Source organism: Passer montanus, unplaced genomic scaffold (assembly GCF_014805655.1).
Source record: "Passer montanus isolate IOZ18808 unplaced genomic scaffold, ASM1480565v1 scaffold21, whole genome shotgun sequence".
NCBI lineage: Eukaryota > Metazoa > Chordata > Aves > Passeriformes > Passeridae > Passer > Passer montanus.
In genome coordinates this window covers 2,727,803-2,788,750 of record NW_024366703.1, presented here as the reverse complement: position 1 = coordinate 2,788,750, position 60,948 = coordinate 2,727,803, and the positions used below count along the sequence as shown (strand labels likewise).

Genomic DNA, 60,948 nt, shown 5'->3' with positions numbered 1-60,948 from the left:
TGTGGCTGGTATCCTGTTGTCAGATTTGCTTGTGATTGGGCAGGGTTGGTAAAGCCATTGGGAAAAGGAGGCAGGAGCATGAAGGCCAAGTTCCACACACGGTCAGAGTGGTCACAGGAAGCTGGGGTTGAAGGTGGCTGTCTCACTGCCCTGGCATGGCAGGAAGGGAGGCAGAGTGGAGCAGAGAGGATGGTGCTGGGGCATTCTCCAGTTCATGCCCAGCTGCTAAGCACAGCTTTCCTCACCCAAGGGAGACAGTGGCCTTTGTGAGCTGCCTGCCTGTGGCAGTGGCTCAGCTGTCCATGCCATCAACCTCCTGAGAGGTCACTGCTTGGGCTGCAGGAGCAGCCATACAAACAGCCCCCCCATACAAACAGCACTGGGCATTCTGTCATTCTGCTATTCTGCTTCTGGGGGGGCCTCCAAGTACTGCAGAGCCCTCACCTGCAGGAGAGCAGGAGCCCTTAAACCTTTGTTGCCATAAAGAAGAGGAAAGATGGTTGGAAGGTGTTGGAAGAGTCTGCTGACTTTTCCCTCTCTATCTCTCCAGAAATAAAGAACCTAAAGGTCACTTCATGGAATTTCTTCATCCCCAGAAGCCCTTGCCTTGGGAATGCAGCCACAAGATCAGTTCCTTCAGGAGCAGTGTAAGCACAGTCATCCTGAATGTCTGTTCTTCTTTAATTCTTGATGTTTTCCTCTGAGATTAAAGAGTATGTTGCTAGTATCTGGCTGGATTTAATTTGGATGAAGTGGAAAAAGCCAAACAACATCCTTTTATATAACTCTAGCCTAACCCATGGGAAACCTCTGAATCCATAGGAGTCTATTGGCTTGTCTTAATAATTAGTTCCTATCCTTTTTGTTGCTTAACTTGCATAAGATTAGTAAAAATTAAATACTTATTAGAAGTTTTCTGATGGCAGTAATTGAAAAGGCAATGTGATATGTAGAAATCGTTTCTTATCCCACAAATATTTTGAGGGACATAGTAGTGTCTGTTTGCTTCTCTGCCATACAGTCTATAGTTCCTTATGTTGTAAATATTCATTTATATGCACAACAGATCCATGGAGAGCTCCATGGACCAGGAGCAGCACCTGCCAAGACTACAGGCAGTTTCTCTTTGGAGTGGCTGAACTGAAGTTGAGAAGTTTCCCCTTTCGGTGTCAGAACAATAGCTAATGTCTAATGAATTTTCTGTTGGCAAATTGGCAGTTTTATCATTCTTATGTAACATTATTGATGTTGTTGCCAGCTAAATTAGATGGCATTAAGGGGATCTTTAAAGATAAATTCTTGTGGGTTTTTTTTATAATGAGTATTATGTCCAGAGCAACTTGCTGAGGCAGAATTTTGACAAGAAAAGTATGCAAGTTTAAGGACCTTGCCAAGTTTGGGCACCCTGTTACCTGCAGGAGCATTTCCAGCCTCGTGGCTGGTGTTGGCTGCACAACAGCTTCAGGAAGGTCTAAAGGTGAAGTTCTGGGCTGTGCCTCTCAGGGGTGTAGTGCAAAAGTTAAGGCTCAGTGAGCTGTGGGCTGTGTAAGCCCCAGTCATTTCTTCTGGGAGCCGGAGGAGGCTTGTCAGTAACTCAGTAAAATTGGGTGTTTATGTAAGTGGTAACTGATTTATGGTTCAAAAGTAAACCTGAGCATTTCATGGTATTGTCTCCTGTGCAAATTAACTTCTCTACCCTACAGCTATGCTGCAAGCAGTCAGCACCAAGGGAATCCACACTGATGCCAATCTGGAATTTTTTTTCATTTTGATGAGGGGAGATAAAAATTTCTTTTCTGCAATCTTTTGAATGTTTTTTTTTTGAAAATTAGTATAATTTAATGCATCCTAGTCATGGATTCATCATTAAAAAGGTTTTATTTTTAATTGTAATTAGTCAAGGTAGACGTGATCTACTTCTGCTTCCAGGGAACCTACTGGAACTGGTCCCACTGAGTTCAGCGTACGCAAGATCACACTCGCCTGGCTGGCTGTTGCAGAGTGCAGAACACTTTTGTTTCTGATGAGACTTCCTGGTCAGGTGATTTTGAGATAAAAGCTGTAATTTCCAGTGATGTTTCCATTTGAATCTATTAATTTGCTGTGGCAAAGTTCCTGAGTAACCTCTGCTGAGTGACTGACTGACCCTCCAACTTTTTGCCAAATGTTCAAATAGTTTTCCTGTTAGCAATAGCCAGACACAGAGTTTTAGATGGAACTTTGTAACAAGGATTATGTTTTGGCTTTTTGTTTGCGTGGTCTAATTTTCCCCCCTCAGAGATTGTTTCTAATTCTCAAGAGAGTTCTCTCTTATGAGAAAAAAAAAAGTAGCACAGAAGATGAATTGCCATATTAGTCAACAAAACATTTTGGCTGTAATATGTTACCAGAAGTTCTTCTTGAGTCTCTGAGATGGGAATCATCTCTGCATGGTAGATGTCCAAGCTGCAGTGACTGCTTGTTGCAACTTTTATAATGATCACTGGGTTTAATCTGCTGAGAGTTGTTGAGAACTAGAATGTTCTCAGCAGTGGCTGGAGGAAGAATTTATATTTAGATTCTGATGATTTAGGTAAGTGCCACCACACAGGTTTAAGCAATGTGAGCAACAAGTTTTCTTGTGCATCAGTGTGGATGTCTTTAATTCAGCCATTCTCCCACTTATCCAGCTGAAAACTTAGATTCTTCTGGATCTTGAAAACTTTGAATTGGTTTTGGGCTTACTACTGGCCTAGATTGCTGGAAAAATCTTAGTGATTGCACTGAGACCTCAAACCACTTGAGATTAAAGTCTGCATGTAAGTAATTGCTTCTCTAGTTTCCAAATTTGATGGGGATTTCTTCCACATAGTTTTGTTCTGTGTGCACAGGTGTAGGTTCCCTGCCCCACTGGCAGCCACAGTCCCTCTGGGTCTGTGAGGTGAGAAACTGCTTTGAGGCACAGAGCTTCTGCCAGTGACCTTGGGGAGATGTTGGCACCCCAGTTTCTGGTGGGTGGACAATGCCAGCCCAGAGAGCAAAGAAAGCCCGAGGGACTCAGAAATGGCATCAGTTCTGTTGGCAGATACTTCCTGAGTCACTGAGCCAGAGCTGTCTGGGTGTGGCAGTGCCAGGCTGGTGCCAGTGCCTTCATGCCCTGCCAGGGCCTCCGGTGTCATCTCCAGGTGCACGGAGTCCTGGGGCAGGGAGCTGGCACACCCTGCAGGAAAATGAAATGAGAAATCTTGCTTGGCATGTGGTGGAAGTAAGTAAAGCAAACGTTCCCTGGTCTTGAATGTCCTCATGCCAGGTCAGTTAAAAAAAACCCCAAACAAACAAAAAGAAAAACCAACCAAACAAAAGGAAACCAGAAAATAACTTCCTGTAACATTGGGATGACTCTTACACCCAGTGCTAATATTCGTATTTGCACCTGACTTTAAGAGAGCCCAGACTGGGGAGGAAGGGGTTGCAGCATGTGCATGGCTTTTGTAGTGGCCAGAAAAGGATTTTCCCACCACTACAATAAGACTTTTGCTTAGGATGAGAATATAGAGTGGAGAAAAAAGACAAGCGGAGATAGAAAATGACAAGTAAGCAGCCAGACAAAACCAAACCACTTCCATGTAAACACTCTGGAAACTGCAGGCGCTGTGCTCTGCCAAGTTCAGAGGAAGAGGCAGATCACGAGATTTTCATGCACTGGTTCCATGTGAGACATGTTCTTCTCGTTCCTTTTTGGGCATATCAAGTGAAATATCTGGGGGGTGGCTGAGCCTTTACCACCACACCATGGAACAGAGACAATTACAAAGCCCTGCTCCAGGAGGGGAAGTGAGAAGTGGTGCAGTAGGAAGATGGAGGGACTTAGCTAGCTCTGGTTAGACTGACCAGATGCTGGGTTTTGTAGGGGACAGAAGCAGAAGATTGTTCTTGCACCTTTTAAGGAAGAGGAAGATGAGCTAGGTCAGATGAGCAGTGGAGGAGCTTGGGCTGAGATCCATGTCTTTCCCTGTCATGAAATAATGATGAAAGCAGAATAAACATGTCTGGTGCTGCTGCTTAATGGGTGAACACTCTGCATCTTGTGGGCAAAAAGAGGACACAGAGCATCCTGGAGCTGTTCATCAGAATGACAGAGAGGTCCAAATACTCCGGAATTGTTTCTGTCAAGGGATATTGCTGATTCTCCTTCCTCTGCGGCACATCCCCTTCCACAGCGCCTCTGTTAGCTGCTGACACAGAAACATGACACAATCAGGCAGCTCTTGCTGTTCACTCAACTCATTTTCTCTCCATCTCTGATCCCAGGATGCTTTCTCTGTCCATGCTTCAGTTGATGCCATAAACTTCAGCTGTTTCAGGCATATCCTGGATATGTCTTTATTTCTTCTCACTGGTGTTAGCCTTGTTGTTCCTGCTTAGTGAAGCAGTCTTAAGAGGTCTGCATTAAGAAGGCAGGAAACAAAACCATGCTGACACTGTGGAAACAGCATATTTTTTCTTCCTCAGCTAACTCAATCCATACAACAGTACTGGGATTAAGCTCTTTTTGTGAAGTATTTTTTGGGAGATGCATTGTGGTGTATGGCATGGTGAATTTGCCAGGCACAGAGGGTCACTGCCTTTCCCTGAGGGAAGACAGCAAAGAGACACCCTAGGTTTGCCACAGTGGAAAAGAAAATATCTAAAAATTCTTCACAAAGGTGCTTGAAATATGGACTATTTCCCTTGGTAAGGGTGGATGCAGTGATAGGAGTGAAGTGCTGGAAACAATGTGTCCTGAAAGGCAGGTTTTCTGATGCCTTCTGCTATTTAGGACAGAAGAGCTGTGGGTTTGGAAGAAAATACACTTCTACAAAGCCCACAGGTTTTCTGTCCCTGTCCCAGAACGTACCCTGTGACAGTGGAGAGAAAATGAAGAGCCTCAAGGAAAGATTGATAAAATTCCTCTTCTTCCAGGGTCAGTCTTGCATGTGGAAAGTTTCTGTGCAGAACAGGATCCTTGGCAAGAATGCACCTCTGCCAGGTGAGAAGCAGATGCCCTCAAGACCAGGCAAAGTATCCAATGTTTTTCTTCCTGTTTGCTCCAGGAATATATTAGTGGGTTATGGGAACAAAGCTGGGAACTGTTTCTTGGCCTGTCATCCTGGAGTGCACATGGTGGTTTCCAAGCTAGAAAAGGATGGGCAAACATCAGATAGGAGGGGCTGAGGAGCTCACGGTACAAGCTATTCCTCTTGCCAGAGCAATTCTTTGGCTCTCAGGTTACCCCTGAGGAAGAAGGTGGCTGGCAGTAGCTTGCACAAAGTGTTCTGGCTGTGGCAACCTGTTCCTTGCTGGCGTCTTCCCCAAGATGCACACACTTCACTGAAGGGTGTGCCATACCTGAGCAGTAGCTCCACTGCTTTCAAGGAGCACCACACTGACAATCTGTGCATTGCACACCCAGTTTGTGTGCGTGCAGCAAAACATTTTTATTTTTTTTTGTAATAGCAGGAGATCCATTCTTCTTGTGGAAATAAGGCAACCAAAAAATTGAGATATTCTGGTCTATTTCTTGTCCTCAGCACTGGAGATGCTAGAGACCATGACAAAAATTCCAAGTGCAACCCAAGAAAAGAGATAGCTTTAAGAGGTTTAAGAATAGGTAGGCAGATAGATGGGAAGAAATGTAGATGGCCATTTATGCAGTTAGACTATTATTTTTTGACACCTTCATTTAACAGTGAGGGAGGAAAACCTTTTTTTTGCAGATGGAGCATTTGTGAGGCCACTGTCCCATTGTTTGTTATGCAAAAGTTTTATCCTACACTTGATGTGGTATGACTGCAGCTGTTGAAACAATCTAGCTTTCTGAAAATAAGTAAAATATTTATGTTGTTTCGCTTTTTTAAACTTGAAAATGGTAAAACTGAATTTTGACATTTATCCCGTTAATAAAAGCAGAAGCCAAGTACACCCTTCGATTTAAGTTTCGCTCCCAGAATTATTTTGGAGTAACAGCTCATTGAGTATATAGCTTGTACATATTATAGTTCCTTTTCCTTTCTTCCTGCATATTAGGTAATAGAAATTCATTTTGCTGTGATGTATCATAATGCAATACATCATATCCCTTCATTTGAGCTTTTGTCCTACATGTCTCAAAACCCAGCTCTTCTTCGGTTCTCTATTTTGATTCTTTCCACATGTGGATGGAACTGAAAGTTTCTGCAGCCATTGCACAATGTGACAGCCTTCCAGGCCAGCTGTCTGGAGGGTCTGGTCTGAGTCCTGTGGTAAGGAGACATCATCCTGTTGCAATTCCAGTATAACTTACACTGGTCGAAGTTAAAAAATAATTGTATAGAAATGAATGCGTTACGTCGCCATCTAAATGTAAGGAAAATTCAATATATACATTTCCAAGGGATTCTTCTAACAGGCCTAGGCTTGATTAGTGTAAATAGTCAACAAGAAAGCTCTTTCTTTGGCTGTAGCTACATAAGCAAAATTAGCTCTATTTAGGTGTGTTACCTACAGCAGTGGCATGGGAAACAGCTTATATTGACATGGGTCAATACAAGGGGCAGAAAAATGCCAAACAAATATACAGGCAGCCATGAGACCTGCTGGTTTGTGCTTTGGTAGCATCCCTGGTCTTCTTCCTTTTATTTACAGTTACTTTTTAAAAATAGAGATAATTTACCTATTGACCTATGCTTATCTTCCCATACAGCCTCCATATCACCATGTCTGTCTTCTCAGCCTGGTTTCTTGCCAGGTCCTTTCCTGCTTCATCTTAGGTTCCTGTGTGCATCCCACATGCAGTCAGCTGTGATTGCTGGTTGGGTTCCTACCATGTATTTACAGTTCTTCCTATTTATTTGGGCTGTCTCCCTGCAAACTATCCTATATCTGCCCTGTGACAATGCAATTCAGTGTACCCACAGAGAAACCTGCTGGCTGTCCCAGTGCTGCTGATCCCTGGGGGGAGGCAGGAAGGCATTAGGTGGGTGTTGTGGTACCAGGGGAGGTGTTGGCCTCCGTGATGAGCCACTGTGGGTGTTGTGGTACCAGGGGAGGTGTTGGCCTCTGTGATGAGTCTTTGCTGCTTTCATTCTGGAGGTGCCAGTAGCTCTTTGTTATCTGACATATCTAAATGTAACAGATGTGCAGATGGAAGAAGAAAATCAGATTTTTAGAAGAAGAAAGTGAATTTTGGCATCTGTTGCTTATATTCTGAACATCTGCATCCACTAAAAAGATTGGGCAAAAGGGCAAAATATGACATATCTATATGTCTGCAGTTATAGTGCATTTGCAGGTAGTGCTCATTTTAATATGGATATTCAAATGATGCTACAAATACAGAGTTTTAGCAGGTTAGTGGGAGTGCAGAGAGGCTGCTGAGATGAACTTCTGTGAGTTGCCATCATATCTCAAATTGCAACAAACCTGAGAGGCCTCAGAATGATTTTTTGGATACTGGTTGTGTTCAGTGCTTGGCTGGCTTGCTGAGCTGGGCTATGTTTTGGCTTGTGGTAAACATTGAGACTGATGTCCCAAACCCTGGAGCTGTTTCAGCTGAGTGACCGCTGGCAGCCCTCTAGCACTGTGTTCTTCCAAACATTTATCTGTAGCTGTGGCACATGCTGTTTACTTTATTTGCATTCAAATGGGCTTTCTGTTAAACATTTTCCGTATTTCTTTTTCTTTTCCTTCTCACTTCATCAGAATGCAGCAAATCTGACTGCTTGTGTAGGGAAAGGTGCCAAAAGAGCCTATGCACAGCTTGGGTCACAGCACTTCCCTCCCAGCTGGTAAGTCATGGAGCATCTCTAGGGATGCAGATCCAAAGGGAGGATTAGATGTCTGCCTCAGCTTGAGCTCCAAAAGTTATCTGGAATCCAAAGTTATGCTGGTCATAAACTGGTTCAGCATTGTCATCTGACGAGGATGGAGCTCTATCCATCTTCAGGGTAGTGATGGATACAGTGAACAAAAGAATTACATCTGTAGGATCCTAGTTATGCAATATGGACATTAAAGATGCTGACAACCCCTGGCATAAAAGGAAGCCTGCCAGTAATGAATAGCATGCAGGACACATGGATATGTGAGATTTAGGGCACATGATGCCTGTTTCTCTGTATTCTTCAGTGTTTTGTTCATCTAAATGATTGCATGTGTTCTCATAACCCATTATATATTTATGTATAAAGTTATGCCTTTAAATTAGGGACAGAAGTACCTATTTGCCTTGCTGGGTTTAATGCACTTATATTACTGTTATCCAGTTATACAATTTAATTTCAGGCCTTATTTTAGTGATAAGGTATTTTTAAAAGGGTTTCCTCTGGCACTAAGCAGTTCTCAATGAAGTTCTTATCTACACACATTCTAAAACATTCTCTGAACAAGAACATAAATTTGTTTATTTAGGGAGGCTGTTGTTTCCTAGGAGGTTGACCATTTGCTAGTGATATTCAACAGAAAACTTTAATTTTGAATCGAAATACATTGCATTTATTTCATTGGTTCCTCTGTCTCATTCACTGTTGTTCTCCACAGCTCCTGTTGCTGTGCTGCTGCTGCAGAGCAATGATGTGTGGTGGAGCACTGTGTGTTGGCTGCCTGTGGGGACAGCAGCCCAGGCAGGGCACACCAAGGGTCATGGCTTAAAAGTCAGCACCTTCTTTGGCTGCCTGCAATGTCCCAACAGCAGGGAAGGAGTTGATTAATTACAATGATTCAGAAAGCCATCACAGTGATTCAGAAATAGCTGCAATCATAAAGAGCATGTTGATATTAAACACTAATTCCAGGAAAGAGCTAATTTTTGACTGGTCACAATTCCTGGTACTGGTCTGGCTGTGTCTTGTAACTAAATAGTGAAAATATGGGTAAAGCAGCAAAGCTATGATAGCAAAGGGCAGGGGTTAAAGGTCTCCGGTTAGCATAAAATGTTATTTTTCCTGTAATTCTAATCTGATAGCTCTTAACATTTCCAGTGATTTAATGATTCTTTAGAAAGTTAAATGTATTTACAACCTGATACAGGAACAGAAAATTGTCCATTTAGAGAAACAAACTGCGTATTTGTAGCCTTCTTACGATGAGGATGAGGCAGAAAAGAGAGAATTCCTTCGCAGACCCTTAGCAGGACAGCAGAATAAAGGAAACAGATACACAGAGTTCTTTTAGATTATTTCTCTATACTAGGTGAATACAGACTTCATCCTGATGAAAGCAAAGTTTACCTTGGAAATGAAGTCCAAAGCATAGTAATACCCAATGTCTTCATACAGAGCCCAGCTCCATGGGACTTCTCCCAGGGGATGTGTGAAAAAAGAGCCAGACTAAGCCAAGGTCTGGTTGTGACAGCAAACTTGGTCCTGTGTAAAATACATTCACACTTGCAAAGCATGTCTGGTTATGAGCCAAGGAAATTAATTTCAGATGTTACATTTTTGCCAAGTATTTGTGGCACTAGAACACTAACTGCATAATTTCTGCTTCTTTTGCTGGGGTGGCAATGAATACAGGAGATCTAGCAGAATTAGCTTAAAATAATTGAGCATAAGATTTTCAAAAAGAATCCTGAATTAGGTATTGTATATTCCTAAGCATACCTACTGCCATGTGAGAGAAAGTCAGGAGTCCCTACTTGTTGAATCGTAGGTTGCAATGTACACAGAAATGTGTACATCTAAAAGTACACTCTTGCTTTGGAGACTAATCAGCAAGTTTCAGAGAGAGGCAACCACAGGGAAATTCAAGGGTAACTGAATTATCCCGCAATTGTCATCATGCAAAAAAGGAGAAAACCAGTGTTCCTTTCATTTTTGTGTGCACGTCATTGTGATACAAGACATGCCCCTCAAAGTAATGCTGGAGAATCAGGTGCTGTGTGAGCTAAAGGTGCAAGAAAAAAAATGGGAGAGCCAAAATGCATGGCAGTGATGTTCAAATATGCAAAAGGCTGGTGTTAAAAGGGTGTGAACTATCTCTTCTCTGTGTTGTAGTAAGGCAGGGCTGGAAATACACTAAGAGTTCATTTTGGTATTAAGACATAGTTTTGAAGAGTAGAGGTTGTGAAATATCAATATGGGGAATTTTGGAATCTTTATCTCTGAGATAGAGATTAACAAAAACATTTAGTTAATCCTTCCTCAGGGAAAAGGACTGGCAGGGCAAAGCACTGGCATAAATGACCTTAAGTCTCAGAAAGTACCAATAGCTTTTGGAGCAGAAGGACTTTTGTTCATCTATTTTAAGTTGGCTGGAATTTCCAGCCCTTTCTTATCTAAATAGGAGCTCTCTCTGGAGTCCATTGTTCAACAGGAAAAATTCCTGGGTTTCACCTTAGCTGGAAGACCTAATTTCCTGTTTGATATTTTAAACAGAACTTTGTTCTCAAAGAAGAAAGTCCCAGACACCTTATTAGGAAAAAAGAACCATACAAAAGAAAAATCCCAAAGGACAATATAGTGTGACCAAGTAAGAAACTTTACAGTGTAACACTCTCTTCACAGCATGTCTTTTATTCTTGCTAACTCCTGCAATCTAACCCAAAACATTTCCACAGAAAAACGTAGGTATCTAATGTCTCCCTAGATGCCAGTGTCAACAAGTGAGTTCTCAGTGCTGAGTCCCTGAGCATTTGCTGGGTTTACAAATGACAATTCCTTGGCTGCCTTTGCTGTGACAAGTGGCCCACCTGATAGCCAGTGTGGCTAACCTAATTATTTAGGATCCCCTGGAACAGAGAGAATCCATCTCAAATTTACACAGCAATGAATGTTTCAGTACACACAGCAGAACAGCCTCAATGAGAGTGATGAGGAAAGAGATGTTATCAAATGGCCCAGACTTATCTCTGGAAGGTGGGGGACTTGCCTGTAATTTTCTGCTCCAGAGCAGAGAAGGTTTTCCAGCCAAGTGCTGCTGCAGCTCCTGTCAGTGTTGACATCTCCAGCACCATGTAATGTGAGGTTAGAGTGGAAGAAGGAGGAAGAACTTGCATTTCTATGTTTGATAATGTGTCAAGACACCAAAAACGTAGGCATCATTGCATTTTAAGTTCTGCCTTTAGTTCCAAGAATGCTGTTCTAGTAGTTTTAGATTTTAAAAGTTCGCTTTACTTTTTGCCTCTGTCATGGAAGGCCCTGAGGACTTACCCATATAAGGTTTTCTGTAAGTCTGCCTAGATTTGTTAAGTAGTGAGTGTAAGCTGATGACTGATTAGATCCTCAGGTGGAATGCTCCCTAGAAAAGAAAAATTCTGCTTGCTTTCTAGTGATAATAGTCTCTTCAATCCTAAAAGCTAACTTGAAACCAAGGAGGGCAGGACTGCACTTGAAGTCCTGTTTTGAACTACTTACAGCCTCTAACACTTGCTTTACTAAAATTTTCTGCAGCTGGTTGCTGTCCAAACATAATGTATTGATTTAATTTGAATTAGTTACATTTGGAAGAACCATTTCCTGCATTCAAGGGAAACAATCTGTACGTTACTATCTTTCTTTGAAATACATCCACAGCTGAGATCAAAAAGTAGGAAAACAGTATTTCTTTTTGAGAAATGTTTTTGGATGTCCTGATGATGGTTGGTTTATAGCTGGATGAGTTAGGGGATGTTGAAAACAGCAGTTCCTGGAAGATCTGTGCATTTTTATTGTGATTGTGTAGGAATGTCTTTGGGTGAGGGAGAATGAAGCTGGTCTCTGAAAGACTGTTGACTTACACAGAGCAGATCTGTTATCTTGTTCCAGCCCCATATTCCAGCTCATTCATTTACTCATCTGTTCTCACTTACAAATAAGAAGAGACCTTAAATGCTGCACTGACAGCAGGTTAATAGCCTTACAGTCGTAAAGACAGCAATGATAAGAGGGCATAGAACCCCAGGAGTTTTCCAGGCATGTTGCCATTCCCTGCAGTGTGTTTTCCCTGGGTCACCTGAGAAATGCAAGTGAACTGCAGTCAGTACCCCAGGGGCCTTGCAGTGGGGGCACAGCTCAGGAATGCTTGGAAGCACTTGCTAATGTAGATGTTCACCAGACTGCTTGTCCTGTGCTCCCTAAAGGCTGCCTGTGAGTTCCTGTCCCTGTTATTATGATTTGGGTGGCATTGAGTACGAAATGCAAGTGAACTGCAGTCAGTACCCCAGGGGCCTTGCAGTGGGGTCACAGCTCAGGAATCCTTGGAAGCACTTGCTAATGTACATGTTCACCAGACTGCTTGTCCTGTGCCTGTGAGTTCCTGTCCCTATTATTATGGTTTGGGTGGCATTGAGTATCACTGCTCATTGCTTTCCTTATAGCATCTTTATGGGCTGCTCTCTGTTCTAGGGGCTCCTTATACCAGAGGGTCTGATGTCAGAGAGAAGCTTTTGAGTGCTGCAGGGGGATCTGAATAAAGCTCCTACAAGAAGGTGCTTTCTCAGGAAAGGCATCTCAGTAAAGGAGCTGTCTACCTTGCACAGTTCCTTGCTGATTTGCTGTTTCCCAAAGATACATAAATAGACTTAACAAAAAAGCACGGGACATGGAGTACTTTGTCTGATGTCTCCTGGTGCAGGATTATATATTTTCAAGCACTCATAGTTGTTCCAGCTTTTCTGATGGAAGCAAAAGCCATAGATTTTGTAAGATTAAAAAAATCTTGGCAACAAACTTCATGAGGTGGTTATTCCCAACATTTCTGTAGCTAGAACAGAAGTCAAAACTGCATTTAATGTATGGTTATTTAAAATGATAGGCTAACTTATAAGCCTGGAAAAGAAAGAAGACAAGACCATTTGCAATAGCATGTTGCAGTAATTAAGGGTATTATTCATAAGCCAGCTCCTCCAAAAAGCCTCTAAACTGTTACCACCCACTCCTTTTCCTCCCTGAACTTCACCAGTTGTTTTTTCACTTGATTATGGTGATACACAGACTATCCTTCAGAAAGCCAAACTTCGGGACAGCCATCCTGTGTTCCCTAGGCATTGCTGACACCTACCTTTGATTGTATTTTGGCAGTTGTGTAAGTTAGAATCAAAGCGAATGTCTGAGTCTCCACTGATTTAATTCATTAACAAGTATTTATTAAGGCAAGGCACATTCATGTTGGGACAGGTACTGCAGCACGTACTTCAGTCGCAGTGCCAATTGCAGATTTCAGAGAGCTGTTTGCAGCCTGGATGTGCTGTTATGACACCGTTTTTCCATGTGGTGTTAGGTTTAGACCGAGCGGTGCCAAGCGATCTGTGCCGGGATGCCGGCAGGGAGCGGGAGGCAGCGATCGCAGCCGCCCTGTCCCCCGAGCCCGCCTGGCACGGCACGGCACGGCACGGGACACGCGGGGACAGCGCGGACACGGCTGCCACCTATCTTCGGGGACAGCGCGGACACGGCTGCCACCTATCTTTGGGGACAGCGCGGACACGGCTGCCACCTGCCCGCGGGGACACGCAAAGACAGCCCGCAGCGCCCCGAACAGCCCCCCTGCCCAGCCTGGCTGCTTGAACTGCTTTAAAGGAGCTTAACTCTGCAGAGATGTGATTGGGAAGTTTAAAAATATTGAGTTAGTGATTGCTATGCATTCTTGGATAAATGAGGGGACACCGTCTGGTATGAAGTTAGTTGTGGCTCCACACCCTCAAAGCACAGGAATAGATGTTGTCCTCATATCTTAGAGAAACACCTGGAACCTCAAGACCCTTTGAGACAGCCCGGATCGTGGCCATCCTTCCCATGGGCTGCCGTGGTCCCCACCCAGCAGAACCAGGGCACAGCCAGCCCCAACAGGGACAGAGAGTGGCATGCCAGGGGCCTCTCTGTGCTTCACAGCAGTTTGAGGAGTGTCATAAAACATTCCCTGCAGCTTCACCTATCCCAGAGATGTATGGAGAGGGATCTTCATGTTGTTTTAAGGAAGGACTAGGAAAAGACCAAGAAACATAAACCTTCCAATACTGATAATCTGGAGAGTGTATCAATCCCATCACTGACTGTAGGATAAATATGCAGGAAATGAACCTGGGTACTTTTGTTTCACCAGTTTCTTGTTCCTATCCCAAAGACACGCATACAGGTAGATCTATCCTGTCCTACAGGCAGCCAGGACATCACTGTGGGAAGATGTATGGGAGACAGGGACAGTGATCTCTGTGTTCTGCACACCCCTGGGGTGTGGGATGCTCAGTGCTATCTCTCCAAGGTCTGTGCCTTTGGTTTCCTCCTGCCAATGCTTTTCATCACCTACGTCTCTCCTGTACCTGTTCAGGATCTATTTTTCCAACATCCCTTTGGTCACAGACATTTTTTGCTGATTCCCCATTAGGTTGAAAATAATTTTGCACTCTATCACAACTGCTAGTGTATTGAGGGAGCAAGAGACATTGTTTAAAGTGATGGGGAAAGGCTCTCTAGCACTCTGAAAGCTTTAAAAATCTTGCTTTCAGTTTAGAAGGGAATTTCAACTAAAACCACTGAAAAGCTCTTCAGAAAACACTGACTGTATGTTGTTTTGTGATTGTTCCCACATCCCTCATAATTCTCAACCACAGCCCTGTGCTAGAGGCTAGATACACATGGTGGGTGTTTTTGCTCTTGCTAACAGTGGGACAGCAGGAATGCAAGCTTCCCTTTGATGTCCAGAATCAAAGTATTGACAAACAGTAAGAGAGGGATGTGAGTCTTGAGGTTGTATCTTCCCTCAGAACAGGAAAACTGCCTATGTCCAAGCTTTCCCCAATACTCAATACTCTTTTATTCTTCTCATAAATTTGTTAGTATTGTTTTCCTTTTCTCTCCTTCATACAGGAAATAAGACTGAGCTCTCACACTTGAAAATGCTTGTCATGCTGTCTGTGCAGAAACATTTCAGACTCCTTGTACTGAGCACTTAATTTCTCAGCCACATCTTTCCAAGAACTGGCTGCCTGCAGAATAACTTTGAAAATAATTTATTTCATATTGCAGCAGTCCTGTATACTAGAGCTGTCTTTAACCAGTCCTGTGTTCTTCCGGTACTGCAATGTAATATTGATTTTGTTTCTGTCATTTTCAGGTCTTTGGTTTGCTTGCAGAGCAGCTGTAACTGCACTACATTTTGCAGTATGGATGAGCTGCAATGGTGTGGATGTGCACAGCAAAACAGCCCTTGGAATTTCTGAACAAACATCTCACACATGGGCACTTTCACTTTGCAGGGAACTTGAGTAAGATAATCCCTCTGGCCTCTTTTTTCTGTGTTCCTGTTCTTCTATTGTAGTTATTTTTAAATAACAATTGTTTGGGTGTACTATTTAATGACACATGACATTGTTTTGCAAAGTTTTGGCTTCCTGAAGAGACAACTTTTCCTTTGTAATCTCCTTTTCAAAATGTGAAAAGTCATTCCCTGGGCAAGTTTCGGTTTCGGTTTTCACTTGCTGTTCTGATGCCGTTTCCATAAAACGTGAGTTTGGGCTTCAGTTTCGTTTTTCGTGTGCAGTCCTAGTTTGAAAATTATGTCAGAAGCAGGGGGCAATGGAAATCTGGATGTGCTACTGTAGGTCAGCCGTAGTAAATCACCTTTATTCCCTGGTCCAATTACGCTAACCTTGATCCAGCTCTGCTCTGCACTGCTGACTGCAATGTGGACACATACAAACTCCTTTGGAAAACTAACTGCACAGGTATAATCAGTCCTCCTATTTGATGCACAGTGTTACAGTTAAGAACAAAAAATTATCATATGTGCTAACCACCAGAGTTAATTGCAGTCTGAGCTGAGCCCTGCAGGCCTCTCCTAAAGAAAATCTGACTCATTGCTCAGGGACTTTTTTTAAACCATCCTTTTTATACTGAGGGTGGGGAATTCCAGTGCGATGAAAGAAAAATTATCATTTTATTTCACTGTCAGAAACTTATGAGGTTTGGTGGCTCCATTTTAGGATCAGTGCAGTTCAGATTGTTCAGTTCCCAGCCCACTGGAACCCTGAGAGTTGGACCACCTTCATTTCTGCTGGTCAGATGCTTCACTCAGAGAGACAAAGGCAGAAGCCAAGGGAAGAAAAAGTTGAAGTCAAGCATCTTTAAACACAGCTTTAAACTACATTCATGCCTTCCTGGATGGCACGTGGTATAAAGGCCTATCTACCAGGGCATGTGAGAGCATGGAGCTCTTCTTCCTTATGGTTTTGGCTGTGCTTCTACACAACTGCATCCTATAAAAGGTGGCACAGCCAGCCCCACTGCTGTGCTGCTTTTCTGAAAGGCAGATATTTTATTCTCTTAGGCATGTGGACCCTGGCCAAAACAGGACCAGGAGCAACACGTTGTCTTAGTGTGTCAGAGCTGTGCACAGATAGCACAGACACAGTGCCAGGTGTTAATCAGTCCACGGCTGCACAGTTTGGCCCATGGCTGTTAAATCATCTGACTGCAGCAGCCTGAAGGTTTTCCTTCAAAAAGCAGCACAGTGTGGGGATTTTGGCAATATAGCAGTGGATTAGACACTTAGAAAATGCAGCTAGATTAGAAGGTCCAAAGTGGGGTGGAAGGTTTTTCTGACTGCTTAGCAGTGGAAAGTGGAAGGTGCTCAAGAGCTGTACAATGTACACTGGGCCTGGGAAAAATGTCTCAGGTCACTGAGACCTTTAACAGCTCAAGTCTATGAAACTGGTAATGAGTTCAAAGCTACGTCCTGCCTTTCCTTTCAGGCTCCTGCTTGATGCCATGCACAGATTTTAGCTGTTTCCAAAGGCTATGTACTGCCTGTCCAGGTGCCTCACTTCCAGCTATGTGGCATTTTGGAGGAACTCCACATGGCTGTGGGCACCCAGCATTGGCAGGGCTTGATTGCCAGCCTCTGGCATGCTGTGGCCAGCCTTACCTTGCCTTTCCAGGTCCTGTGGTCAGGTGGCATCCATAGGACCCTACCCCACACACCCAACACTCCCCACATACACAACACACCGACGGGCAGGTGAGAGCCAGCCCAGGTAGCTCTCTTCCTGTTTTGGCTGAGTCCTGATACTGGCCAGAGATTTTTCTCCAGGGAACTGATGACAGAATCAAAGAAAGTCACCTTTCTTACCATGTAATCTGGAAAAATCAAACCTTTCCAGCAAAGTCCCCCCTTCTGTTGAAAGACTTTGTGAGATTTGCACAAATGGGTGTGTGAAAGGGAAAGACCTCACAGCAAAGCTGCCAGCACTATACTGGTCCTTTGAATTTAGGAGCTGAGTCCTCTGCGCGTGGTGATGGAAGAAAGGTAAGGTGTTTTTCCATGAGAATGATCTCCTTTGTTCTGATTTACTAACCTGAGTAAAAGCAAACTTAAACATGACATCTATATACTGCACGGTAAGAAAGACAGAAGTCATGCATTGTGCAGATTTTTTTAATGAAGAAGATGCTTTCATTGTACCAGATTCTGCACTAGAAAAGCATCTTACACTCTGAAGGTTCCCTTCCAGAAATGATGGTTCTGTTGCGCTGCTAACCCTTCAGCTCCTATTTCCCTGAAGGTTTTGAACATTAGAAGAGAACAACAGAGATAATAATTTATGCTGAGAACAACAGAGAAAATTACTTTTACTAGAACTGGGAGCTTTTCCTATAGAAAACTTGCACACGTACAAAACTCTATATACACACAGAAGTTCTTTTATGAAAAATAGAATCTGTATTTGCAGCACAGTAGAATCTACACAGCAACACCTACATTTCAAATTAATCAAGTGTAAGGTAGGTAACTTTTTTTTCAAAAAAAAAGTACACTTTGGTACACTTTGTAAACTCATAACACCAGAGCTTTCCCTTAAAAAAATTAAAAAATAACAGCCTGCATTTTTAATGTATACAGAACCTTACATTGATTACATAATGCAGGACCATGCATTTAACCCATTCCTTTTCTTCAGATTATAACTTCTTTCCTCTTGTAAGGGATCCTATAACTGGAGTCTTATATTGCACCTTTTAGTAAACAAGTCATAAAACTTCTTCAAGTCCTTAACAAACTAAAAAGGCTAGAACTTTTTTGAAGGAAAGATATTGCTACAAAATTTGTAATTATTCCTTTTGCCATTAATAATTCACTTGAGTTCAATCAGAACTGCCAATGAAAATGTAATTTAAAAACTTTATTTCTGAATGAGTATTTTTCTAATATAAATAACAATTTTCAAATTACTCTGTCCTAGGTCTCTTCCAAACTAGCAGTATAAGCTTTACTTGGCTCAGCACTGTCATTGTAAGAGTTTCTACCTTCCTGAGTGCAAGTTTTGCTTTGCTCAGTGTCAGGATTATAAGACCGTCCCTCTTCCTGAGAGCTGGAAATAGCTGCACTCAGTTTTTTCTCAATTTTATCAGCTATAGCACACATTTTTAACTCTCTCAGGCTGCTTATTAGGGTTCTATAGGCTCCTTTCATCCCATGACTCTGATACCAGACTCGAAGCAGCCTAATCTTCTGTTCAGATGTGTCACCAGGACAATCCTGGATGCTCTGGTCTATGGCAGGTTCTGATATGCGGTGGTGACGAACAAATTTCTTGACGTCTGTGAGGGTCATTTCTGCCACAATACCAGGAATGTGGCTGCTCAGGTCAACATCTAGGAGCAGGAAAGAAATGAATGCACCTGACTCTTTTATCCTACTGGGTTTTATCACCTGCACTCAGATTTGATGCTTCTCCTATCCAAACCAGGTTAAGTTTCAGGTATTTGTGACTCAGTATGGTATACATGTGATTTTTTACAATACATGGTAGGTCTGTTTTAACATGTTCCTGCCAGATGCTAGGTATTTCGAAGATTCAGGCTTGCAGCCACATTGCTTTCTACCATCAAAAACAGAGTCTCAGTTCTCTCTGTAACTATTCTGTCCTTCTCTATAATGGACGGGTGGTCACCTCTCACGTACCCATCTTTCTCAAAATAGCATTGGGAGAGGTCATGAAACTGGACAGGTCTTCTGTTGTGATACAGCCTTGGAGCTTATCTTTTTTCCTATTGTGTACCTGTGGATTTGCACCTGAACACAATGTAGGTTTTGTAAATCTTCAGTCCCACTGTGGGACTGCTCCCTAATTGTAAATATCCATGGTTATAGAAACACAGTTTGCTGTTTCTTAGTGTCTGTGCCACATGCAGAACAAAAATTCACTTGTAGACGATGAGTAACTGCTCCCTATACAACAGAAATTCCTCCTGAGGCAAGACTTCCATGATGCCACTAAGTGCCTTGATGAGCGTTATATGAACTGGCACTTCTTTAGCAAGTGTTCACTTTTGTGCTGGAATAACAGGTGTGGACAGTGGCAAAGTCTACACAAAAATACTCTTTTTTTTAGTTTAGGAATTTTGTATCTGTTTTTTCTTTTTACTGAATTTTGATAGATTACTTGTCTCTTACCTGCAACTATGAGAGGTATATTCTCCTGAAAAAAAAAGAGAGAAATAACTAGAAACAAGCTTTGTAAAACGCCACACTTATATAAGAGGATAAACACATTTCATGATACTTCTTTGATTTTCTTTTAGTTTTCTCCATGATTCCTCTTTTATGAGTGAGAGTGTCACACCAGACAGACAGACCTCTTTTGACTTGGGTACGTTTGGGGAATCACCTCCTAATGCCTAGAATTATGCATGGGGACAGGAACATCCTGGGTTGGTGGAGGCCTGATGATTTATGAAGTTTTGGTCAGGGTCATGTGACTGAGGAAGCATTCCAACAATCCTGAAGAAGTAATACAGGATTTCTCTTACATCTCCCCAAAGAGTTCTTGTGGTGAAATTTACTTCATTCTTGTCATAGAAGAGAGGCACACAAATGTTTGCGGAGACCCAGTGCAATTTAAATGAAAAAAAAGTTCTTTGCATAAAGCTGAGTTTTTTATGATCAAAGTAACAATACTTACTGGCTCTCTGTAAACTGGATCTTTTGGGTCCTCAATGTTCATAAGACCCCTCTGTTTTCTCCTGTCTGAAACAAAAAAAGCACTTTTAAAATCTAGGGCAGTATATCTCTCCTTTGGACTCCAAGAATAAAAGATTATATTTGAATAAGCATCTGAATATCTCATTCAGAGTATAATAGGAATAAGTAGGGAATCACTTACGCCAGACTATTGCTGCAGTTATTACTAGTAGTCCTACCAAAACTGCCAAAGCAATGATCAACCACAGCATTTCTGGTTCTGTTGGAACATTGGAAAATTTGCATGAAAGTTAAGTCAAGAAATGCAATACAGCAGCACATCAAAATTTAGACAAGACTGTGTCAGATTTTAAAAGCCCTCCTGTTGTTTCCTAACGACAAAAGCCAAATATGTTAGAGACATACTTATGGTGAGCTGCCCCTAAAAAGGGGTAATAGCTCTCACACCTGCACAGTGATCAAGGGAAAAGCATACTCTGCAGGTCAGCAGAGGGCCCAGTAGGACTAAGGCCCTGAGCTGTCAGGAATTACTATGGCCAGTGTGTAGAACAGGATAATTGCAATTGCCTCTCAAAATCCAGCACATGCTGGACCTTGCTACGTTTTAAATGGTACCTTTTGTTCCACAGACAGTGTCTGAAGCTGAAGTACATTGTTTTTCAATTACACCGCTTTCACATCTGCAGAAAATATGAACACAAATTATTAGGGGATTTTTTTTCTCTCTTAAGCTGTTGAGAGAGCAAATAAAAATTTTCTAAGATACTTTATCAGCAAAATATTTCACATTTTGCTGATAAATATGCTGGTTTCATATTCCAAATCCCTGATCTTGGGGTTTGGAATTCAATTGGTATAAAAATGGCATGGTAATTTGTGGCAGTGGGAAAACATAGGAAATTATTTTTCAGTGTAACCGTAGATCACACAAAGACAACAGGAAAGCTCAGCTACTTTATTAGACTTTTTGAAAAGCATATACAGGCTCAGTGGATATATAATTTTTTCTTCATGCCTATGGAAAGCCTTCATGGCTGCAAATTGAGCTGACTGAACTAATTCAGCTCAGGTGCAAAGGAAAACTGGTATGCTTTCCCTGAGGTTATAGATTACCTTAGCCTCTGTCTTGAAACCAGCTGGAAGAAAATGTGATTATATATTAACAATTTCATATGTAGTGATGAAGGCATGAGCTTACATGGTACATGGAATGCAAGTGTCACATCCTGCAGGACTGCAGAAATAGTTCTTTGCACAGGCACACTGCGTGTCCTCTTCTGGGGTACAGTTCTTCACAACCTCCAAACCTAAAACCAGATTTCTTAAAGTGTATTAGTCTGAAAAGGCACGCTTCTGCCCACAAAGTCTTGTCCTCAGACTTGCTGCTAGCTCCACCTCTGCTGGAGCTGGCGAGGTTTAGCTTTATGATACACACACAGAGCTCCCAGAGAGACCTCTGCTGGATGAGAGCACAGAAACCATCACACAGTGCAGCCCTCGCCAGAAGGGGACTCCTTCAGCACAGCCAAATCCCAACTTCTTGGTACTGTAAAGCCAGAAGGAAACCCAGAAGATCACACAGCCAATCTCCCTACTTGATAATGGAGATGGGTTCTTTGCACTCCCTGACACACAAAAAGTTTTACCTTTTCTTGAAGACCTCCAATGATGAGGAATTCCACTCTCTCTTTTTTGGCTAACATACCCATGTTAAGTATTCTTCTTAAGAATCAAAACAAATTATTAATTTTCTCCTATCCTCAGTTTATATGATAATGCTATCTCCATCTATGAAAAAAATACTTCTGCATTAAAAATTACTGTACCTACCTACTATGAAAGCTATTTTCATAGGCATATAAAAACAGAACTAATTTTTGAGTTACTACATTCAGTGCCCTGCTGTAATTTGAAACTACTTGATATTTCAAAATTTGATGAAGCTCTACTGTGAAATCAGTGCTGAAGTAACTCATGGAAATAGAGGATATGAATGATCATAAGAATGGTTCACATGGAACTTCAGTGGTAATTTTCCTTTTGCCTATTGTCAGTCTACTGACTTCTCTTCAACTACATTATCGTCCATGGAATTTTGTGACTAGCCATCCCCTTACCCTTTTCCTGCCTTCAGTTTTAATAATTGTGACACATGTAAAACACTGAATTGTTTTGCTCTTACCAATTTCATCACCCACACAAGAATGCTTATTAGAGCAGAAAATGAGAGGAAAGTTTTCTATCCATATTGAGGCCCTAAAGCAAGGGGAGAGCACTAACGATTGATATTCCAACAGGTGATCTGAGTACAACCATACTGGAGTTGAGAACTGTCTCTCCATTCATCACACTTGATTTTGGGTATGAGGAATGAAGAACTACCATTCCCTAAATCCAAGCAGAGCAGATCTACAGGACACCTGGTGGAACTGGTAGGAGATAAGTTTAATGGATTTTTTTTTTTTTTTAATCTGTGATGGGTATTTTTGCAAAGGGTAGTGAATTTCTGCTGTCACCCAGCAGGTTCATGAGCAAAGGGCTCATAAACAGACACTGAAATGACTAGGTAGGGATAGATCTTCTAATGTCCTCTCCCTCAGCTGTGGGTGCTGATGGAATGCAGGGAAGAGACCACAGAAAGCAGACAGGTTGGTTTGTGTTGTCTCTGAGTAGCACCTCCTGCCTCCACTGCTGCATGCAGAACACTGGGGTGGGTGGGCTCTGCCCCAGGAGGGCTTGCCTTGCAGTCTGGCACGTATCCCACACTGCATCTTGAGTGTCTTTCAAAAGACAACAATCATTTTTAATAACATTATCAATTATGTGAAAGGCTACCAAAAAGAAAAATCATTACTTCTTACACCCCTCTTTTAAACAGAGGGTGAAGAAGAGGGAGAACTTGCCTTTCTTGACTCTAACCAGTTTGTACAGTGTCTGTTTTGCAAGGACTTTGGCTAAGCAAAGGCAGATATATGGAGAAATAATGGACCAACTATTTTTCTTCCTGCTTTGTGCTTGATGAAAAGGAGCTGGAGGATAAACTTACTGCTTTCTCACAAATTCATTCATGTCCTACCACTAAAAGTTTTGACTCTACATGCTAACCACGATTAGGTATTGTGGAGAAATCCTGTATGAAAGAAGAGTCATTGCTACAGTTGCTATTTCTATAGACATACCAAAGTTGCTGTCGCACAATTTGCATCTCAAACACTTGTCCAAGTCATTAGGGTGATTCATGAATTCCTTTCCTTTCTCACACGGAGCACAGTGTTTGATAACATCTGTTGGGCAGGAGACATTTTTAACAAAACCTGTAGAGACAGAAAACCAACAATCAATTTAGAGAGCCGCCACCAGCTCTAAGACTAACATCAGAATTTAGTTTTTAATCTGTAATACTTTTTGATTCCAAATATGGAATGGATATTCTTTGTGCATGTGTAGATGTACTTCAGGAATGTAGTATACATAACATTGGATTATCCCCACCCTTCCTCCAATTTAACACTGAAGGAGAACACACCAAACAAAACTGTACATGAAAAATTGAAAAACCCACAAATGTATGGAATCCTGTAGGCAAAAGCATGTGTCTTTACTTTTTCAACCTTTTTCAAATATCTGTTTGTTACTTTTTGGTTCTTTTGTAACAAGCACGTTATGAGAGAACTACTCTCTGTAGTGAGAAGTAATTGGTGCACTAAACTCAAGAAATATCTTTGAAGTGGCTTATGTCCTGTAAGAAACAAAGATACAGCTGGAATGAAGCACTGCATCCAGGAAACCACCTCGTGCCCCTTCAGTATCCCAGCACAAAGCAAATGTGCATGCTGTGGTGTCCCCTGTTTGACTTCTCAACACAGTCTTACAATCATACTCACCGCTTCTGCATTTCTTGCAACACTGAGTATCTAAATTGTATTCATCCTCCCTGCAGTTAATTTCCCTCCTGGAAATGACCCTCCTATTAGATGTTATTAGAGCTTCAGTATCATTTTTGCACTGTGTTTCAATAATTAAGAGAGCCACCTAGGAGAGAACAGAAAATTAGCCAAAAAAGAAAAAATAAAAACCTGTTTAGGACTGTGCACTAAAACTGTGTGTTTGAGTACTAAAAGAGTCACATTAATAGTGTTACTCTATAACTAAACATATTAATATTCACTCCCTTGTTAAAACTGTTCATTACTTTAGATGAGGGCCCATATTAAAACTATAACCCTACCACTCTCCTTTCAAATTAATTTACAACAAATCAATTTCTTTGAATTTTTTGCACTGTCAAGTTAAATTGCATGCTTCTGGGAGTTTTTTGTTTGTTTGTTTTTATTTCTGTCATTAGGCAGTAGAGTTTTACTAGTGGCCCCTGCCCTGCCTCTTCTCATAGTAATAATAAAGCACTGCGGCCGCTCAGAGGCCAAACCATGTTTTTTTTTATTATTTTGGAAGAAGGAGGAAGAATGATAAGGATAAATCTGGTATAGTTTGCCTTCTTCTCAGCAACATTTTCTGGAGAATTCTCTATTTACTCTGCATGCACTAAATATGAGATGTCTATATAATGGAGTTATGGATGCTGACCATAATTTTAGTTAGGTGCAGAAAACACTTTATGTTAAATTACTGAAAAAACATTTTGGATATCAAACTAGGCTCTCAAGTGAAGGAAGTATTATCTGTTGCTAAATGAATGATGTAACCAATAAGACCACTGCCTTCTACAGGTAGCCACTTCTTTTCATCCTCTAGTCTATTCACAAGTGAGAAGATGGAAAAAAAAAAAATTCCTTAGCACCTAACTTCTTGAAATGTATATAATATTAATTACTGGACTGAAATTAAGAAGGCCTTTCTTTGCACCTGGAGGTGAAGCTCCAGCAGCTGAAACAGCATAATTAGCACTGGAGAAACTCTGGGTATGCATGCTCAGCCCATCACTTCCCCTGTTTGGTGCTCTCTCTTCCCTTGCTGCCAAAGGTTTCAGGGGGCTCTCCTCTGAATGCCAGTGTAATGATGTTAAAAAATTTAAGTCTCCACAGAAGCTTTCAAGTGGATGTGTCAAATTAGTGTGAACTGTTTTCCCTTTGCCCGGGAGAGCTATTTCACTAAACACTGGATTAGAAAGTCCAATTAAAAAATAATCACTAAAATATAGTCAGGGATGTATGACCAGACTGGTGTGGTTTTTCCTAAAGCAGAATGAAGAAAATGTCCAGAGAGTCAAGCAGAAAATAGAATATCATCAAAGAAGGAAACATATATCTAAATTACTAATACCAGTAAAACCTTGATTCTTTTACCAAATGCCTGCAAACAGTGTGTGCAGAGACAGGTATTCCCTCTCACCAACAAAGCTCTCTGCCTCTTGTTCATGCTTTTATACAAATGGGCTATGCTGGTATGCGGGGCTGCAGAAAAAGAACATTTTTAGATGGATGCCCTTTGCTCCTGCTCACGGAGATGAACTTCCTGGTACACTTACAAGAAGTGGGGGTGACTTCTCAGAATTTGGCACTTAAGCAGCACCAAACACCTACATTGGCTCTGCCTGCAGGGATGTCTTACAACATCTTCCTGTGGAAGGAATAATGATAAAACCATGAAGACTTTTTTTCAAAGCAATGCCCTAATTCTTTTCAAACATTTTTCCTTCTGGATTTGCACCCTCTTAAAAGCAATCCATTTGCTATTTATAAATTTTGGTGTGTCTCAGGAAAAAAACCCAGAAAAGTGTTAATAGTCATTTAGCTTCCTGTGCACACCTTAGTTGCTTTTTCTGTTGTCCCTGGGCAGTAAACACTAATATCAGAAGGGAAGCAGCTTAGGGGCTTTTATACAGGCAGGGATGATAGGTGCTTTTTTATGACATGTACACTCAAGCAGTGGTTGTATGTTTTCAGCCTAGAATGACTCAGAGAGACTCTGTTTTAATTTTCTCAACCTAAAAAAAAAATAGTTTTAGTATCTAAACTGAAGACTGTACTAAGCAGTCAATGGGAATAAGATCAATCAGGTAGGGACACCTACCCTTAGCAGAACTCATAGAAATTATCATATGAGTCCACATTTTCTGGTTTTGCTGCACTTGCATTGCCCAGGCAATGAAAAGAGTTTTCTACCTGCTTCCTCTCCTTCATTCCAACAGGATCCTCCAAAATGCTTACCCCAACAGGTACTTGCTAAGGACACTTTTATGAAACCTGTTTCATCTGCATTTCTAGGGCACAGTGACAAGAACTTTCATTTCTTTGAATACTGGTGTCATTCTGGGATTCTCAGGCCTCCAGTTCTTCCTCTGTCAAAATATTCTTCATGACATCTCAATCTATTTCAAGAGAAAAGCTTCTGCAAGACACAGCTTATAGGTATGTAATCTCAGCTTTGGAAGTGTGTGAACATGTAATTTGCATATGGGACTTTTTTAAACCTTACAATGTCAACCCTGAGGAAAAAAAAATCTGTTTTCTCCTGTTATCTTAATAATACATTTTATATTTAGCAAGCCACTTCTGTTTCTAATCTATAAATGCTGATGGATGAGAAGACTGATGGCCACAGTATGTGGCTTTTTTTTCCACACCACATTTGTTATATGGACCAGGTGCATGAGCTCATCAGGGGCTTTCTAAGTGTTAAAAAAGGAGGAGGATGGATTTTTCTTGCCTTTTTTTTTTTTTTTTTGCCTCGTGGAAGTTAAGTTGCTAGAACTAGCTTCATTTTAATATGCTTTTCTCTGTAATTAATCTCCCTTGTATTAACTCTGTCAGACTGGCCTTTTCAAAGAATAATTTCACTCAAGGAGTAATCTTAAGAGGATTCTCTACTCCAGTTCTTTCACTATGACAAGAATTTTTTTCTTCCAAAACCTCGAGTATTATTTTTCCTCCAAGTCTTTTTTTTTCTCCCGCCGAGGCTGAATCTCTTAGTATGAAAATAACCTCTAAAAATAGTTTTTCACATTCTAAAATCTTTTCATGAAAAGAACAAAAAGAATCCGTTTTTTAAAGCCCAACCATGGGAGTTGGTATTTCCCCACATCTAGAAGTACCCCGACCTTCTTAAATTCCAAGGGAAAGGCATGTGTTTAGTGCCTGTGAGAGCAAATAGCCTCAGAGTGTTCAGCACCTTAAAACACTCACTGTCCAAATTCAATCCACTACCCTTTCATATCTCAGCTGACTCACATGCAAACTGAAACAACATACTGGGCCTGGAAGTTGTACGATTGGTTGTTTTGTTGGGTTTTGCTTTTTAGAAGTACTGTACTACTGAGCACCTAGTAAATACTACACTATTTGGAGAGCTGGGAGAGATATTAACAGCTCTCACCTCACTTTGTTGAAGCTAAGCATGAATTAGAGTTTGACAGATAGAAATCTAGCAACTCTCACCCTTTTCCTTTTGTAACACAAAATGGTTTTCTTATGATTTTCTCTTTGTTCAGTGAGTTACAGCAAAGATAAAGGTGGTTACAGTGGAAACATGTACAGACATGTTTCCAGAATTGGGGCCCTTATGCTTTTCACTTGAATCTTGGGTCATCCCATCATTTTGTGGCTGTTTATACATGTACATGTAAATGTGTGTATTAGTTTTCCATGATATGAGGAAAAAAGGTCAATGCAGTAATGTAGGAGCCTCGTATTCAAAGTATGTCTTCTGAACTTCCAGAAACTGCCTGCTCTGCAGTCATATCATAATTACAAAATATTTACTTAACAGTTCACTCTCTGGCCTATTCCTTTGGCCTGCTGTCTTGAGGAGATTTTATGGTGGTGCTTCATTCCCTATTGGCCAGCTGCATGGCCAGGAATGGTTGCAGATGAAGCAGGAGGCTGGGCTGGAGCCTGGGAAGACCAGGCGTGGGCTCGGTTCAGCTCTCTCTGTCTTGCACGCTTCAGGCTGCAACTCGGACTGTGAGTTCACTGCCTTTGCTCCATTTGTATCCCTGCTTGCTCAGGCAAGAAGCTCTTTTTTGTCTTTCCCCACCTTTTCCTCTGGACTTTAGTGGAAATCATTCAGTGGTGCCTTTTTGGTTGGTTTTTTTTTTTTTTTTTTTTTTCCACTTGATCTGTTTCAGCTTGCAGTCCAGGGAGCCTACGGAGGCGGTGGGAAAGACCCAGGCCAGCAAATAAAGGACACTAAAACCCACCAGTTTCACCTGCTGTGAGGAGCAGACCAACGCCAGAAGCTCAACAGGTTCCTATCTACTTTTGCCTGAGCTGCTGTGTGGATTTTTTTTCTTCCCTTCCCTGGGATAAAGGGAGCAGCCACCATCCTTGCCTCCTGGCCATCGGGTTGGGCTGGGGGCATGGGGTATAAGGTTCAATTTATTTATCTCCCATGCCTTGTGGGTATCTTGCTATGTTAATAATCAGGGTTTATTTTCACTTTCACCCACTAGTGTTAATTTCTGTCATTGGCAAAAAGGGATTATTGGAGCCCTTCTCCTTAGAGAAAACATTCGTTCCAGAGTGTTTTCTCCTAAAATCTGTCTCTAAACTGATACAAGTGTGCCTCTCAGTGGTACGTAGTTTTGTAGCTTTTTCTACATGCAGAACTCAGATGTTTTCTAACTTCATAGACCATTGTTATTTTTGCACGACTATCCCTAAATCTTCTTTTACTTGAGTGCAACGTAGAGTTCCTTGCAAAATTGAGATCTCATTCAACAAACTGTTTCCATGTTCTGGTTTAACCAAGAAATATGTCAAACTCTGACCAAGTTTGACTATTTTATAAGTAGTGAAACATCATGCCAATTAAAACAAAAGCCTTTTTTAAAATAGAAATTATGTAGGAATGCTACAGTCTTTCTAAGGTACACTGAAATTTGGAAACAACTGGAAAATAACAACAGAAATTATATATTCTCTGGAACAGTGTTATAAATGAAAGTATTTTTAATCTTGAGATATATATTCTGAATAGTTCTAACATACTGAGCTACACTGATATTTCTGTCATTAGTTGGCTGCTCCTGTCCAGGAACAGGTAATACACACTTCTGTCGGCAGATGAGAATCCTTCTTTGTATTTAATTATGCTTTGATGATTTGTACAGGGGCATGTATAGAGCTCTCTGAAATACTTTAAATATTTTACCACCTGTTATGCAGTTGATCAGATCACAATTTGAGTGGTTTATACATTAAGACTTGATTTGAACCTGACAAACCGCAAAACAAACTGCGTTTGTTAGCAATAAAGAAAAGACTTGGGAGGTCGGTGTCTCTGGAGCGGCAGGATTGGGGCTGGGGGCAATGTGCTCTGCAGCCACACTGCCAGCTGTGTGTGCTGTACACGGGGCTCGCTGCCGCATCCCCCGGCATCCCGGGGCAGCTCTACCTGGCCGCCGGCCGAGCCAGGGCAGCCTCATGCCCCGGACCTGCCCGGCTCTCCTGCCCTGGAGCTCCCAGCCGCTTCAGCAACACACCTGCACCAGTGCAGACCCTGTGCTGGCCGCTGACACGCTTCCTTACTTCTCCTGTTGACGGCAGCCCTTCAAAGCGGATCTTTGTCAAGGTAACTTTTCTGATGAGGGTGAGACACGGGACCGAAGCTCTCGGGAGCTGCACGGACTCACTGCACAGGCATGGCTCAGGCAAACGGGAAGGCCCTGCCCTACTGCTTCCAGTAAGTGCTGCACACTGACGCCAGGCTTGGGCTATTCCTCTGGCTTCTCCTGGGTCACTGTCACAGCGCTTCGAACTCCCCCCTCACAATTATTTGCTTTAATGCTGCTTTCCCAGCTCGCTGGTAGGATCCGCTGAGGAGCAGCGCAGGTCGGCTCCCACCGAGCCCGTTCAGCCCGGGCACGTCCCGCAGCTCCCCGTGCTGGCAGAGCGGGGGCTCTGCACCCGCTGTGGGTGCCTGCGGACCGGTGCCGGCTGTGCCTGGGTCCCCCCACCTACAGCTCACCATCCGACAGCCACCTGCATCCATGCCCCTATATTCCGTGCGCTTTGCACAGCACGCCTTCACTGAGCACCCTCCAAAAGTGCCTGAGCTTGAAGGTGAGTTTTTTCCACTCAACACATCGCCTAACGAACTGACGGAACTGGTGGTAACAAGTTTGCACGCACGGCCGGTGGCGAGCAGCGCTCCTCGCCCGGCGGCGCCGCGCTCCTGGTGCCCGCCGGCCCCGCAGTCCCGGCCGGGGCTGTCCCCGCCGCCCGCCCGCTGCCCCGCTCGGGGGGACACTTACGAGGAGCAGGGCAAGGAGCCGCCTGGCCACGCCGCCGCCGTCCCGCACCTTCCCCATGCCGCCGCTGCCCGGCACCTTCCGGCGGGAAGTGGCCCGTCCCTGCGGGACAGCCCGAGCTGCCCGCGCCCTGCCCCGCCGGCTCCTCCCATGTTGGCAAACACGGCTCGGCCCGCCCCCGGCACGGCTCGGCACGGCACTGATCGAGACGGCCGGGCCGGCCGTGGGGCGCGGTGATCCGGCCCCGCAGACAGCGGCGGGACAGCCCCGAGCCCCGCGGTGACAGCAGCGAGGGCACGGAGCTCCCACTCGGCTGGCCCTGGCGCCGCGGGCATCGCGGGTGCTTGGCCGGAGACACCCACTCGGCAGCTCGGGGATGCCAGGCACGGCCCCGAGGTCACCAAGCCAACAGCCTTAGTGCTGGAAATGAGACATTCGATTCCTGTGCTTCAGGTGCTGGGCGGAGCAATTGCCTCCCCAGCGAAGGCAGAAACTCTTGTCTTTGTAGTACTGCCAAGGACGGGCTTGTGGCAGGCAGTCCCGTATGGGTAGGATGGAGCAGGCGCTCAGAACAGGCTAAGATCACTGCAGCAGGCAGCTCTGCCTTTTGCTGTCTTATTGAACGGGTTGCTCAAGCCCGCGACTTCTATTTTCTACCTGTTTCCAGTCACTTCTTGTGTATTTCCTGCAAGCTTTCAGAGGTTTGAAATGCTGGTAGTCTGGCCTCCTTTGTAGAGTTAGAAATGACGTGACGGAGTTAGTTACCAATATATGTTTTCATCTTTCAGGTTTTGACATGATTCGATTGCCTTGAGAGGACCATGGTTGCAATCGAGCTGGCATTTTCATTTTAAGCACCATTTTTCAGTGGTTTATGACTCAGATTTTCAAAAACCCTTCAGCTTTTCTGCTGGTATGGCTCTTAGCTGCAATACATAACGTCAACAAAAAATAGATACTGTTTTAAATACTTTAGGCTTTTAAACCACTTCCGGATAAACCAAAAGCGCTGCTGACACACTTTTAGAGATGCTGTCTTTTGAGTCCCCTTGAACAATCCACTTTTTGCCTTCCCAGTGGCAGTATGGAATATAATGAAGGAGAGCCATGTCTTTTGGGTGCGGTGCCTGGGTTACACGTCTCTAGTTCCTATTGCGAACCCAAACCAGCGTGTCTGTGAGGCTGCTAATTTTAGCGGAAATTTGCGTGCGGGTAGGGGTGGAGTAGGGACTGCAAGCAATGTTGTCCAGATCTGGATCATTGCTGCAGCAGAAAGCTTGGTAGAATTGTTTCCAGATCCATCACGCGAGGGGATCTTGTTTTGTCCTAAAATCAAAATCTTATGTGGCTGGGCCCTCAGCAGGCATTGCTCAGGGTTCAGTGACACCTCGGTGTGCCTCCTGCTCTATTTGCCCGATACCTTCCTCTGATGTCGCTCTAGTCTATTGGGTGCATGTGGTTTGCACTCCTCCCTGCCCCCAGGGTGTGATGACTGTGTGTAGCTCCTTTGCGGTGGAGTGTTTTTGTCTTCGGTAGGGAGCTTTGAGAAATGTTTGAGAAGCCACCAGATTCATGTCAAAACAACAGTGTCTGCATGTGACTTGAAGTCGTACCTTATGTATTTAATAACTGTAGTTGTCTGGGTTTTTTATATATATAATGAAGAAGGAGAAATGTGTTTGGAGGTCTTCTTTGATGGAGAGAGAAGACATAGGACTCATGATTTAATCAAGCAAAAGCTGTTTATTGTGCTTCTAAACATTGTTTTTATTTACTTCTTATCTTGGTCTACACAGTCACACAATGTTTAATTGGTAGCTCTGTTTTGTCCATGCATCTCTTGGTTGGTAGCTGTGCTTTGTCCATAAGGCAAGCATGCATCATTTTCTTGATCTAATTGGTAGATGCTCTGTCATTTTACTTGAATTGACACCACTGTTTGTCAGCAACTTTTCTGCTTCTTCTTTCTTCTTGCAACATCAGCTTTTTTATCCCCATAGATGACTTTGTTCTTTACTTCCAGATGGTTAAGCTTGTTCATTTAGTATATGTCCATTGTCCTGTAAATATGATCCTACATTTTGAGTATTCTGAGTTGGTATCAGCAAGGACTATAATGCCAGTGTTTTCATCTTTGCTCTGTTTCTTGTGCAGCAGCAGCTTTTCAGCTGGTAAAAGTGGCAGCGTTGACTTTTTTCTTTACTCACCCTTCATCTGAAGCTTAATTCTTGTGTCAGCAGAGGCCTGCTAAGCAGTACAGGCTCTGCAGTTTGTCTCTGCCAGCAGATGGCCTTGTGCCTCGCCTAATGTGGGAACAGGGGTCAGGCTGGGGCAGGATGCAACTCGAGGAACACACACTTTTTAGTTCCTTTGTAATTCCAGCTTTAAAAATGGAATTAAAGTTCTGGAATTAAAGTGATTTTTAATTTATTTTTTTTTTTTACTGTGACGATTTGATTTGTGTGTGAGTATGTGTTGTGTTTCTTTTTTCCCCTTCTAATTGTTGTCCTATGTCACACGTGCACTGGTCATAGGGAGTTCTGCTCTGAGCAAAACAGCCCAGGGAATAATTTTGGACACACATGGTGACAGTATTCTTGCATTTGGTGTTTCTGAGTTGGAATCATTATTCACACCTTAACTGGCATCAAATCTTTTCTCCAGAAAGCTGCTTGCACCTAAAGAAGCTGATTTTGTTGATGTATTATGATATTGTGGCTTGCTAAGTTTTTGAGAAGGTTAACTTAGCTAGTCTTTCCAGGTGAAGAAAAATTTGTCAAGGTGCAATAAAACAAAATTGAGGGCCCAGAGCCCTGTGCATTGTATCGGTCTCACCTCAGAATATTGAATTTATATTTATATTCCAGAGGGAAAATAAGGGGGGAGGAAGTATAAGATCTGACTTGCTTTCTACTACATTTTCCTGTTAGATTATTAGAGATTTTTAATTTTAAGTTTTAAAAAAAATATTTGGTTTAGATTTGTTTTGGCAAATTGGTAGTCTTTAGCTGTTCTTTTGTACTAAGATTGGGCCATTACATTAATTGTGTAGTTCCATCAAACTTAAATTCTCCTTTGACCTAAAATACACGTTAAAAGACCATTGTTGGTTTGTTTTTTGGTTTGTTTGTTTCAGTTTCTGTCTTTTGTTTTCTTTTGCTTTCCTGTTTTTCCTCTCTCCTGCCTCATGTATGTTCAAGAACAACCAACCTACTGTTGGCTTTTTGTCCAAGTCCTAGAGTGAGTGATCCATTACTCATGCAGCTCGATGTTATCTCCTTCATCTTTGATTCAAACCTCTTCAGTGATGTGACTCATGTCACAAGCAACAGCTAGCACTATTGGGAAATTTTCAGAGCGGTATCAGTCTTTAAATAATCATCTCTTGCCCAATACAGTTTTATGCTGTTGTATTATTTTCCATATCTTCTGTGAAAAGTTGGAACAGTGACCTTGCTGCACCCTTTGCATTACGGTCTCATAGACCAGAGAAGATGTGTAACCTCTGTAAATATGGCTATTTGTTGCAGTGTGGTGTGGCCAGATTCTGACAGCTGAAGGTTGCCCTTCTCCCTTTGTTCACAAACCACTGTGAACCACTCCTTCCAATCACCCAGGTTTGTGGTGCAGTGGAAGGTTCTTTGTCAGGTGATGTGGCAGTGAAGTGCTTTGCTGGCCCTAACACCCTGTTCTGTGTGTGGAGAATGTGACATGACAGCACAGAAGAGGGAAAGCAGGGTGAGACCAGAGGGGTTTATGAAGACCCTGTGGGGTTTTTTCATGAGGGTGCTGCCTGATGCTGCATCAAATCACAGATCAGGGTGTTCTGGCATGCAGTGTACTTCTCTCAGAAGTAACAGTGATCTGATATACCCTCCTGTGGAGCCATAGATGCTACTGTTTATCTGAAAAACCCCACACTAGCAAGAAAACAGAATGGAAACAAAAAACCAGCCTAGAAGAAAACAGAGTGGAAACCAAAACTCATAGCAAGCGACTTGTGTCCTCTAGCAGTTCTCCTCTGGAGAAGGTGATAAAGGAGAACTGGCCATAAACCCTGTCATCCTTAAAGAAAATTGAAACAGACGTGTGTCCTTTTTCTCATAATTTAACTTCCTGACACAACCCTGGATCCATGCTTTTGTTCAACAGACCCAGTTTGATGACGTCAATGCATTCTTCACAGCAGGAAAAAAAAAAAAAAGGCATTTTTCAAACAAACTGAGCATTTCCTTAGACTGGAAAAGAAAATTGGCTGAATGCCTGGTAGCTCCTACAGCCAATCACCATAACCTTACCATAAATGTAGATGTGTTTCTGTCTTAGGGTTGATTATTGACTTTATTTTAGACATGGGACCATCCTGTCCCAGTCCTCTGTGTGTGCTCTGTACAAGGGAGTGCTGAAATTCTAAATGCTGCATTATTTACCAAATATTTTGCACGTTGCATGGACTGACATAAAGTTTGACTTTGTGACTTGATAGATTGTAAGTGCATCTGTTTTAGTTGTTTTGCAGAGCTCTGTATCCATCCAGATCTTGCAGCAGACAGCTTTGTTTCAGAGGCTGCCTGGTGATATTTTCTCTTTTTTTTTTTCAAGCAAATTTGTCTTAGTTGTTTTTTGAAGATGCTATTACTAAGATTAAGCTTTATACTTTCAAAGCTTGGTGCACTGCAAATGCTGACTGTCAAATGTGAAAGAGATCAACTGTAAAAGGTTTGCAGATAATGTGCTAGGGATGCTAAACGTTCTTCAGAGGTGAGTGAGGAATTGTTCAAACCTTTTCCCTTCAGCTACTGCCTGGACAGAGCACTGCTGATTTAATTTGTGGGTTTCTTCCATTTGTGAGATAAATCCAAGCCTGAATCTTTGTGCTAAGGATGAAAGAGGAAAAAAAAAATCTATAGAGAAATGTCTGAAGTTAAAAGCTAAGTGTGAATAAAATGACATCTTTAGTTCTGCTTTTGACCTTTAATCTGAAGATGGCCTTAACAGGTGCACCAGATGGCTTCATTTCCCATGTTGAGTAAGTGATGCTCAAAGAGCCACACTTCAAGGAAGTTTTCCTTATAATTTTAAAGAAAACAAATTTTATTAAATGTGGTAGTGAGGAGGACAAGCTAAAGGAAACATTTTGAAGGGTCTTAACATGCTGTAGTTTCTGATATTGTAAGAAATATTACAAGTTTGGAATTCAGTTCCACTGTTTTGCTTTGCTCTGTCATGCTTCTCTTTCTGGGGTATCATCTGATAAGTAAAACTAACAGGCTTAGATAAAAGCAGTGTCGTGTGGCTGAGACTCCAAACACACTTGGTTTGGTTTCTTTTGATATCACTTAACCTTTGAAATACTTTGGGGGTGGGGAAGACACAACAGTGATGTGAAAAGCTTTATCCCTCCCACTACCATCTCAGATGCAGCTTGGCATCCGCTGTGACATCAGAGCCAGAACAGCCTGCAGTGATCCTTCTCTGGGTGTTTGTCTCCTGGGCACAGCTGTGTGCCTGCCAGCAGGACTTGTGCTTCAGGTAGATGCTCAACAGCTAAATCCTGCTAGAGAGGGGCTGTTGTGGCAGGAACAAAGTTTGGAGGTCAGAGGGTTATCACTGTTTCCTGCCTTCACCAACTCCCCCACTGCCACCACACATTTGCACAAACAGAAGAGAGGCCTGGCTAGCTGCTGAAGCTGCAGGAGTGAGTCATATTTTCTCTATTCAGCTGCACAGCCCACTGCATAGTAAGGTTTTGTGAGCTGTAGCAAATGGATTGAGTATGTAGTACAGAGTGATTTATATTTCTGTCAAAGTGCAGTGGATTGTTTTCTGTCGGTGGTTCTCATCAGCAATTAAATTATGTGCTTGGATAGCTGTGCATCTCTAAGGGTGGTCACTAGGAGAAGGAATGCAGTGATGCTAGCTGTCTGAAGCAGTCTGTTCAATTCCCAGATAAGACATCAGTGTTATTTTTCAGCTGAATAATTTCTCAAATACTTGTTTTCTTTTGAAAGAGGCATCCTTTCCACACTGCACAGTAGCTGTCTCTCCTGCTGTCAGCCAGCTCAGATGCAGGAATGGCATGAGGGGCTGCAGAGGGATGGACAGCAGAACAGGCATTTCTGGTTCCCTGGGATGGGCAGCAGTCTGGTGGTAGTGCAGGCCATGGCTCTCAAAGCCACAGGTTTCCCATAGGTTTCTCCCAGCTTGGGGATTCTCAGAAACCTCCCTGCCTGCAAGCAGCCAGCTGAGAGGAGAGCAGTTCCTCAGTTTCATAGGAGAAATGAAGAGGAAGTCACATGCCTTTGCTATTAGTGTAGGAAAATTGTCTTATCTTCTGGAAGCAGAGGTTTTGGACTGAATTCTCATCTTTCATTTATTCACTTCAGAGAGTCATGTCTTTTGGTTGGTTTTTTTGTTTGGTTTTTTTTTTTTTGAGATCAATGGTAATTTTGATATTGCCTTGATTGAAGCTAAGGTTTCACTACCTAAGCATAAAGAATATGTAAAGATATGTCAATACCCGGGGATTTGCCTCTCCAGGGGACGCAGGGCTGGCCACCAGCCCCTTCTCCATCAGCTCCCTGAAGGGGCAGCGTGGTCTGTCCTGCACTGGGCACATGGCAGAGCCTGGAGTGTCACAGCTTGGTGCAGTGAAAGGCTGTTGGTACATGGAGCTTATTCCTTGTCCTGGCAGCTACTGCCCCACTATTCCTGAGTGACCTGGTACAAACCCCGCGTTTTCTCTTCAGGGGGCCCATCTGAAAAACAGGATCTGACAAAGACAAGTTACAAAAGGATAATAAGTTATTAAAAGCAAGGTGATAGGGAAGGTTTAGCCCTCATGAAAACAGTAGCTTGTATTGTATGCAGAGTAAAAGAACACAGATGTTAGCCCTTTTTCCCCAAGTGTGGTTGTCCCCTGTTCCTTCCAGCCCCTTTTCCTGAGAAGGCCTCACTCATTTGCAGTGAGTGGTGTTCAGTCTCTAATGCAATAAAATGCTATAGCAACACTGTTTTGTTTAGATGCAGTTCAGAAAGGGGGATGTGTTTGTGCTGAAGATCTGCTAATTGCATCATTTTCTCCTTTTATTAAACAATGAGTTCATGCTGTGTAGTGCAGAGTAATCAGTGTGCAGGGAAATGATTTATACTATATTGAAGAGGTCTGAGCTTTTGACCTTGTAAATGAATTCCCAGAGACAGCTAAATACAATGCAGTAAGTAACAGGCTTTAATTAGGGAGCTGGAAGAGTTGTACATAGTTCTGGTATCCTGATGTGGAAACTATCCAGGCATTTTCAGGATCCTTGTACAGCAGTGTTTTGCAGCAGTGAAAGGAGTTACTATGCCTTCAACAAGTTGCTAGCAAGGAACTGAAAGAAAGAAAACTCAGGAACTACTTACAGGACTGACAACATGGTGGAAATTATAATTCTGAGACTTGTCTCTTTTTTAGTGATGTTTCTGGCTTACAAGAAGAACAGAAATGGATCAAAAAGCAGTTGAGTTGGCAGAAATCTCCCAATGGCAGACTAGACCTGAGTCCTGACAGTTTTCATCCCCCTTGAGACCAGTGGTACAATAATTGGTCCTGAAATGGGCTGGAATGAGGAAGAGCTTTAGAGAATTCTGAGTTTTTCCATGTTTCAGGAGCATGTTATGTTTGTTTCAGAATTATGTATCTAAGTCTTCCTTACAGTCATAAAAGGAAAGGAACAAAATTTTGTTCTTTGGCCTGTAAGGGAATTTGAGCAAGCAATTAAAGCTGGGCATGTAAAACACATTTAGTGGAAGAGGAAAAGAAAACCTTAAGTTTGGTTGGAAAATGCTTTTACACTTTCAGAAAACCAATGAAATTTTTGAACAAAAATAGCAGGTTTTCTGTACTTTTCCGCAGTTCTTATGGCTGCCTGTAAGAAAGAGGAAGAAGAAACAACCTTACGTAACTGAGATACATCTGCAATCAAGGACCAAAAGCCTGCCTGCTTCAGTTTTCTTGTGAGGCTTTAGCATCCTTTGGGGAGCAGTTTATAAATGGAATATTCTACAGCATGAGACACAGCTGTGTGCTAAGCCATCATCAGCTGTCTGTCTCCTGGGGCACCACACTTTGTAACAGGAGGAGGTCCCAGGGCCAAGCAGCAGCCAGGATGAGTGCAGGGAGGTGTGACAGAGCAGGCTGGCACTGCACACAGGGCACAGGAGAGCTCCAGCGAAGTTCTGTTCTTCCTGCAAGCTGCAGTGGGTTAGGCACCACGTTTCAGGGTGTGTTTTCATCAGCCAAAATGGCATTCAGCAAAAGTGCCATGGGGCCATGGGGTGGGAACCTTCTGCACAAGTCACAATGCAAAGAACCTTCTCCTATGATGAATTCTCTATTTATTCTATAATATTCTCCTATTATAAATAATTCTCCTATTATAAACAGGATTCTGTTGGAGACAACTCTCTTTTATCTTAGATCTGTAGTGTAGGTTGTAGCAAGTTATCAGAATACATACATGCTCACACAGATTTCATCTGTGACCTTTTTCTGTAACTTATGTTATTGTTCAGATCGCTGATAAAGGCATTAAGGTGTACAGCCAGTGCTGGGTCCCACGGAATTCCACCCACTCAGCAGTGATTTCCCTGCACTGTTGTGCTGTAAGGCTTCAGAGGCAGTTCTCATGCTACTCTGTATATGTTGGATCTGCAGTTGTTTGGTTTTTTAATGTTTTAGAATGTAAAGGGGTTTAGAGGGCTTTTACAACTATGTTCATAATATTCCTCAAAAAATTCACAAGAAGTAATTTTTATACAGTCTTATTTTCAATGTTTATTATATTTTATCCTTTTATTTTTGTTGTTTGAATTCTGTATTGGCAGCTGTGATAGGTTGACTTATAGTGGTGTGTTCATCTGGCATGTTTGTAATTAGCTACTTCTTGTCATTACATGCTTGAAATTTTTGTTAAACTGCCTTTCTTCCTGGGGAAAACCCCACAAGCATTTTTAAGGGCTAATAAAAGTAAGTGTTGATTTTTCTGGAGGCACTTGGGCCTATTTGTAACACCTGTGTGGATGCAGGCTATTCATGCCTGCTGCAATGTCTATGCCCAACTTTATTGATGGCTCTTTTAACGTCCTCTTGCAGTGCAGTTGAAATCCAAAAAACCCCAAAGAGTTTTTGCAAACTTTCGAATTGACTTCTGACTTCTTTTTTCTGATACAGAAAATGCACATGTATTCAATATGACTGCATTTGCCACATTACTTTTTACTTTTTCCTGTAACAGCACACACTTTCATTTAATGGCATGCCAATTCCAAAAGTGGGCTTCCTTTTTATCCAAAGGTATTTTTAAAAGTATGTGTTCACTTTAGTCACAAAGGTGATAGAATTTAGAATTCCTCTGGTATATTTTGTACATTCTTTAGTTTATTGCCACTTAACGCTCATTCCTTCACTGTTATTCAGTGGTTCTTGTGAAGTTTAAAAAAAAATAATTCGGCTGTGCTCTCAGCTGTTTGTAGGTTGTGCTGAGTGACTCATACAGAAGACAGGGAAGTTGCCACATCTCCTTGTGCTGCCCGACAATGACACTTAAACTCCGAATGTTCTAAACCCAGTGCTAGGAGCAAGAAATGGAGACCAGGGCTGGGCCATTGGGGGAGGCAGGTACCGCCTTGGTGACATTTGTGGTGAGAGTGACTCCACAGTTTGCCATCATCTAGAGCCAAAAAGCGAAACTCTGGCACTACAGCAAATTATTAGATTTGCTAGTGAAAGAAATTACCTTGTTGAGGACCTTGTAGAGGTCCTCCTCCTCATGCTTTGCTGGAGAACCAGGAATATTGGCTGACACAGGAGTTGAGCTGTGATATAACCAAGCATTCACAGACCACAAGCTTAATCTGTCAGCAATAGCTCCACGAAACTCACTTCCAGAAAGTTTCTCTCAAGGGAACCATCTGATTTTTTACAATGTGCAAGCTCCCCTTGAAATCTTGCTCTTGGTAAGATAATAAGTGGACAGACACTTGCAAAAATGTGGAGGCGGACTTGTATCCTTGCTGCTGTCAGTCTGGGAATGTGTTGGTTGTGGAGCTGGGAGTTTTGGGGAGGAAGGACCCCTGAGCCCTCCCTGTCCCACACACAGGCTCTGTGGGTCTGACTTCCCTAGAAGAGCAGCACTTGTTTTCCACAGAGCTGTGGTGGGAAGATGCCGTTTACATTTTGGCCAGTTTGGATAGCTTGCTGCTGCAGAGGTTTCTAATCATCATGGGGAATCTGGCTCTTGGGAGATGTTCCAATTATTATTTCACATTGTTGTGAGGCCTTATCTTCAGTGCCATTTTGGACAGCTGTGTCAGTGTGAGCTGTGACCCGGCTGCTGAGGTGCTGCTGATAGTTTGCACACAGTGGGTCAGAGCTCTGCCCTGGCCAGAGGCCTGAGGGCTTACCCAGCACCTCTGCTGCATTTGCAGCTCTTGGTATAGACAATGTTTCTTTGACTATCTTTCTGATATATTTGTTGCTTTCCTCATAACATTAGGGATGTCTACACCAGTGAGATTGTGAGCAACGGGAGATGGCTTGCAGATAAAATGCAGTGTTTATTTCTACAAAATAATACTAAAAAAATCTTGAAGATCATTCAAAGCTATGTATTTAAACTAGTCATATTTATGGAGGGAAAATATGAAATATATCTGCATCTCTTATGCATGAGGATATGGGTGCATACTCCTGTCTCAAGAAATCCTTCTGCTTTACATAAGGAAGGAGAGAGGATATAGGAAGAAAATTACCACTGTAGGTGTCCCATTTGTTTCCAAGCATCTGCTAGCAGGAAATCTCAGACACAAGATACTGAGCTATATGGATATCAGCCTGACCCAGCAGGACTTGTGCTTATGTACTATTTATTTATCTAAGAAGGATGACGAGGGAGACATTATCTCATTTTTACTTTGAACATGCTCCTTTGATTTTGAATGAAGGATAATTTTACCACATTACCATAGAGGAAGATACCTTGCTAAGAAGATGAAGGAAGGTTGTGAATTAATATTTTTCATCAGCCTACTTAAAAGGCCCAGACGGCAAACACTGTCTCCTCTAGCTCTTGAAAAGCACAACCAAAACTATTTCCCAAACTTTGAAGGCTGAAAACTGCTGTATTTGAAAATGATTAGAGCAATTTTGTCTTAGCTATTAGAGAGTGACTGCTGCAGGAGCCTGACAATCACAGAGAAAGCTAATCTATGGGTCTGACAGTTTATGGTTAATCTGACACTTTACAGATGCTTACTGTGTGACAGCTGCAATGAATCAGGTTATTGGAGTGACTTTCTGCTCCCTACAGCTTATTTATTCCTGTCTTTCTCAAAATAGGGGGTGGGGATGTGTCAAGCCTATCAATGAGATAGAGGAGAGGGCCTGAAGCCAGACAAACCAAAACATTTAGAGATTCTGCTAATGTTACGAAGATGAAAGGAATCCCCAAATAAAAAGGAGCCAGAGACATATTTAGCAGAGCCTCATTCCTAAACAGCCAATTGGATGGAGGCAGGAAGGTCTCCATGCACAACTCAGAAGTTGTTTTCCCTTATAAAGTAAAGCAAAGGGATTACTTTATTCACATTCTTCTATAGACTGGGATAAGCCTGCAGCTTCTGTCCTCCTTTACCAAAAAAGTATGGCATCTACCCACTGGTGCTGGGCCCCTGAGCTGGCATTCTTTTGGCCATTTCCTACAGCTCCTGCTGCTGAGGAGCCCCAGGCACACTTTGTGTCCATATGGCAACCCACAGTTTCTGAAAATAAAGAACTTAAGGAAGGCATAGCTAAATTTCCATTGATACAGGGAAAGATGCTGGAAGCCAATAGGAGTCAACAGTTCCCAATGTGCATTGGAGCTTTGCTAGTATCTCTACTAGGAGTTCAGGAGGAAAGATGCTGAAGAGAGAGGCAAAATTAGTTTTCCTCTTCTTTTTCTTTCTGTTATTGTACTCCAGACAAACTCCTGTGATGCAAACTGCAAAAAGGTTTAGCATGGAAAACCTAAGAAGTTCTCAGGGGAGTTAAATAAAAACCCCAGGTTTTGGCTGTGAATACAAAGAAAGAGCAAGAACCTTGGGGTATGGACACACCAGGCAAATTGTGCTCTGCAGTTTCTGTACAAATGAGGGGGATAAGGACTGAAAGGCAGCAGAAGCTGGTGTTGGAAGTGGCCTCCAGAGGGAAAGCTAAACTACTTTCAGGAATGGTGTTTTGTTCTTTTCCTTGAAAAACAAACAATAAACCCAAAGCCCCACTCCATATATATAGATATTTTTCAGATGAGCTCTTATTTCTCCATAGCTGCAGAGGAAGGTTCAGAGGTTTGATCCCCAGCACCTAGGCTTGATTCTCAGATTTTTCTATGCAATTCTTTTTAGGTTCTCATTCATGTCTCATGCCAAGTTCATTCTTCCCTTTTTGGGAAGAATCCCATCCCCTCTGGCAATGACCTAAGTTACTGAGAAGAAAGGTGTAAGTTACTAATGCCATTTTTTCCACATGAGCTTTTATGTATAGAAATATTTTTGTGATCATAACTTCAGCATGGAGCCACTAAAAAGAAAAGAAATTCTTTTATTCTATAATGTCCCTGGAGCTGGACTGACCTAATTTCCTTGTATAGTTCACCTGTTTGCCTTCCTTCCTTCCTGCCCTGGCTTTTTCCATAATGTCCCACTGCAGAGACAAGCTGCCTGCTGAGCACTGCTCTTCATTGTGCTCTGGAGCTGTGGCTGGGCAGCACCTCTCATTTTCCCTCTGCTGTTGTTGTCTATTCTTTCACTATGCTCAGTCAGCCTCTGGGCTTACTTCTTCCTTCTAGTCTGCCTGTGCCTGTCTCTAACAAATATCCTTCAAAGGGCAGCTCCTTCCAAAGAGCTGGTGTTTGCTCTGTATCACCATATCAACACCTGCCTGGTGTCAGCTGTACCTTTTTCATGAGCACCCTGAAATCCCCTGTGCCCATGACGGGGAAGGTGATGTGTGATCCCCACCCAAATAACCATTTCTCAAAGCAGCCAAGGGGCTGCTGCTGCCACCAGCAGTGATTGTGGTGTGCACCAGGGTAAGGTTACAGCAACCATGATGAAGCTTAACAGAGGTCCAGTCTCTGGTGTCTGCGTGGCCACTGTTTCTTTGTGTTCTCAAAGGTAGAAAACTGTTGCCTGTATTTCTAGCTGTGCCAAGGAGCAGTGTGGGTGATGTACCAGCTGTGCTGAAGGTGTTTACTTGGCTCTGCAATCTCACTTGTGCTGTACCCACCATAGTACAATCACCACCAAGTTTTTTTGGGATTGTGAACTTCTGCTCAGTAAAGCAGAAAGTTTGGATTCTTTTCAATCTTTGTCCCAGTCTAGGCATTTAAGGATGATGTTTCTGAAAACCTTGGAGTGTGATTCTTCTGATCAGGAAGGTAATTGATGTTTGTATCTAAATCAGACATGATACTGTATTGAAGGGTTCTGCTGTGTGAAATTCCCCTTCCCTTCACCAAGGTTCCCTAATCTAATACCATATGTTCTATATGAGGTATGCAAATTTTCTCAGCTATGTTGTTGAGTGTTGTTTAAAAAGAAAGAATTTGGTTTTGGCTGTCCTTCGAATGTCAGTTGGAGATATGCAAAAAAGGGCCTGTTTAGATCCTCAATGGGTTGCTTACCTCAATGGATTTTTTTTTTCTTGCCCATTTTTTTTCTTTTTCTTCCCCCCTTTCTTTTTCTTCCTTTCTTTTTCTTTCATTTTTTTGATTATTTCTTTCTTTTGCCCTGATGATGGAAGTGAAATAATAAATAGCTTTTGCATGGCTCACGTTCCAGCTCTTGTTAGCTTCTGTTTCTGACTCTCCAAAGCAGTTACATTCCTTAAAAGTTCCTTTCCTTAAAAGTTGAATTCCTTTTGGTGTTCAATCCATAATTCTGCCTGTTTACTATCTCTGCTAGTAGCTTACTCCTTAGATTTTCACATCAGAAAAACTTTCACTGTGGTTTCCTTGGAGGTTTTCTTGCATGAAAGCTACTCAGGCAGCCAGCACTCCATAAACAAATGCACAGTGCCTCTCCCTGTTGCAACAAGACTTGCAAAGCAAGGATCTCACTTGGATTATCACATCTCTCTTGGCTTGTGTGCTTGGAGAACTTTTGAATTTGTAAGGCTTAGTATTGGAGTTAAGAGATGCTGTTTCTCATCTGTTGTACAAACTTAATGACAAAACATTGTTGGCTGTGAAAGGGCTGCCTCACCAGAATTAATCTGTCCACAGAACAGTTGGCTACAGCTGCAGAAATCCAGGCCTGTGCTGAAAATAACTTGTACAGTGAGAACTGTTCCTTTGTTTGTTAAAAGTCTGTTCAGTGAAAAAGATAGCTGGGGTTATAAAATTCAATAACCTTATTATGAACAATTTGGGGTGTGAGTTTCTGACAGTCCAGATTTGTGGGCATCAGTGGAGCAGCTCTAGGGCAAATTTGGCCTGCAGAGCCTAAAGCTGGAAAATAAGCTTTCACAGAAACAGAGTGGATTCTAACCCATCACAGACCAGGGAGGATCATAACAATCTTTTCACTGAACATTTTCACAACCTTCAAGGATTTCTCTGTGAGCCTTGTAAAACAGCAGGTCTTTTTTTACTATCCTTAAGCCTGTGGGCAATATTTCTCATACAAGCAAAATGATAAGCTTTTAAAGAGACTTCATAGAAAAAAGTGAGCAGCTGTTTAGCTGGCCAAAAATATTTATTCATTGTTTTTATCAAAATCTTCAATGACAGCAAGGTGCTTGTTTAAAAAGACCTTCCATGTTATAAATGACTGCTCTAAAGATTTCTCATTCTGCTTCTTGGATGTTACTGTGGAGTCCTGGACCTCTCTTGTTTGAACACATGATCCTCCTGCCAGAGGATGTCTACTGCGGGCACACACTCTCTGCATTTTAGCAACTCTCCTGAAGTCTTAAAGTGTTTATCTTACACAGCTGAAAGTCTCCTCCTGTTTCATGAGCTCTACACTGGAATGCAGTGGAAGAGACCCAGGGCCTGTGGCCACCCAGATTAGAGTTTTTTGTATTAAGGTCCCTATATGGTTTTGTTAGAGACTTCAGCTCTGTCTCTGTCTGTCTCTGCTCCTTGTTTGGGAGGCTAGTGGGAGGAGAGGAGCTGAAGGGGCTATATAACCCCTGAGGTTTCAGATACAGAGTGTACCACCCTAGAGCAGCCATCCTCAGCCAAGCGCTGTCAGGGTAAGTGGCACGGAACCAATGGCATGATTTACAGGTTGCTGGAGGATTTCAATTAAATGATGTCGAGTGGAAGCTGTTCAGGAGGACGTACTGCTGTGCTGTAATTTGCTTAAAAGACTTATTAGAATTGAGTTGATAAAATGCTTTTAGTATCTATACTGAGTTGTCTTTATTTTATATTCTGAAAGGAAAGGTTCTACCCTAATAATTTTACTGCTTCTACCAGCACTTCAGCAACTGTATGAAGAAATGGTTTGTGTAATGCTACTGCTGGAATTGCAGATGTACTCTGGTTTAAATGAACCCGTGTGACATTGGGGTGTTGGTTTGGGACAGAGCTCCTGATGGGGTGTGTAGTAGTGTTTCCTAGCAGATTTGCTTCAGTGCTTTCAATCAAGTGTGAGGTGCAAGAGTGTTTTGTGCAATGTGACAGCTGGAAGTATGCAAATCAGCAGTGTCTAATAGGATAAAGTGAGGGTGCATGTGTATTCATCCTTGTCTCTATGTATATGAAACTACTGTTCTGTAAAATGCCAAACATTCATTAACAAACAGGCTACACGCAGCACTTGTGGAGCTGGAGTTCTCTCTATAAATTATTGTGGAGATGGGGGAGGTGATTGATTATATTTGCATGTAAAACAGGGAGAAGTAAGAGGCTAAAGACTGTACTGTTTACTTGGGAGAAAAATTTCCTTTCTTCACAGCACTCAGTGACATTTGCTGCTCTAAGATCTTGCTACTGCCTGCCATGGCAGTTCTGAGCTGTAAGTCACTCGTTGGTAGCAGAGCCCTCTGTCTGATTTTTCAACTTTTTGTGCTTTATTACTAAATATGGTTTTCATTTAGAGTTCACTAAGCTCAGAAATGTAGCCTTTCCTGCCCCTTTCTTCCCCTCCCCCAAGTGATTTTTGGCATTGCATTAGCTGCATTGGTTTGAGCAACCCCCCTGACCTCAAACGCTGTTCCAAAAACAGACGGCTGAAAAGCATATTTCCTAATTAGGAAATGGTTTGTCCAAACCAGGCTGTTCATTCATGTTAGATAACATTTGTACTCCATTCAGTAAACATTTTAATATAAAGAGCCTAACGAGTTTAATAAATGAAAAATTTGCAACTTACTTTCCTTCCACAGTTAAAATGAAAAAATATCTGGAATACAAAGTTAGGATTTCCCTATCCTGGTCTTCTCCTGGGAGCTCTGCCCACGCAGCCTGCAGGAGCAGGGCTGCAGCCATGTCTCGTGGCTGCCTGGCTGGGAGAGACAGAGGATCTCAAGTGAAGCATTTGGAAGAACTGTCTGTGCTTGTTCCATCCATTGTAGAGGCCAAACAGATTGTGGCCTCCCTTGCTCATTGGCCATGGCTCTTGCTGACCCCATTCTCATTTCTGCCTGCACTTCCAGTATTCCTGCAGCAGAAGGTTTTGGAGGCTGCATGTGGAGCCAGCTGGTCCGTGGATGACAGCTGTCTCCCTTAGCTGTTAACACACTGCAATTTGTTGAACTCTGCATGGAAACCCAGGCTTGGAGTGGGCCAAGTGATTCCCTACCACGCTATAAATTGTGAGCAAATAGTTATTCTTGAGTCCTGGTATTCCGTGCTTGTTTCTGTAATTGACTTCAATACAAAGCCTTCAAAGCATTTTTATTACCCGTATTATCTTCCCGTTGCCAGAGGAAGAAAACAGTTTCTTTTTACTGAGCCAAGGAGCCAACATAAATTGTTCTGTCACTCTACAAATGTAGTTTATTATCTGCTTTGAAATGATGATAGAGCAGATATTATGACCTGTTTTTAAAACACATATTGTCTCTGACTTAATTTTAAAGGTGGGTTTATTTTTCTGACTGATTAGGGGAGAACTGAAAAATACTTGCTTCTTTTTTTTCCCCTTTTTATTTGGAAAATTTCTACCTTTTTTAAATGTTAAATGTAAACTTAATTGGCCATCTTCACCAGTGGATTAATATCTGCATCAGGAAAACACCCCTGGTACATGCATAGCATTTAATGTTGCTAGTTTTTAGGAAGCCCAAGACTAGAAGGGGAAACTGAAGTGCTCTTACCTTTTAACAGCTATCCACAAGTGTCAGGATTTTGTCAGGATGATAGAAGAGCAGGAGAAGTTGTGCTGAATTCAATGCAAACGAATCTTTGTTTTTGCAGCTGTCAGTCCAGTGTTCTCTTTTATCTCCCTCCCCCAGCCATGGATTTCTGAGACCAAATTTAGATAAACATTTGCTGCTCCCTGATCTCTCTGCCCGTGCCGCAGGGTGGGAAGTCTCCTCTGGAATTCCCTGAATAATCTCTAGTGCACACAGACATGGTTGATGCCTCTCATGCTTCCAGAAGGAAGCCCATTCTCTCCCACAGCCCTGAATCCTTGTGCCCAGGGCCATTCCCCTCCTTGCAGGTTCTGGTAGCCAGGGGGGCTCTGCTACCTGACTGTGATTTTTGGTTTTGATTTAATTCTTCCCTGCTGTTTTCACAGGGTTGTTTTCTGTCTGGAAGGCCAGCAGGCTCTGCCATAGAAGATGTGTGAGGAAGAGGACAGCACTGCCCTTGTTTGTGACAATGGGTCAGGGCTCTGTAAAGCCGGCTTCGCTGGGGACGATGCTCCAAGAGCCGTTTTCCCGTCCATTGTGGGTCGTCCCAGGCATCAGGTGATGGACTACTTTGGTTGTTCTTACTGGGCTTGTAGAAGGCTTTGCTGCCCTGTCCCCAGCTCTTCAGCCAGGGCCATCTGTGTCTGGGGCTAGTCCAGCCCGGGGTGATCTGTGTAACACAGTATTTCCAGGCAAAATGAGTCCAGCACTGCACTCACCTGAATCAAGGGAGGTATCTTGCCTTGTAAAGGAATCCTTTTAAAATTTTTCACTCCCTTCTATGCCACCTTTTCCCTGCCCCTTAATTTTGAATCACCCAGAGAACTTGGTGAGTAAAACCAGGTTAAAGAAACCCAACCCAATATCCAAATAAGCCCAACACAGGGAAATTCTGGCTGCCCTTAAAGCTGATAATAAGTAATGTGTGGAAAACTAAATGAGGAAGCAGAAGTTTTCAGTTAGCTTTCTCCTAACCTTTCTGACTTTATTCATTAAGCTGTACCAGAAATAGGTACCTGTCTAGGGTTGAGTTTCCTTAGCTTCAAGCTTTACATTTGAGTGTACAATGCATTCCACTCTATTTTAATAGCTTGCAGAATACATTTATTACCTGAGCTGTTAATTATAGAGAGTTTATGAGACAGATCACCATAAGCATGAATTAGAGCAGCTTGTCTAGGTCACAACAAACTAATCCAAGTAATTAACAGATCCACCTAATTGCTTCTGTGTCACCCAAGGCCCTGGAGGGGAAAGGCAAGCTCTTTGCAAGATGAAGATTTTATATGCCCAGCAAATGCATTTTAAGTTCTCCAGGATCAGAGAAATACCTGCCTTTCAATAAAGAAACTAGGACAGGGCTAATTGTTGCCTCTAGGAATTGCCATAATTTGAAAAGTGCATTCAAATGCCACCATCTGTAGCTAGTGTAAATGATAACAATTGCTCAAAACCAAGCCATATAGTTACAGTGGAAACAAATACAGATTTCTAGAAACTTTCTTTCCTAATCATTTAGAATGGATCATCCCATTAAAAATTGCAAAGGTGGGATGCCTGATTTTAAGACATGGATTTAGAGATGCTAAGGTTTGAAATCTCTAATGACTAAGTTCTGATAGGAGTATTGTGCACTTAAAGGATCCTACTATATTTTCTTTCATTATTTCTGATTTTAACATAGAGTCTAGTGTATATCCAGAGTAGTTGCCAGCTTCTGGTCCTTTAATAATATCTACAGGATCCATGAAAATATCTGTAAAGGAGACCAAACAGTAGATTTAAATTGTCCATCCCTATTTACAGTATGATGGCATTCAAACTGAGGATTAAAAAATGTTGAAATTGAAGCTTTGAGAAATGTATAGTGTGTCTCACTCCATCTTGACCTTTAGATGGCACAATATCACCTTCTGCTTTTACTCCACTGTATTATCATTTAGCAGACTGTCCATCACTAAATAATAACAAACATAAAACAACTCAGTTTTCCCACTTTATGAATTCTCACTTTAGAAATTATAATAATTATTATAATAAAGTAAGTACAATTATTTTATAATGAATAATAATACAAGTATAATTTTATAATTATTATGTTAATTGTTTAGTGATAATTATTATGAAATTATTATTAATTATTTCCCACTTTATAAATGGTGCATTTAATATTGTACTTGTTCTGTTTCTTTAACTGGAAATATGGACTCCAGAGATTTAATAACCAAACATTTAATATTGGCAATTTAAGAGCAACACATTGCAACTCCATTTGTTAGTATTAGTAAACTATGCTGTAACTAGTATAACTGGCAACTGGATTTATTCCACAGCTGTCTGTCTACTTTATGACAGTTTTCCCTGAGAGACTAACACAATTTGTATTATTTTATAGGGTGTGATGGTTGGTATGGGTCAGAAAGACAGCTATGTGGGTGATGAGGCTCAAAGCAAGAGAGGAATCCTCACCCTGAAATACCCCATAGAGCACGGCATCATTACAAACTGGGACGACATGGAGAAGGTACTTCAGCTTTGAAAATTCCGTGTGTACTACTGGTAAACAGAACTATTTGAATCAAATATTTACAGAATATCCACTAAATTTTAGATGAAAGTGTCATGCTATCCAGTATGGTTCAAGGAGAAGCTTGTTAACAGTGAAGGTTAATGTGCATCTAAAGCTTAAGTATTAGTAGGAGTACATCAAAATTGTAATTAGGAGTTCTTCTACTCCTGCCTGATCTTTCCTAGTTACTGAGAAGGGGGTAGGGGGAGAGAGAAGGAAAGGAAGAAAGAAAAAGGAATGGATCAATTTGCTAGTAAAAAATGGAATTTAAGAAGGTATCTGTTTCTGCAAAAATGCAAAGCATGTATGTGATTCTGATGAGAAGGGCAGTGCTTATACACATACTTTTTAATGCTTGGAAGATTAGCAATATTGCATTGCAATCTATTTCTGAGCCAGTATTTGACTGAAAAGCTTCCAGAATCATGTTTATAGTCATAGGCTGTGCAGATAATATAATTTCTAAGATTCTGAAATGGTATCTCCATTTAATGTAGTTCTGTGAAAATAGGGATATTTGGAACAGTCTGGACATCCCAACATACTGTAAGTGTGTGGAGTAACCCAGCACTTAATGACTCTCAGTATTGCACAATTTGCTTGAAAGCAAAATCTTTTAGATGCCAAACATATCAACCAGTTCCTAATGACCACCAGCTTGAAAACAAGCTTAGGAAAGACTTCTTGGCCTTCAGACTGAAATCTCTGGTTGGTTTACATCTTATGAATGTATTAACCTCCTCACTGCCTCATTTGGCCTCAGATTTTTACAACTTGTAGGAACCAGTTATGTGGAGGTGATAAACACAAGTGGACTTTCAACCTCACATACCATTTATCTTCATTTATTTTCATGAATTCTTGGGTTGGCCTGTACAAATCAGAAGAAGAAACTGTCAAGAGACCCATTATCTATTGAACTCTGTATATGTTCTCTGAGTTGTTCTGGAAGAGTTTTCCCTTTCAGTCATTATTGAAATAGCAGTGCTGGAACCAAGTGTGTCCTGTTCTGTCTTTTCTGTTGTAAGAGTACCATATTCATTTTCCTTATGTGTCCTTAAAGTGTGTCATATGTTACTGGTAGTAAAGCCTGAGGATGGTGCTTTTCTTTCTACAGTTGTTCTGGTAGTCTCTGTGGAGGCAGTAAGAACAACTGCATGACAAACATCACCAGCCTATATCTAGAGCTGTAAGCAGAGTGCTGGAGCTCAGTACCTGCCTGGAAGTGATGCTGAGCTGCTGACTGATGGTGTTTCTTTCCCTTGGCTTCTCTCACTATCCTCAGATCTGGCATCATTCTTTCTACAACGAGCTGCGGGTTGCACCAGAGGAGCACCCAACTCTGCTGACTGAAGCACCCCTGAATCCCAAAGCCAACCGTGAGAAAATGACACAGGTGAGCTCACACTAAAGCTATGGAATAGTCCAACCTTTTCATTCAACAGGATGTGAACGTCGTCATTCCAGTTAGTCCCGCTGGCCAGCGGTCTGTCTCTCTCAGTTATGGGAGATGGAAATCACATAGTGACCACCTGTCACATTTACATATTATTACATATAGCTTAGAAAATCACTGTGTCCACTTTGAATGTGAGCACTCCAGTAAGTCCAAACTTTGTGATCTTAATCTGTTTTTATGCCCAGGCCTATTACAAAATTATCTTTAATATGTGCATGTGGCTATATTAGTATACAGGGAGATACCTTACAGGACAAATATTTTTGGAATTAGATTTTGTATTTTCCTTTCTTGCTTTTACCAAGCATAGACAATCTTGTATTCTACCTCTTTTTCAGTAAATTGCTTCAACTAAGCTAAACCTTCTAATGTTAAAGACAATTATTTTAATTGCATTTCAGATTATGTTTGAGACGTTCAATGTGCCAGCCATGTATGTAGCTATTCAGGCCGTTCTGTCCCTCTATGCCTCTGGACGTACCACAGGTAAGCCTCAGGGGAACCTGGCACAGATGTTTAAAATGGTTCCGTGGGATGATGGGAATGATCCATGTGTTGCCATCTCAAAGGGATCGTGCTTGACTCTGGGGATGGCGTCACCCACAACGTGCCGATCTACGAGGGCTACGCCCTGCCACACGCCATCATGCGCCTGGACCTGGCTGGCCGGGACCTGACAGACTACCTCATGAAGATCCTGACGGAGCGGGGATACTCCTTCGTCACCACTGGTAAGGACACACTGCTGGCCAGAACGGGGCATTGTTCATGGGCAGTGTTTCTACCAGCCTCAGAAGTTCTGCAGTTGAATAGGCATGAGAAGGTCTCCAACATCAAAGTCCCTTGAAAGACTAGCAGAGGATTTTTTTTGAAATATGGGGAGGGTGTTGGAGGATGAAAGGGAACAACCAGTCAACAGGTCTGGGTCATTCCTGAATGCCGTTTTAAAGACTGAATCCTCTTTACAGCGGAGCGTGAAATTGTCCGTGACATCAAGGAAAAGCTCTGTTACGTGGCCCTGGACTTTGAAAATGAGATGGCCACTGCTGCATCTTCCTCCTCTCTGGAAAAAAGCTATGAGCTTCCTGATGGTCAGGTGATCACCATTGGAAATGAACGCTTTCGGTGCCCAGAGACCCTCTTCCAGCCATCTTTCATTGGTAGGTTCAGTGACTGTTCTGCCTTGGTAAACTGCACAGAAATACAGAGTCCCTATTTCCTTTTGCTTGTGCTCCATTAGTAACTCACCCAGATCTACACATGAGTGTGTCCTAGCACCCATTATAAAACAATCTTTTAGAATAGGTCTATTAATGTGGTGGGAAGAACTTCACGTTAAACAATTAGCCAAAATGCCTTCCCAAAATAAACCCACAATGTTTATTCCTGCCTTCTGGCATTGAGCCTGTGCCATTTTGTATGTCTGAATGTGTTTGCCAGGAGTGGGAAGAGGTGGGAGGGGCATGCAGGCAGCAAGACCTACTTTTATTTTTCCAAAAGACTGCTCCAAATCCCGAAAGCATGCTTCATTGCCTTTTCAGAGCAAAGCCAAGAGGATGCCATGCTAATCAACACCCATGAAGACAGATTTGCAACTAGGTCACACAGAAACCCAGTGTCAATTCTGCCAACAGGCAGAATTTCAACTCAGAGATAAAGCAGTTGCATACCTAGAGGTATTAGGACATATTTTGACTGTTCTGTCTCGGAGTTGATTTAATTTGAAAAGGAAAAAAAAAAGAAAAAAAAAAACCAAATTATTCCAAGACCATATAAGGAATTCTTAGGACAACTGAGATTGCCTGCATAATCCTAGTGGAAACTTTGCAGATCCACAGCCCCAGCTTTCTTTTTATGGAGGACTTGTGTGTACGGGAGAGAAGAGGGCTGTACACTAAGGAACACTTAAGCAAATAATTTAGGCAACTGCAAAATGAATTTCCAGATTTCCAAAGCTCTGAGACTGATGTTTTGCAAAGAGTCACTAAACAGCATGTCAGTTCTGCATTAACAATTTTAAGTCTCTGTATGGAGTTGCTTCCTCAGTGTTCTTCTGTACCTTCCCCAGGCATGGAGTCTGCTGGCATTCATGAAACCACTTACAATAGCATCATGAAATGTGACATAGACATCAGAAAGGATCTTTATGCCAACAATGTGCTGTCTGGAGGCACCACAATGTACCCGGGTATTGCAGACAGGATGCAGAAGGAAATAACTGCTCTGGCTCCTAGCACCATGAAGATCAAGGTATGTAGGGTGCAACCATTTGTAGACTATGTGAGCTGGCATTTACAAAGTCCTCAATGATCTAGTGAAACGTGCAACTAAGTGCTTTTAACACATTCTGGATCACATCTGGATTACCTAACAAATAATCACTAGCTGGTAACTTTGGTGCTGGAAGAAAGGAGCTTTCTCTCATTTCCTTGTTCATGGTGATTTTGGTCAAATGTCCTAATGTGGCCAAAGAACAGCATGAACCCAGGAACATAAATTTTCCTCTGGGGCTGTATGTGAGCTTCTTCAGCCCTTCTAGTCTGATGGACACAGAAGAGAGCAAATGCTGGTTTTGTCTTTGGCTAAAGTTTGAAAAAGAAAGACACCCTGACAAACGAATCTTTGTTCTGCTGCTTCAAAAGTCCTGTTCTTTGCTTTACAAGCATTTTATCAGCTATACCAAAAGTAGTGCTCCATAGGTCATTGATTTTTTTCAAGCCCACCTGGACTGTCATTATGTGTTTCCAGAGCAATTATCTCCCCTTTTCTCATATATGCTCAGGAGCACATGAGTGCACCAGGGACAGGGGTCACTGAGGAGGCTGAGTCGGGCAGAGAATTTGAGGGTATAGATTTGTATAACAAATTCTAAACTTTCCTGCTTGCAGCAATGGATAGCACTAGCACATAGATACAGTGTTTTTGTTACTATCACATATCACAGCTTTAGTATTTTTGTATAAAAATGTATTTTATTCACAGTAGACAGTTGTACTTAATGTTTTATTTCTTAAACAGATCATTGCTCCTCCTGAACGCAAGTACTCGGTCTGGATTGGAGGCTCCATTCTTGCTTCCCTCTCTACTTTCCAGCAGATGTGGATCAGCAAACAGGAATATGACGAAGCTGGCCCATCCATTGTTCACCGCAAATGCTTTTAAATTGCTTTTTCTTTATATGTCTCCTTAGCGTGAATGTATTCAGGGAAGTACATTCTTATAATTCCATTCCATAAAACCTTCATCATAATTAATCTAATTAATTGGATACTGTGTATTTCTTAAAATAAATTTTAAATATGCTATGAAATTGCTGCTCCTATTTAAAACAAAAACAAAAGCCATGCCATGAGTGTGTGCAGATGCCATTACAGCTGGCTTGAAGCTCCATCTTGTGACATGAATTTATAATTACACTCTACTGGGCTTAACAGAAATGGTGGTACCTTTAGCTCGATTATACCAATGCCAGAAGATGCTCACCTGTCAGGCTGCATGTTCTCAAAGTTTAGCCTCAGAAAACATTTTAATCTGCAGACAGAACCAGCCATGGTTCTTACAAATTCTAGGCAGTACCAAAGGAGCACAGCATCTGTTCAATATCAGGAATATCATGTTCAATATCATGGGCACGCTGCTTTGCATCTGTTCTATCCAGAAATATTATCTATCCACATCACTTCTTACTTCACAGCTGTCATGCTGGAAAAGCTAATTTCTTAGAGTGCATGGCCCAGGGGTGTATGATATGTACCACAACAATCCTGTGCTTTCTTTAAAGAAATAAAACCTGTTCCTTTGGGAGCATATCTGAACACTAATAGTAGGTCAAACATATGACTTTCCTATTGTATGCCCTCAGGATGAGTGCAGCCTATTATTTTTATTTTGTGATGTCTAGCAGGATCTAAAGGGTAATTAAGCTGGCTTAATATACTTTCTTTTCAGAACTGTTTTTTTAAAGGGGGGGGTAATGTGTTCAAAGCAGCTAAAATAATTTTGACAATTTTTTTTCTGTGATTTTTCTGATTCCATTTATAATCTTAAACACATCAGCTAGAAATATATGCTTAGAAGCTGAAGCAGTAATATTGACTTAGAAGTATATATATATGAATAAAGAATTCACTGAGACAGACCTGGAAAAGGTCACTTCTAAGGAACTTGCTGCAATCTGTATTCATTAGAGTTCAGGATAAAGGATGCTATTTATTTTTGTTAACCTATTTTCCTCTCTCAACTCAATAGTTTACCTCACTCACCTGTTACTTGTTGCCTTTCAAACTGTAAGCTCCTTGCAACAGCACCTGTTATTTACCATGTCTTCATAACCCCAGGGTTTCAGATCTTGTCCAGCTTCTGACTGTTAGCACATGTTGCAAACCTCCTTGTACTAACCTTATTATTTAAATTATATGTCATCTAGGTTCTTGGAACAGTTACTAAATAAACTCTTGTAAAAGCAAATAACTTTGTATGGCTCTTCCTTCTAACTCTGTCTAGATCTTTTTATCTAACTCTAGATAGATTGAGGAAATCCTTTTCAGGATAAGGAGTGTCTTTCAATTTAAAGTTTCTACTGGCAGGTTTCTGGAGAAGACACATTTCTCCAAGGGATTCTGATGCATCCCTGCTCTCCCAAAATGGTGAAGATCAGCTCTTAGGTAAAGGATTTAGATATTTCTAAGTATCTTCTGCTTAACAGCTGAAACTTGGGCTATGGAAGTTGGACAAGATAAAAATATGAAAAAAAAATCACCTGAACTGATTGATTTGCCTCTACTACATATAAAAGCCAACCACTGTTAAAAACACATAATTCTCAGAAGGTAATTAATGTGAAAAAGTGAGAAAAAAACCAATACTTATTTCAACACAGTTACTGTAGTTTGAAGTTCATTTTATTGTTGTGTTTTATGGGTGAGATTTGTTTACAGATTCAGGGTTAATGCCACTGAACTCCATCTTGACAGAGCAACAAAATAACTCCAAAACAGGCTAGAGCAATAAATATCAAACATTCAATCTAAAATGTATAAATATAAAAGTAATTTCTGAAAATGTAGGAAAAAACAGGAATCCTTTTTTCTTTTTTGGCCTTTTGTAGAGTACATTGATGTGGTTCATCCGTATCACCTCAGATCCAGCACGATTATCTTTATGTCTTTCCCAACCACATGGGTACATGGCTGCAGAAGAAGTCAACCCATTACTCTCAGAAATCTCAGTAAAATACCCAGTAACTTCATCCAAGAACTAAGTCTGTAAAAGACCACTGAAAAGAGCCTACCTGGAACAAAAAAATCTTAACTTTTTTCAGAGTTGGACTACCTTCTCATTATCCCTACATGCAATGATGAAAGAACAAAACAGACCAAAAATCTCTGACTTCTCGTTTTGAGGACTAATGATGACAACACAGTAATTTCCAATGTCTCTGAGCATGACTTCTCTGTACTGGATCATTTTGTTTTAAGATATAGGAGATGGTTCTGTATTTGAAGTGAACCCCATTGAAAAAACCCAAACCCTTAATTATTCAAAGGTAAAGGCTCTTATCAGAAATGCCATTTGAATGGCAGCTTGTAACACTCACTTCATGGCTGCTTCTGAAAGCTTAAGTAGTCTCCTGATGTCTACCTTGGTCAGTGAACTAAGGGTAATGAATTAATAAAACAGGGGGAAAATTATTAAGAATTATAATCTCAAGTTTCTGTTTGCAGCAGAACCATGGTCAGGAGTTTGAATAGTAAAAACTGTGTTGAATTATATACTTACATTAAATAACCTAGGGTCCTTTGTATGTGGATGGAATCCCTTCTTTTTACAAGCAGAAACTTCTAGCATGCCAGCATTAGTCAGTCTGAAGATGCCAGTGCTGAAAAGCAGAACATGAAACTCCTGTTACACACTGCTCCCATAGGACACGTCCAAGGTTTCACATACAAATTGCTTAGCTTAAAAGAAGGACAACAGAAAGGTGTTTGGTGACCTTCAATACACAGGAGCCCCAGCTGAGCTGGGCTTTTTAAGGTATTTTAAATCAAGGGAAGTTGTATTCCTGTAAAGGAAGAGATGATGAGGGGAAGTGGAGAAAAAGGACCACAGTACTGGTGCTGTTCCTGTTAGGCAGGTTAGGCCACTGAGGGATAAGGCTGGCTCACACAGGAACAGATGCAAACCAGAAACTTACGTGTTCTGGATTGCATTTCACCCAGGGCAACTTAAAAGATAACAGCCTTAAAACCAGCTGTGTAAATGACTAGTAGGAGTAAATCCTCCCCACTCGTTCAGGTAATCACACAAGCATTAGAAAATGCACTGCTGCATCTCTCTAGGTATTGTATAAAATGTTACAAAGCCATCCTTCTGTGAAGAGAATCTATTACCTACAGGGCAGCACCTGACAAGGTAAATGTTATAGGTTAGAGTTGGTTACAGGGTATCAGCATCAACTGTGAGAGAGGCTTGTAAGAACAAATTTGGAAAGGTGTGCAGGCATGCTCAGGGTTAGAAATGCTGGTGCTTGCGCCCTTGCCTCCCAGTCTGTGCTCACAGCTCTGCTACCTGAAGAGCCCATTCAGGAAATTAGGCAACCAGGACAGGATTTACATCTACTGAGGCAGAAGACCAGAAGGAAAGGCTGAAGAAATGCACACTCCAAACAATGGAATTGGCCCTGGCAACCTGACATGCCAGGCACACCAAAGGAGAATTACAAATTTGTTGAGGCTGGAAGGAACTTCTGAAGACTGTCTGGTCCAGTCTCCTGCTCTGGCAGAACCACCTTGAGCAGGCTGCTAGGACCACGTACCATGTCCAGTAATGTTTTGCATATCTCCAAGGATGCAGACTTCATGACATCTCTGGGAAACCTGTTCCATTACAAACCTTCACATTAATATTTGCACTACTCTATTTTTTTCCAGATGCATAGTTTGTAATTTATGAAATACAAAAATAGATCCTTATTATCAAAAAAGTGACTTTTACCCTTCTGCTTTACAAACTGCAATTTTCCTATCATTCTAGAGAAATAAGCCTAACCTCCCTTCACACTCTTAAGTAGCAGAATGAGGACAGATCTGTGGTAGAGCATTGGCAATGAGTGCTCCAGAAGAATAGCTCTTGTAATTATTACTCTGTTGAGCAAAATATATTAAAAAAATAAAATTTTAAACCTGGATCTTTAAAGGGAGGAGAAGAGAGAAGTCAGAAACAATGCTGTGCATAGAGACTGACTGAAATGCAAGTCTAGGCAACTTATAGAAAACAAAGTCACAACACAATGCTATGCCCTTCATCTGAGTTGACATGTACCCTTTGCATTTGATCAGATTTTATGACAAGAAGCATGGAAAAATACTAAAATATTACTTAAAAAATCAGAACTTACTCATTATGCTTTGGTGAACAAACAATTGCAATGGCCTCTGGCAACATTAGCTGATAAGAACAATGAGTATGGAGATCAACACTGGATAAGAATGCAGTTTGTGTTGGATGTGTCTACAAAAAAGAAAGGGAAAACTCAACATCATGAAATATTTCTTACAGATCAAGGTCAACATGCATTTAAGAAGGAAAAATAATTTGTTACAAGCAAAAGCATCAGTACTTCCCCAGGCTGGTTTCTAAAGCTCTTCTTAGCCCAGGTTCTATATTGTTCTACACTGTTCAACCTGGAGGTTGAATGAAAGCTTTTCAGGATGAGATTCATAGAGGCATATGCACAATCAGATATACAAGCACTTTTCTGATCATGGGGAGGAAAAGGAGGAATGAAGAAGCACAAGACAAATGGAAATGACTTAATTGTCTAAAATCTCTAAGAGAAAAATTAATATAATGTTTAAACTACACAATGCTCCCCTCCCTGACTTTTGAATATGGCATTAGAAAGTAATAAAATACCCTTAAATCAACATAAAAAAAGTTGCAGCAGCAAAAGTAGGCCCACTGTGTCAACAGGATGTCTCAATTGCTTTAAGGAGTTCTCTGTGGAGAACATGAGTGCTTATTTACATCACTACAATTTGAATTCAGTAAGCAAATTTGTATTACTCCAGTTGTTTCTTTTGTTTTGTTTTTTTTCCACATAGTATGTAGAGCCAATATAGGAAAACCGTAATCTATGAGTAATACATACATGGATCCAACCCAAAGTGAGGAGATCATACTGATCCTGAATACCAAATAATTCTTCCACGTTCTCCATGTCACAGTAGTCTGGTCCTGCAGTTTGCTTTGGCACTATTACGTGTGTAATAGTAAATTCATTATGAGTCTGCAAAACAAACATTGACTTAGGGTGGAACAGACTGCCTAAAGAATAAATGCTGAATCAAAATCTGAAAGATGTCAGCTAAAACAAAACAGTCCAGCTCCACTGATTCCAGTGCAGCTCTACCAACATACTGCACCTAAAAATATGCCTTAGCATTTTTAGCATTTTATCATGAAAACATACAGGGTAGTATTAGTCACAACACAAGACTGTTCATTCTCAAATATGCCTTAGCATTTTTTAGCATTTTATCATGAAAACATACAGGGTAGCATTAGTCACAACACAAGACTGTTGTGTTGAACCATTCTGAATGATCCGTGTGAAAAGACTGTCCTTTAAAATAATTAAAAACACATAAAAGAGCTTTGAGAAGACTATCATGATTTTCTGTGAAACAAGACTAACACTGCTGTTCTTTCCCTTCATGCAGTTCAAATACACTTGAGATCACCTCAAATTCCTCATGTCAGCATCAGCCATGACATCTTTCCCTGCTCTCAAAGGACATTACGTGCAATCTAGGTCAAAGGAAAAAAAAAACAGCCTGAAAATCAGATGTTCTACAGCTTGATAGGGGGATTTCTGTTTTGTTGTGTCATTATTCATTTGATGACCCCAGTGGATTCTGGCAGTCTTTATATTTCATTGTCCTGTAACTAAACCTCATTTGCCTCTAGATGAATGCCAGAGAAAGTACTGGAAAAAGCCTGTATTGTACAGCATGCTGAAAAACTTGCTAGGCTTTACAGCAATAGCAGTGTACTTTGAGCAGATGTTTCCCCAGCAAAGCAAGCCCACAGTGCTGAAACGACCACTCAATATGAAGTTCATTACATGGAAGGCTAACCATTTATATCTGCTTTTGCTCTGAAATCAATACATCACAGGATATTATAGCACTATCAAGTATATCTTCCCCATACAAATTTGAGGGTTAAACTGTACCAGTTTTCCACAGAGAATTCCACACGTCTCTATTCCTCTTACTGTATTTGCCTCTGCCAGCAGCAGAAATTTGTGACAGAGATCCCTGGGCAAAATGACACCTCTGAGTGCTTCAGCCAATTGAGCTAACCAAGAATAAAAAAAATAAAGAGAGAGAAAGAGAGATAAAATGCATTTACAGCTAACAGCTAATACAATG

The 60,948-nt window shown here is 41.7% G+C and overlaps 3 protein-coding genes across 3 annotated transcripts in view; 1 reads left to right on the top strand and 2 right to left on the bottom strand.

The window, feature by feature from the left end:
* Nucleotides 1-17,339: 17,339 nt before the first annotated feature.
* On the bottom strand, nt 17,340-33,381 carry FAS (Fas cell surface death receptor). The gene is made up of 10 exons (XM_039709049.1): nt 33,312-33,381; nt 30,101-30,510; nt 23,775-23,922; nt 23,070-23,204; nt 21,089-21,197; nt 20,506-20,570; nt 20,072-20,149; nt 19,871-19,935; nt 19,363-19,387; nt 17,340-18,560 (listed from the first exon to the last, which is right to left on the bottom strand). Exons 1-10 carry the CDS (start codon nt 33,379-33,381, stop codon nt 18,145-18,147), a joined length of 1,521 nt encoding a protein of 506 aa, XP_039564983.1. The 3' UTR covers nt 17,340-18,144.
* Nucleotides 33,382-45,324: 11,943 nt separating this feature from the next.
* Nucleotides 45,325-55,981, top strand: ACTA2 (actin alpha 2, smooth muscle). Its single transcript, XM_039708928.1, has 9 exons — nt 45,325-45,377; nt 47,873-48,044; nt 49,882-50,010; nt 51,341-51,451; nt 51,916-52,000; nt 52,084-52,245; nt 52,483-52,674; nt 53,583-53,764; nt 54,533-55,981. The coding sequence occupies exons 2-9, from the start codon at nt 47,916-47,918 to the stop codon at nt 54,674-54,676; spliced, it is 1,134 nt and encodes a 377-aa protein (XP_039564862.1). The 5' UTR covers nt 45,325-45,377; nt 47,873-47,915; the 3' UTR covers nt 54,677-55,981.
* Nucleotides 55,982-56,397: 416 nt separating this feature from the next.
* STAMBPL1 (STAM binding protein like 1) overlaps nt 56,398-60,948 on the bottom strand; it is a 21,271-nt gene continuing 16,720 nt past the window's right edge. The window contains exons 7-11 of the mRNA XM_039708927.1: nt 60,750-60,874; nt 59,664-59,801; nt 58,911-59,023; nt 57,293-57,392; nt 56,398-56,703 (exon numbers count right to left, since the gene is read on the bottom strand). Coding sequence (XP_039564861.1) covers nt 56,647-56,703; nt 57,293-57,392; nt 58,911-59,023; nt 59,664-59,801; nt 60,750-60,874 — 533 coding nt within the window. The 3' untranslated portion in view covers nt 56,398-56,646. The remainder of the gene's footprint in view (nt 56,704-57,292; nt 57,393-58,910; nt 59,024-59,663; nt 59,802-60,749; nt 60,875-60,948) is intronic.

Excerpts from the sequence above, each read along its gene's own strand:
- FAS (XM_039709049.1), bottom strand. The coding sequence starts at position 33,381 with ATGAAGGAGATAACATCGAGCTGCATGAGTAATGGATCACTCACTCTA. Across the intron at positions 20,150-20,505 it reads CACTGTCTGTGGAACAAAAG|AACCAGAAATGCTGTGGTTG; the intron begins GTACCATTTAAA and ends ATGTTCCAACAG. Across the intron at positions 18,561-19,362 it reads TATACCTCTCATAGTTGCAG|ATGTTGACCTGAGCAGCCAC; the intron begins GTAAGAGACAAG and ends TCCTGCTCCTAG.
- ACTA2 (XM_039708928.1), top strand. The coding sequence starts at position 47,916 with ATGTGTGAGGAAGAGGACAGCACTGCCCTTGTTTGTGACAATGGGTCA. Across the intron at positions 50,011-51,340 it reads ACTGGGACGACATGGAGAAG|ATCTGGCATCATTCTTTCTA; the intron begins GTACTTCAGCTT and ends CACTATCCTCAG. Across the intron at positions 53,765-54,532 it reads CTAGCACCATGAAGATCAAG|ATCATTGCTCCTCCTGAACG; the intron begins GTATGTAGGGTG and ends TTTCTTAAACAG.